Source organism: Hevea brasiliensis, chromosome 12 (assembly GCF_030052815.1).
Source record: "Hevea brasiliensis isolate MT/VB/25A 57/8 chromosome 12, ASM3005281v1, whole genome shotgun sequence".
NCBI classification, from domain to species: Eukaryota; Viridiplantae; Streptophyta; class Magnoliopsida; order Malpighiales; family Euphorbiaceae; genus Hevea; species Hevea brasiliensis.
In genome coordinates this window covers 9,880,060-9,952,148 of record NC_079504.1, presented here as the reverse complement: position 1 = coordinate 9,952,148, position 72,089 = coordinate 9,880,060, and the positions used below count along the sequence as shown (strand labels likewise).

Genomic DNA, 72,089 nt, shown 5'->3' with positions numbered 1-72,089 from the left:
TCCTCCAGTCGCTTCAGGTGCGGAAGGGGGTCCTTCTCAACCTACCACACGGACCCTCTCCCGCGGTGCTCAAGTGCTGATCCATTCCTTGGAGAAGAACCGAACTGTTCGGGAGAATCTGGGTTTGGCTAAAGTTCTGGGGGCTTCTATCTGCCTTTGAGAGGATCGGGACAGGCTGTCTCCGGACAATCTTGATGACATCCTGACCCGCTCCATGAGCCTGAACGTGGAGTGCTTAGTGAATCAGCATATCGTCTGGGAGAAGGCTCATCGCCTGGGTAAGGAGGTCGAGAAGATGGGTCATGAAGTGGCTTCCCTCCGATCCCAACTCTCATCCACTCAGAACTACATATCCGAAATTGAGGGGCGGATGAAGTTCTACGAGGACAAGCTGGCCGAGCAAGCTCGTGTTCTAGCCGAGCGAGATCGTGTTCTTGAAGAGATTCAGGCGCTCCGGGCTGGTGAAGTTGCTCAGCTCACTGAGGAGCTCAAAGCAAAAGAGGAAGAGGCGGTGACAAGGGAGGCCGGTGCTTATGTGAATGCTCATAGGGATCTCCTGGCCGAGCTCAAAAATCGGTACCCCAAAGAGGACTTCTCTTGGATGGTAGATTTGGCTCCCCAGGATGAGGGTGAGGATAGCGAGAAGGAGGCTGAGGGTGAGAGAGGAGATGAGCAAAATGTAGATCAGGCTGGGGTTGATCCTCCAGCCGAATGACTTGTACAAACTTTAATATGAAATGAAATTCGCTTTTTGTTTAGTGAATGGATGTGATCGGAAAATCTCTAAATTACTTAAGCACTTGATTGTCTGAGCATATTAAAACAACTAAAGGTGATTATTAATCTAAGTGTAAGAGGTCGGAAAACACCATAAGCATGAGATCGGCAGGGAACCAATGCTAAACAGGACTTAATTTAAAATTGAAAATTTGGCTTGAGTACTTAAGATCGAGATCGCCATTAAACCGGATTGGAACCTTAACTTGATTATTCCTAAACTTTTAAAATGAAGATCTAGTCTTTGGTTCGATTTAAATGCGATGAGAGAGATCGGGAATGTAATTGACTATTCAGGAGATTTGGCAATTGATTTGAGAGATCGGCAAGGCTTTAAATGACATGGGGACTTAGTATTGATTTGATTCCTTTTGAGGAGAGGTTGAAAATGTGATTGTTCGGTAAAGAGAGATCGGAAATGTAATTGGCTGGCAAAGGGAGACTTAGTGCTGGGGATCAGTTTCGAAATTTATTGATTTTGGGGATCGGCCAAAATATGGTGTCGACAATTATGAGTTCTTAGTGATGTCTTTTGGACTCACTAATGCACCAGCAGCCTTCATGGACCTGATGAACAGGGTGTTCAGGCCATTCCTGGACCGTTTTGTCATCGTATTCATAGATGACATTTTAGTATACTCTCGGACCGAGGAAGAACATGTGTGGCACTTGAGGATGGTGTTGCAGACTTTGAGGGAGCACTAGCTATATGCCAATTTTTCAAAATGTGAATTTTGGCTAGAAAGCATCTCATTCTTGGGACACGTGGTTTGTAGTGAAGGCATTCAAGTAGATCCCAAGAAAATTGAGGCTATAACTGATTGTCTTAGGCTTACAACAGTTACTAAGGTGCGAAGTTTTCTGGGTCTAGCTGGCTACTATAGGCGTTTTGTGCAAGATTTTTCCAAGATAGCGGCTCCCCTAACTAAGTTAACTTGGAAGAATGTTCCATTCATTTGGACAGATGATTGTGAGGAGAGTTTCCAGAAGCTTAAGAAGTGTCTAACCACCGCCCCTATGTTGACACTACCTATGAGTGGTGAAGGATACACCGTGTACTGTGACGCCTCCAGAGTTGGCTTAGGGTGTGTTTTGATGCAGAATGGAAAAGTAGTGGCTGATGCTTCAAGGCAGCTGAAGAGCCATGAGCAGAACTACCCCACCCATGATTTGGAAATGGCGGCTGTAGTCTTTGCACTAAAAATTTGGAGACACTATCTGTATAGTAAAGTGTGCAAGATATACACCGACCACAAGAGTTTGAAGTACATCTTCCAACAAAGGGATTTAAACTTGAGACAGAGGAGATGGATGGAGCTTATAAAGGACTATGATTGCACCATCCAGTACCACCCTGGGAAGGCCAATGTAGTAGCTGATGCTTTGAGCAGAAAATCTTCTAGCAGCTTAGCGCACATTTCAGCAGAGTAGAGACCGTTAATTTAGGAAGTACATGAGTTGATGGATCAAGGTTTAATCCTAGATCTTTCAGATGAGGGGGTATTGTTGGCTCATTTTTCAGTGAGACCAGACCTGCAAGACAGAGTTAGAGTTTTCCAGCACAGAGACCAACAATTGATGAAGATCATAGAAAGAGTACAGCAGGGTGAAGGTGGTGAGTTTGGATTTGCCAATGATGGCACCCTAGTGCAAGGTTCTAGGATATGTGTGCCTGTGGACAATCTCAGAAATGAAATCATACGAGAGGCACACTATACACTGTACAATGTCCACCCAGGCTCCACTAAGATGTACCATGATGTGAAAGATAGCTATTGGTGGAATGGCATGAAGAGAGACATAGCAGACTTTGTGTCCAAGTGCTTGACTTATCAGAAGGTGAAGTTTGAACACCAGAGACCGTCAGGGAAGCTGCAAGAGCTCCCTATCCCAGAATGGAAGTGGGAAATGATTACTATAGATTTTGTGATTGGGTTGCCTCGTACCACACGAGGATATGATTTGATATGGATAATTGTAGACCGCCTAACTAAATCAGCTCACTTCTTGGCTGCGAAGACTACATATTCTGTGGCACAGTACGCCGGCTCTACATTCAAGAAATAGTCAGATTGCATGGAGTTCTTGCTTCCATAATATCTGATAGAGGGTCCCAGTTCACTTCTCGATTTTAGAGGAAGTTGCAGGAGGCACTTGGCACACAGTTGAACTTTAGTACTACTTTCCACCCTCAGACAGGCGGACAGTCCGAAAGGACAATCCAAACACTGGAAGACATGCTTCGCATGAGTGTTTTGGATTTTGGAGGTCAATGGGATGATAAGCTAGCTTTGGTAGAGTTTGCCTACAACAATAGTTACCATTCCAGCATAGGGATGGCACCCTATGAGGCACTATATGAAAGAAAGTGTAGGTCTCCTCTGTGTTGGATGGAAATGGGAGAAGCGAAGGTACATGATGTAGACCTAGTGCAGTACACTTCAGAGATAGTTCCTTTAATCAGGGAACGATTGAAAACAGCTTTCAGTAGGCAGAAGAGTTATGCAGACCCCAGAAGGTGGGATGTAGAGTTTGCAGTAGGCGAATATGTATTCCTGAAGGTTTTTTAGATGAAGGGAGTCATGAGATTTGGAAAGAAGGGCAAGTTGGCACCTCGGTATATTGGACCTTTTGAGGTTACTGATAGAGTTGGAGCAGTTGCCTACCGGTTGGAACTACCACCCAACCTTTCTCATGTTCATCCTGTGTTTCACATCTCTATGCTTAGGAAATACATTCCTGATCCTTCTCATGTGCTACAACCGGATGTAATGGAGCTAAAAGAAAACTTGACGTTTGAGGAGCAACCTGTAGCCATAGTGGACTGCCAAGTGAGGCAGCTAAGATCAAAACAGATCCTTATGGTAAAGGTTTTGTGGAGGAGCCAGTCAGTGGAAGAGTGCACCTGGGAGTCAGAACGGGACATGCGTAGCAAGTACCCTTATCTATTCAATGTATAATTCTGTACTTTATTCTGTCATGTGTAAAATTCGAGGACAAATTTTTGTAAGGGGGAAAGAATGTAACACCCTTAATTTTTAAATTATTATTTTATGGATAAATTTTACAATTTTATTTTATTTAAATTTTAGGAAATTATTTGAAATTTTTTTCGGGTTTTAGAAATCGGGTTCGATTTTCCGAAAATATAAACTTTCATGATTTTAAAAATTAATTTAATGACCACGTGGCAAAACTAAAAATATATTTGGAGTTTACGAATTTTTCTGAGTTTTTTAGAATTTTTTGAGAATTTTTGGGCCTCTTTTTCGGTCCCCAGGCAGAGTAAAAATTCAAAATTTTGTATCTTGAATCGAACCGATAGAATCGAACCAGACCGAATCGGACTGGTCGAATCAGACCGGCTTCTTCTTCCTTTTTCTTTCTCCCCGCGCGCGTCCCGACCTCTCCTTTTCTCTCTCCCATTTTCTCTCTCCTCCCTCCTCCCCTACTTTGCTACCACCCGACCCTCCTCACCTCGCGGTTGCTGCACAGGCCAGGAAAGCCGCCATGGCCAGCGCGATCTGTGTGTATTGCTTTATCTTCCAGGCCAAAATCCAATCAATCCGGCCACCGATTAGGTCAGGTTTTGTGTCAAACACCATCTACACCTCAAGAGCTTTCCATAGACACCAAGAACATTAAAATTCATCGAGCGGTTTGTCCAATTTTTGTCTGGGATGTTTTAGCTCATTTTTACTTTTGGACTAGATTTCTCGCAAACTGTGAACCCCACGAGAAAACCGAGAGTACCAGAGCGCTCCACTCGTCGAGAGCTTCACGGCAATATAAATTTTGAAATTTTCCGACACCGTTTTTCAGTGGGTCCCACGAAACTTCGTAATGTCTTTTCGAGCATTAAATGAGCTTAGAAAATTTCGTAAAATTTATGTACTAATCCCCATGTTGTGGGCTTCGTGTAGGTATCTTCAATTCGTAGAAATTCGATAGTTGTCTGGGTCTGTAAATTTTTGGCCAAACAGACTGGCTACCGAAAAAGTCTTGAAATTGGATCGAGATTTTGGCTATCCCACCATTGTCAGACGTCCCAAGCGCGTCCCCAAATTCAGAATCGGCATAGGTAAACCTGAACCTTGCTTTTTCGTAATTTTATAGTGCTTAAATGGGATTAAAAATCTATAAAATATTAGTGGTAGCTCAGAAAATTATGATTCTTTTTGCATTAGCCTAGTAATATTGCTAAGGCCCGCGGGGCAAAGTTTTAGAATTTTTAGAGTTTATTTGGGTAGTTTTTATAAAAAGGGTCAATTATAAAGACTAAACTGTAATTTTACATATTATGATTGATGACTGTTTGGATGGGCCCAGGAAGGGCTGTGTGATATGATTGAGTTGTAGGTGTATGGTTGGTGGATATAGAAGTGTGTTTTAAACCCATTTGCAGGTTGGGTAGGTCATAGGTATAGGGGAGAATCTGTCGAATTTTCGGCACAACTTAGGACGTATTTGGTCTTTTCTTGGATTGTATTGAGTCAATTGTATTAAACAATTGTAATAAAATTGTTAGGTGAGTCGGGAAAACCACAGTGACTGCTGTAAAGTCTGTGAGTAAAATATTAATTTTAATTATAATTTCAATATTATTATATATTTAATGCATGCCCATGCATCACTTATATGTATATATCTATGTAGTTAAACCCTAGGCACGTTTTATGTTGCATTCACAACTGATAAAGTGCCATGGATGTTGTTGTGGTAATTTGGAGCAGTGTGCATGCGTTGGCGTGCGTGTGATGTGGTGTTGGCTATGGATAAAATGGGTAGATACGGCTTGAGATCTTCGCTGGGACCCGGTCCTTTGGGGTAGACACAGCTTGAGTTCTTCGCTGGCACAGGTTGGATTTAAGAGAGCTGGATAGGGGATCAGCTCTCATATATTTATGATTTGACATTACTGAGTGTGTGAGTGCTCCAAATTACCTTTTTACTGTTATGATGTGAAATTATTGCTGATGTTACATTTCACTCTACAGGGTGCATTAGCTTTAGATAGTTATAGAGATTATGGTTAAAATTGATATTTTACTCTCTGAGTCGAACGCTCACTCTTGTTCAATATTTTTTCAGGCCACAGGAGGATATTTTTGAGGTTAACCTGCTTTTCTCCCTCGCAAGTCATTTATTAATGTTTGTATAAACCTGTTAACTCTTAGAATTTCCGCATGTGTTAGAAATATTTATTTGAATTGGGTCTATAATATAAATTGTCATTTTGGACCTGTAAACTTATTATTTTATGCATGTGTGTTGGGCTGGATGAGGGAGCTGAGCTCCCATTTATTTTTATGTTGTATGAGTATGTGGAGGGTGAGCTGAGCTCCCCAATTGATTATATATTGTGTTTACAGATCGGGTGAGTCAAAAACTCCTCGTTGAAAAGTCTATTTTATGGCCGGACTCTGTCCGGTTGAATTATTGAAATTGGGCCCAAATGGGCCTTAGAGTTGGGTTAAGGAATAGTTAGGCTTACTACGGGCCTCGGGGGCTTTAGGCTGGCCCAGGTTCTAGTGTCGATCTGGCCCATAGGTTGGGTCGTGACAGCTGCCCACTGATGGTGTGGACTGACCTCTCCTAGGGGTGAACTGTGGCCTAGGCCCCTGGGACTGACCCTGACCTTGTGGTTGACCTGAGCTCTGTGCAGGTGGACCTTTGAACTTCTTCCCAGGTGCAAGAGATGAGCTAGACTGACCCGAGCCCCTCTTCTGCTGTCTCTCCCTTCTAGTCTGCTCACTTATTCTTGCCTTTTCAACTTTTACTATAGCTTTCACTAACTTGGTGAAATCTGTAATTCCCAGGGCAGTAACCATGATCTTTATGTTGTCATTTAATCCCTCTTCAAATCTCTTACATCTTTTGACTTCATTAGGGACTATCTCCCTTCCGTAGCGACTCAGTCTGACAAATTCCTTTTTATACTCGGCCACTGTTAGCTGTCTTTGCCTCAGGTTAATGAATTCTCTTCTTCTCTCTTCTAGGTATACACTACCCATATATTTCTTCTTCAATTCTGAGAGGAAGAAGTCCCAAGTTATTACTTCTTGCTGCACTTCACTAGACACTGTATACTACCATTGGTAGGCATCATCTTGCAACAGATACAAAGACTTCTAGATTTTGTTCGGAGTGCGGTGGAGTTGTTTTAAAACTCTACCATTACATTCAGCAATGATTTATCATCTTCTCTCTTGCCAAAGAAATCCACTGCTCCAAATTTTCTCAATCTTTCCAAGTGTGATTTCTGCTGTGGAGGTGATGGTTGTGGTGGCATTACCCCAACCATTTGTCTGAAGAATTCGGCTATTTGCTGAAACATGGTTTGTGGAGGCTAAGCAGGCTCTGCTGGAACTGGTGGAGCAGGTTCTCCCCTACCCCCAGTCTCAGCTGCTGCAGGTGGAGCATGACTCTCCACTTCCTCCTCAACTGCCTTCTGACATGTGGGGTCCATATCCTAATCAAAATAACAAAGACAAACAGATCTGCATTAGTGTCACCTCGACTCATACAAATGCAATGCATGGTATGGACTCAATCTAGGCCCAGAAACACTTAAACCGTGCTCTGATACCACTAAATGTGACACCCCTTACTCGTCTACAGTATAGCCAAGTAAGATATGTCACACAGTGTACTGGAACACCCTATTTTAGCTTAATCATTTTTATCCTTCCTAATTTGTTTCTTTCATAGTTATGAAGTATAATTCGTGAAATATCATTCATTGAAGTCATTTATTGAAATCATAAATTTATTTGAGGTTCCGTAAATTTTATAGAAAATCCGGCAGAGTACCGGCTAAAAATAGAGAAAACAATTCTTCAAAACCTGAGAAAAACACTTCCAAAATTCTCAATCAATCCCAAACTCCATTTCATCAACAAAATCTCAATATTTCTCAAATATACTCCCAATTCTCATTCATTCATTTCATAGGATATTCATGTACAAATCATAAATAAATATTCACTTTTTCATTCATAAACATAATTTACACTATTTACATTGATAACAAAATACATTACATGAGTCCCAATTTCACATGAGAAAATAAAAGTTAATTACAAAATATCAAAATAAAACCTAGTGTCCTACCAATGCACTAATGACGCTGAGGTAACACGGACACTATGCAGAGCTGCAGAAGGTCTCACCCAGTCTATGGTCTACTGGGCTCTCGGTCGGTCTCTCCAGAACCTACGCGTGGCAAAAAGCAATGCGCTAAGTAATAATGCTTAGTGGTGCCAATAATAAAATAAAAAGAAACAACAGAAAATAAATATGCAGTGCATGTTCTGATGTCTTATGCAGACAATTTTTCGATCATTATTGGTAATCTTATTTATTTTGTACATGTTATATTCATAATTTTATTAAATTTATTCACTTTCATTTTTGATTGCCTAAGTAACCTATACTGGATGACTGGACTGGATAAATGGGTAAACTAGCACTAGGTATCTAGTACTTCAGGCTGTCACACCATCGGTCACATATGCATCTCCCGGTATGCAACAGAACAGCTAATAAGCTGTAATAACATTAAGCACAAGGCCAAGTATCAACACAATGTCAGAATGGCTAAAAGCCATAAAATCACAGAATGGCATAATGCTATGTACAATATTGCTAACTGAACCCTATTGGCATGCCAACCTATCCAAACCAATCTTGTTAGATGTACTAGGGCATGTTACACTTTTAAATTGTACAATTCTTGAAATTTAAATTTAGGTGTTACTATTCGTTTCATTAGTCAACTAAAATATTGACTTTTGCATAGATAATAGGTACATTAGTTCTAATACTCCCAACATACTATATTTTGCATTCTAAAATTATTGATATTGGTTGTCAATACCATTTCTAAGCTTAGTGTTAGTTATTCAAAATTTTCAGATTTCAATCCTCATATATACTATTCCATTGGTCATTTATACAGTAGGAATTTGGCAAAATTGTGTTCATAAAAGTTGTTCCTTATTTTGTCTAGTTACATTTCCTTTTTTTAATCACTCCATTTGGAGTTTTGTAGCTCAAGTTATGGCCTAAACACCATAATTGGCCGGATTAGACAGAATCCAAAATTCTGGGCAAATTGACTAGGTTATAGTCAGAATTTGGATTTGTGTTCCTCATAAAAGTTGTAGTTCTATGTCTCAGCTTTCTGTTGGTAAAATTTCAGGTTAATTGGACCATTCTACACTAAGTTATGACTAAATGAATAAACACTGTTTATTTAGTCATTTTGTCCAAGCAGAATGCAGGTCACCCGGATTAGGGCAATTTTTAGGTTAACTTGGTTGTATTTTATTTTTAAAATTTTTCCTAAATTTTTCTTATTACTATTTGAGTTAATTATGGTTCCTCACTTTAGTTTAAATATTTTTCTAGACGTTCTAGCTGTCCGGACCGACACCGGTCACCAAAACAGTAAAATGTACGAAATTGCTACAGTGAGGGTGTTACAATATTGGAATTGATATCGAATTGAATTGTGTTGTGATTTATGCTCACAGAAAAAAAAAAGGACAAAGAGATTTATGATATTATTTTATATCTCACTATAGATGCTTGACTAGATTATTATCCATCTCTCTCATTTGTTGAGGAGACAATGAAATTAGCTTTTTTTTTACTATCATGATACGTGCACAGGCTTATATTCTCCTTTTATTAGAGGTTAGATCTAAGTTTTTCATTGGCCCTTTCGGAAGTTGCATTATTATGGTGTGTACTATGCACGATGATTCGACCTCCCCAACCATAGGGAGTTAGAATCCTGATTTGATCTCCCCGATCATAGGGAGTTAGAATCGCCCTGAAGATGGCCCGTATGGATTAGTCTTGCATAGTTAGTGAGATAAAGAATAGGTTTTAAATAGTAAGAATTGTGATTTCAAATGGGATTTATGCATAATTGATTTTATTGAAATTAAGATTTGTTTCCATAAATTACTGGAATTACTTTAAATATTCAGTTATGATTTGATAAATTGAAATTCTTGAGCAGAGTCATTTTAACAAATGATTTATTTTGTTGACAATGAATATTTTGATTTTTGAAATTTTGATTGAATTTCAAGATTTTCAAATTCTTTGCTAAAATTTTGGTAAGGTATTATATATTATATTTTAAATTATAGTTATGAACCACTGAGTTCACCACTCAATGATAGCTTTATATGCTGTCGCAGGTGAAAGTAAAGATAAAGCAGCTGAGTGAGATTTTCGATAGCTTCGCCTTGAAGACTCATTGGGATTAGCTTCCGATATATTAAAGGTATACTCTTGTACATTAGATTTTGATGTACGCATGTAATTATATGTATGTAAATTGTTTGAGCAGTTGTACAAAAACTATTGTAATATTATTTTAGTATGTAATGAAATCAAATTATTGTAATCTTAATTTGAGAATTTCTTCACTTATATATTTTTGTAATATTAATTTTATTATCCTAATGAGTATAATATTCAAATTTCCTCATGAGTTTTGAAACTCATGTATGGCTTAAAATTGAATTGAGTTGATTGTATTAAATTGGGATATGAAAATGATTTGTATTGGAGTTATGGTTGAGAAAACAAATTGGAAGTGTTTTTCCTTTCAGGTTTGAAGAACTGTTTTCTCAAAATACTGCAGGCACTCTGCTGAAATTTAGAAAATTTTTTCTAACACCAGATTTTAATCGAGAATTTGATTTATGACTTAGTGTCAATTAAAGGTTTTTAATACTTGATAAAAATTACCCACCAACTTAAAAATGAATGAAAATTATTTTAAAATCCCTTATAGTATATTTAATGGGTTACCGGTAGGTGAAGTACGGTAATTCATTAGGTATACTACGGGATCATGTTATGCCTTACGGAGGAGTAGGGTATAACAATCTAGGTTATTGGATGTATAGTATAAGTTAAATTTATATTTAAAGTGTTTAAATATGAATTTAATTGTGAGAAATTAATTAATAGAGATTAATTAATTTATATTTGATATAAATTGATTAGAAGATGAAAAATAATTATTTTGAGTTGAGAACTCAAAATTAAAACGTAAGGGTAATTTGGTCATTTCATATGGTAGCATGTGGTACCATGAGATGGTGACACATGGCATCATATAAGTTTGCCATTTATCTTCATATCATGCAAGGTGATCAAAGTCAAGATTAAGTCTAGCTTTGACACTTGGCTTAATGTGATTAAGTCAATTAAAAATAAGATACAATGTGGTGGTGACATGTGACAAATGGTTTAAGTGATTATTTGACCTAATTATAAAAGGAAAAAGAAAATAAGAAACAAAAAACTCTCTCTTGCCTCTCAAGTGTAGCGGCACATTGCTCTCTTCCTCTTCTCTCAATTTCTCAATAATTCAAAGAGAAATCATCCATTCCCTTTGAATTAAAATTGCTAGGAATTATTTCTAGTGTTCTATACACACATATAACCTCTTTAAAAGCAAAACCCCAAATTATAATTGGTTGGCAAGGCTTGAGAAGCAAAATTGTGGGCTGCCTATTAGTGATCTTGGTGTGGACAAGCTAGAGGGACAACACTTGGGGGTCCTAGTTGCAACCTAAAGGTGCCAATTGCATTCATAGTGTATCAAAAAGGTTAGTGCTCAAACTCCTCTTTCAAACTAGGGTTTAATTGAATTAATTTGTTAATTCTCAATCTTAAATAGCAAATGAAGATCCTAATACATATTAAAAGTGTTTTAATATGCAATTGACTATTGAAATTAATTAGGCACATAAGAGATGTGGCATGATGCATGAAATCTTAGAAGAAAAATTTTGAAATTGAATGCTCCAATGCACTAACTTCTATGCTTCCGCTTCTTCAATTAGTATCAGAGCCACTATATTTGCCATTAGGATTGAATATGAAGTTTAATTGTGTGATTGTATCAAATGTTGATTGATTCAAAGCTAGTTGTGATGATCAAAGGTGGCGGTATGAATGTTGTGTTGATCATGGGTGGTGGCTTGAATGTATCACACCCCAAGGGTGCGATTTGTTATGGGCTTAGTTTCTAAGACCCATAATGAGGCCCATACCTAATTAAATTGTTTAATTAGAGATTTTAATCACACAATTAATTTATGAAAATTGTTTTCATAGAGTTAAATTTGGAAAAGAGTTTCTAAATTTAAATGATTTGAATGAGATTCAAATCTGACTTTTTTGGTTGAATATGTGATATTCAATTTAATTTTTTAGTATGTATATTTTATTTAATTATTAAATTTTAATATGCATGATGGATGATCATGGACAATAAAAGACCAATGTGATTAGATTTATTTCTTTTATTTTTCTTTAGGTTGTAAAATAATTAATTTTATTTTAGTGGCATGTATTATAAGTGTTGTAATAATTTGGGTTGCAATTTCATTTATTTGAGGACTTTAAAGTCCATATTCTTGTAAATTTGCCTTGGTATGCCAAGGATTACAATGTAATTGGATTGCAAGAAGATCAAGGAGGTCAAGAGCATTAGTGGAACCAGTGGGAGGAAATCAAGATCAAGTGTTGATTATGTACTCCTGCAGCAACTCTTGTAAAATGAATGAATGAAATATACCTAGGAATGCCCTAATTCAATTCTTGGTGGCTCATAATTGAATCCCTTAGAAAGTTTATTATCATACCATATTAATTGTTTATCCATGTATGCATGAAATGTATAGGAATGTATGTAAGTATATAATATATGCATGCTAATTGGATAATATGCAAAGTGAGACCATAATAGTAATTAAGCCAACCACTAAATCTTTCAAACAAATGATTAAGTTGGAAATGGTATAATTAAAGTAGTCATATCATGGGTCCTCCATTAAGATAATTATTTTAAGAAATTTTAAATTCTTGTATGTGATGCATTTAATTTAAGAGATTTTCTTAAGAATAATTGTTAAGCATCAGATATTGTAAATATTTAAATAGTTGATGGCCAATAATGGATGTGCCTGAGGACATTAAAATTATTTGCATGTTTACTGGCTTAACGGGATCAACTTAACTAATGCAAGATAAATCGATAATGGATGTGCCTGAGATTTTGAGCATTAGGGGCTAGATAAATGATTGAACCTCACGTGAGATGTGATGGGCAAGGAGTTGCTCACTTATAGTTTATTGTAATTCCAATAATGGATGTGCTTGAGAGTGATCAATAAGACTATAAGAATTTAATCACCCACTAGAAATCCATCCAACTAGGATTTCCATTTTCTACTTTGGAAGTGTAGGATTCGCCAAGTTAGTGGGACGACCAATTTGATTAAAAGACCATAATCATTTTGGTTAATTACTTGATACATTTACTAATTAATCTAATCATTTTCTGCAGTTAATTTTCTGATAATAGTGAGCACACAACAACCACCACCATCCAATATCCTTGCGAGCATACTTGATCACAATTGGTTGACGGGACCTAATCTTTATGATTGGCTAAGAAATTTAAGACTTGTCCGGAACCTAGAACGTATTGGATATGTTCTAGACTCAAAGGTTTCTGGTCCCTTACCTCCAGAGGCCACTCAAGAGGAACATGACACTTTGGACAAGTGGAAGGAGCATGATATGAGAGCCAAATGTTACATGCTTGCTTCTATGAGTAATGAGTTACAGAAGCAGCATGATAACATGCAGAGTGCAAGTGAGATCCTCCTTCACTTGCAAGAGTTATATGATGAGCACAGCAGGAATGTTAGGTATGAGATATCTATACAGCTATTCCACATGAGGATGTCTGAGGGACAGAATGTAGGAGATCATGTCCACAAGATGATTCGGCTTATTGAGCAGCTGAAACATCTTGACTTTCACATGGATTTCCAACTGTAAACGGATTTGATCTTTCAGTCCCTGCCTGAGTCATTTGGGAATTTTGTGACAAATTTCCATAAGACAAGGCAAGAGTGTACTCTGGGTAGGTTGCTTAACATGCTGGTTATTGCCCAAAAGAATATGCCAGGCAATAAAGGAAAATAGGTGGCTTTGATTGCATCTTCTTCTTATGTTGGAAAGTCCAAAAAGAAGAAAGGCAATAAGAATAAGAAACCTCAAATTCCTGGATCTTTCAAGAAGATAGCCAAACAGAAGGGCAAGACCGAAGCTGACAAAGGCAAGGGAAAGTGTTTCCACTGCTAGAAGGATGGGCACTAGAAAAAGAACTGCCCAGAGTATCTTGCTTCTCTGAAAGATAAGAAGGGTAGACCTTCAGAAGGTATGTCTGTGTCTTGTTATTTAGATTCTGATGATACTCATAGTTCATCTACAGCTTGGGTTTTAGATACTGGTGCTAGTTCTCACATTACTTATCATATGCAGGAACTAGCAAGTAGTAGCAGCTTGCAGTCGTGAGATATTAAACTCCGGGTTGGTAATGGCTCAACTGTTGAAGCTTTAGCCATATGATGGTGAGCACAGCAAGAATGCTAGGTATGAGATATCTAGATATCTATTCCGCATAAGGATGTCTGAGGGATGGAATGTAGGAGATCATGTCCACAAGATGATTCGACTTATTGAGCAGCTGGAACATCTTGACTTTCACATGGATTTCCAACTACAGACGTATTTGATCTTTCAGCCCCTGCCTGAGTCATTTGGGAATTTTGTGACAAATTTTCATATGACAAGGCAAGAGTGTACTTTGGCTGGGTTGCTTAACATGCTATTTATTGCCCAAAAGAATATGCTGGGCAACAAAGGAAAAGAGGTGGCTTTGATTGCATCTTCTTCTTATGTTGGAAAGTCCAAAAAGAAGAATAGCAATAAGAATAAGAAACCTCAAATTTCTGAATCTTCCAAGAAGATAGCTAAACAGAAGGGCAAGACCGAAGCTGACAAAGGAAAGGGAAAGTGTTTCCACTGCCAGAAGGATAGGCACTGAAAAAGGAACTGCCTATAGTATCTTACTTCTCTGAAGGACAAGAAGGATAGACCTTCAAAAGGTATATCTGTGTCTTGTTATTTAGATTCTGATGATACTCATAATTCATCTATAGCTTGGGTTTTAGACACTAGTGCTAGTTCTCACATTACTTATCATATGCAGGAACTAGCAAGTAGTAGCAACTTGCAGTCGCGAGATATTAGACTCTGGGTTGGTAATGGCTCAGCTGTTGAAGCTTTAGCCATAGGATCTAAATCTTTATACATGTGTGGACATATTTTGTATTTAAATAATGTTTTGCATGTACCTGATGCTTTTAAGAACATCATTTCTATATCTAGTTTGACTAGAAATGGTTATGAATTTCAGTTCACAAATAATGTTTGCAATATTTATTTTAGAAATAAATATGTTGGCTCAGGCTATATGCATGATGGACTTTATTATTTAGATAATAATGTTAAATACAAATCTAATGCAAGCAATCTAAATGAATGTAATGCCATGATAAAAATCAATTCAAGTTCAAAATATATTTGGCACTTAAGATTAGGTCATGTTGCAAAAGATAGAATTACAAAGCTAAAGAAAATGGAGATTTTATCCTCATTGGGTTCTGAACCTACTCCAACTTGTGAATCCTGCCTTCAAGGCAAAATGACTAGATCACCTTTTGTTGGACAAGGGCTAAGAGCTGAAAATATTTTGGAATTGATACATAGTGATGTATGCGGTCCATTTAAGGAAATGGCTAGAGACGGTTTTCATTACTTTATTAATTTTACTGATGACAAATCATGGTTTGGATATTTGTATTTGATGAAATACAAATCCTTTGAAAAGTTCAAAGAATTTAAATGTGAAGTAGAAAATCAAACAGGAAAAAGTATTAAAACTCTTCGATCAGATCGTGGAGGTGAATACTTAAATATTGAATTTGATGAATACTTGAAAGAGCATGGCATTGTCTCCCAACTGACTCCTCCAGGAATGCTACAACTAAATGGTGTATCTGAAAGGAGAAATCATACCTTATTAGATATGGTACACAGTATGATGAGCTATACTGATATGCCAGTCTCCTTTTGGGAATTTGCATTAGAATCAGCTTTGTATATTCTGAATAGGATTCCATCAAAATCAGTTTCTTCCACACTTTATGAGATATGGCATGAAAGAAAACTAAGTCTTAAGCATATTAAGATTTGGGGTTGTCCAGTTTACATTAAAAAGCTGAACACTGATAAATTAGAAACCAAATCAGAAAAAGGTCGATTTATTTGATATCCAAAAGAAAGTTTTGGATATTATTTTTATGTTCCTATATCACAAAAGGTCGTGGTAAGCAGAGATGTCATATTTCTTGAACAACAGTTTATTCAAGAAGGTGGCAAAGGAAGGCAAATAGAGTTAGAATTGGAGAATTCTGACCAACCAACAGATTAAATGGATATAGATCCATCTAGTCAATCTACACCTATTGATGAAACATCTACAGTAATTCCTTGCAGATCAACCAGGATATCTCACCCACTAGTGAGATATGGTTTTCTTCATGAAGATGAATAAGAGTTGTTTACTCATGAAGAAGTAGATCATGGAGATGATCCTCTTATCTATGAAGAAGCTATATCAGATATAAATTCTTCAAAATGGATTGAAGCTATGAAATTCAAAATTGATTCCATGCATAAGAACCAAGTTTGGGACCTTGTTGACCCACCTGAAGGTATTGTACCTATAGGGAATAAATAAGTTTTCAAGAAGAAAATTGGTTCTTGTAATACCCCCATATACATAGCCTGGTATATTTTACTATTTTGGTAATCAGTATCGGTTTGAATAATTAAGGAGATTAGAACCACATCTAAGACACCTAGATAAGCCCTGAATGCAAATAGTTAGTGATTGTCAAATAGTTAAGTATAAATAAGAAAAATAAAACATAAAAAGTTAAATAAGCCGAGAGTCATAGCGATGGGGGACCTTCTCAGGAAATGACTGCGAGGTTAGTCCTAACCCTACTTTTTGTTAGTAGTATGCCCTAGAGCATATCATTTAGTATGTATCTTGTACATGTTTTATTAATAAAAGGCATTTTTACTTTTCCGTTTACATAATATATTTATGTGTAATAGAAAAGGTCCATTGATATTTTGTTAGAAATTCTATTCTTAAGTTGTTAAGAATATGAGTGACAGTATTTCTAGCACAAAGTATCATAAATGGGTTCACAATCGAGGATACTTCACAATAAGGACATGACTTATCCATAAAGATTATAATCATGTTTATTCCCAAGTTATTTATATGAGATATAAATAAGATGGAATGGTGAGTCTCATGCCATATAACAAACATGATAGGCACTTATGCATAATAAGTAGGCCAAACCAGTGACATTTATAACAAGCACATAGAGTTTACTCTTGTCAATGCATTGTCATAAATCATATCAGTGCATATAATCTTTAAACCTAAGATAGCACAGTTATCTTGTATATAGGTGGTTTGAGTTTGATACTGCTTTCATACTTGTACTGTGTATGGGTATATGGGTATGTGTTAGCTCCTACTAGTTATATATAGAGATAAGTGTTGATCAAAATGGAATCTGTTACCCTAAGTAAATAGGGATAAAATCCTATGTTCATTTAATTGTTCTTGATGTTTCAAGTTCCTGGCCAAGACAGATAGATTTAATCAGAAAAGAGTTTCTGATGAGAAAATCTTTTTATCAAGAACTGGAATTAAATGAGAACATAATATTCATAGCAAATGGGGTTTGACATAAACCATGACTCCAGCTCGAATTGAGATTTTGTAACAGAGAGATTCTAGTGCATGGTAACATATGATTATAGGTTTATTTAAGGTAAACCTTATTACTAATTGGGTGGCTATGGCATACTATGCTAGGTATTAACCATAGTCTATGAGGTGCCTAAAATGATTTAGAGAAATCATTTATGGTAATAAAGAGTTATGATGATATTAAGAGTTGATATCATATCTTATTGCCTATTAGTTATGAGCCTAGTGAGTCACGTACATACACAAGTAAGCACCAAGTTAAATGTGATTTAATTAATTAGTTAAAGTGTTTAATTGATTAATTAAATAGATTTGGTTTGTAATTAGATTGCAAAGTCCCTAGCATGGCTTGAAACCAAATCTAGGTTATTGGATGTATAGTATAAGTTAAATTTATATTTAAAGTGTTTAAATATAAATTTAATTATGAGAAATTAATTAATTAATAGAGATTAATTAATTAATTTATATTTGATATAAATGGATTAGAAGAAAAGAAATAATTATTTTGGGTTGAGAACTCAAAATTAAGACACAAGGGTATTTTGGTCATTTCATAGGGTGACATATGGCACCATGAGATGGTGACACATGGCACTACACATAAGCTTGCCATTTGTCTTTTAATCATGTAAGATGATCAAAGTCAAGATTAAATCTAAGTTTGACACTTGGCACAATGTAATTGAGTCAATTAAACTAAGAGCCAATCAGAAGGTGACATGTGGCGACCTAGCTATATAAGGGAAATGATGAAAAGAAAAATTATAATCTGCTCATTCTCTCTTTGGTGCCACCACCTTTGAGCCTCTCCCCTCTCATCTTCTTCATCTCTCATCAATTCAAAGAGAATTTCCAACATTCTCTTGAATTAAAATTGCTAGAAATCGTTCCTAGTATCCTGTATACATCTGTAATCTTTCTAAATGCAAAATCTGAATTTTTAATTGATTGGAAAGGCTTGAGAAGCTGATAAAGGGGCTGCCAATGGTGATCTTGGTGTGGACAAGCTAGAGGAACAATATCTGGTGTCCTAAGTGCATCCCAAAGGTACCAAACACAACTACAGTGCATCAAAAGGTTAGTGCACTTGTTCTTGATTTAATCTAGGGTTCTAATTAATTAATTTGTTAATTCTAAAATCTTAAATGGCAAATATAGATCCAAAAACATATTAAAAGAGCTTTAATATGCTGTTTAACATTGAAATCAAATAGATAAACAATGAATCTTGCATGATGCATGACACCCTAGAAGAAAAATTTTGAATTCAATGATCTAAACTTATGTTTTTCATGCTTCCACTCATTCAATTGGTATCAGAGCCACTATATTTGTCATTTAGATTGTTAATTATATGATTTAATTGTGTGATTTGATCATGAGATAATTTTTTCAATGCTTGTATGGAGTCACCATAGGTGGGTGCTTCCATGGTTGTGCAAACTTAGGGTGTGCATGGCTGTTTGGGCTTGAATGTGGGCTTTGTTTCAAGGCCCATAATTAGGCCCATGACTAATTAAAGTGTTTAATTAGGAGTTTTAATCACACAATGAAATTTTGATTCAAATCTGAATTTTTAAATTTGTTTGAATGTGATTCAAATCTAAATTTTTAAATTTGCTTGAATCATATTCAAATCTGAATTTTCAAGTTGAATATGAGATATTCAATTTAATTTAAGTATGTATGTTTTATTTAATTGTTAAATAGTGATATGCATGATGGATGATCATGGACAATAAAAGACTAATGTGATTGGATTTATTTCTTTTATGTTTCTTTGGGTTGTAAATTAATTAATTTATTTTAATTTATTTTGGTGGCATGTATTATAAAGGTTGTAATATTTTTTGAGTTGTAATTTCATTTATTTGGTTCTCGTAAATTCGCCTTGGTATGCCAAGGATTACTATGTAATTGGATTGCAAGAAGATCAAGGAGGTCAAGAGCATTGGTAGGACCAATGGAAGGAATTCAAGATCAAGTATTAATTATGTACTCCTTCAGCAACTCTTGTAATATGAATAAATGAAATACACCTAGGAATGCCCTAATTCAATTCTTAGTGGCTCAGAATTGAATCCCTTAGAAAGTCCATTATCATACCATATTTATTTATTATCCATGAATGCATGAGATATATGGGAATGTATGCAAGTATATGATATATGCATGTGTTAGTAGTATGCCCTAGAGCATATCATTTAGTATGTATCTTGTACATCTTTTATTAATAAAAGGCATTTTCACTTTTCCGTTTATATAATATATTTATGTGTAATATAAAAGATCCATTGATATTTTGTTAGAAATTCTATTCTTAAGTTGTTAAGAATATGAGTGACAGTATTTCTAGCACAAAATATCATAAATAGGTTCACAATCGAGGATACTTCACAATAAGGACATGACTTATCCAGTAAGATTGTATTCATGTTTGTTCCCAAGTTATTTATATGAGATATAAATAAGATGGAATGGTAAGTCTCATGCCATATAACAAACATGATAGGCACTTATACATGATAAGTAGGCCGAACCAGTGACACTTATAACAAGCACATGGAGTTTACTCTTGTCAATGTATTGTCATAAATCATATCAGTGCATATAATCTTTAGACCTGAGATAGCATAGTTATCTTGTATATAGGTGGTTTGAGTTTGATACTGCTTTCATACTTGTACTGTGTATGGATATATGAGCATGTGTTGGCTCCTACTAGTTATATATGAAGGTAGGTGTTGATCAAGATGAAATCTGTTCCTCTAAGTAAATAGGGATAAAATTCTATGTTCATTTAATTGTTCTTGATGTTTCAAGTTCCTGTCCAGGATAGATAGATTTAATCAGAAAAGAGTTTTTGATGAGAAAATCTTTTAATCAAGAACTGAAATTAAAAGAGAACATATATTCATAGCAAATGGGGTTTGATATAAACCATGACTCCAGCTTGAGTTGGGATTTTGTAACAGAGAGATTCTAGTGCATGGTAACATATGATTATAGGTTCATTTAAGGTAAACCTTATTACTGATTGGGTGGCCATGGCATGCTATGCTAGGTGTTAACCATGGTCTATGAGGTGCATAAAATGATTTAGAGAAATCATTTATGGTAAGAAAGAGTTCTGATGATATTAAGAGTTGATATCATATCTCATTGCCAATTAGTGATGAGCCTAGTAAGTCACACACATACATAAGTAATCACCGAATTAAATATGATTTAATTAATTAATTAAAGAGTTTAATTGATTAATTAAATAGGTTTGATTTGCAATTAGATTGCAAAGTCCCTAGCATGACTTGAAACCAAATCTAGATTATTGGATGTATAGTATAAGTTAAATTTATATTTAAAGTGTTTAAATATGAATTTAATTAATGAGAAATTAATTAATAAAGATCAATTAATTGATTCATATTTGATATAAATTGATTAGAAGAAGAGAAATAATTATTTTGGGTTGAAAACTCAAAATTAAGACACAGGGGCATTTTAGTCATTTTATAGGGTGACATGTGGCACCATGAGATGGTGACACATGGCACTACACATAAGCTTACCAAATGTCTTTTAATCATATTAGATTATTAAAATTAAGATTAAATATAGGTTTGACACTTGGCACAATGTGATTGGGTCAATTAAACCTAGAGCTAATCAGAAGGTGACATGTGGTAAGAGTTTTAAGTGGTAACCTAGCTATATAAGTGTTGTTATGAAAAAGAAAAATAATAATCAGCTGCTGCCTCCTTTGTGCCGCCACTCTTGAAGCTCCCATTCTCTCTTCTTCATCATCTCTCATCAATTCCAAGAGATTAGCAAATAATCTCTTGAATTAAAAATACTAGAAATTGCTTCTAGTGTCGTGTTTACATCTTTAATCTCTTAAAAGGTAAAACTTGATTTTCTAATTAATAGAAAAAGCTTTAGAAGCTGTTCAAGGGCTGCCATAGGTGAACTTGGTATGGACAAGCTAGAGGGACAACATCTGGTGTCCTAAAGGAGCATCCCAAAGGTACAAATACGCTGCAGTATATCAAGAGGTTAGTGTATTTGTTCTTGATTTAATCTAGGGTTCTAAAATTAATTTGATTAATTCTAAAATCTTAAATAGCAAATACAGATCCAAAAATATATTAAAAAAGTTTTAATATATTGTTTATCATTGAAATCAAATAGATAAAAATAAATCTTGCATGATGCATGTGACCCTAGGTGAAAATTTTTAAATTCAATAATATAAACTTGTGTTTTTCATGCTTTCACTTCTTCAGCATGCTAATTGGATAATGTGCAAAGTGAGACCATAATAGTAATTAGGATGACCATAAAATCTTCCAAATAAATGATTAAGTTGGAAATTGTATAATTAAAGTAATTATAACATGGGCCCTCCATTGAGGCAATTATTTAAGAAATTTTAAATACTTGCATATAATGCAATTAATTTAAGAGTTTTTTTTTAAGAATAATTGTTAAGCATGAGATGTTGTAAATATGTAAATGGTTTGGTGGCCAATATTGGATGTACCTGAGGACATAAAATTATTTGCATGTTTACTGGCTCAATGGGATCAACTTAACTAATACAAATTAAGTCAATAATGGATGTACCTGAGATTTTGAGCATTAGGGGCTAGGTAAAGGATTAAACCTCACATGAGATGTGATGGGCAAGGAGTTGCTCACTTATAGTTTATTGTAATTCCAATAATGGATGTACCTGAGGATGATCAATAGGATTATAAGAATTCAATCACCCATTAGAAATCCATCCAACTAGGATTTCTGTTTTCTACTTTGGAAGTGTAGGATTCACTAAGTTAGTGGGAGAACCAATTTGATTAAAAGACCATAATCAGTTTGGTTAAATACATGATACATTTACTAATTAATCTGGTTATTTTCACATTTAATTTTTTGATAATAATGAGCACACCACAACCACCACCATCCAATATTCTTGTAAGCATACTTAATCACAATAGATTGACAGGACCTAATTTATCTGATTGGCTAAGAAATTTGAAACTTGTCCTGAACCTTGAACGTAAAGGATATATTCTAAACTCAAATGTTCCTGGTCTCTTACCTCTAGAGGCCACTCAAGAGGAACATGAAACTTTGGACAAGTGGAAGGAGCATGATATGAGAGCCAAGTGTTACATGTTTGCTTCTATAAGTAATGAGTTACAGAAGCAACATGAGAACATGCAGAGTGCAAGTGAGATCCTCCTTCACCTACAAGAGTTGTATGGTGAGCACAGCAGAAATGCTAGGTATGAGATATCTAGATAGCTATTCCGCATGAGGATGTCTGAGGGATAGAATATTGGGGATCATGTCCACAATATGATTCGACTGATTGAGCAGTTGGAACATCTTGACTTTAACATGGATTTCCAACTGCAGATGGATTTGATCCTTCAGTCCCTTCCTGAGTCATTTGGGAATTTTATGACAAATTTCCATATGAAGCAGGAATGCACCTTGTCTGGTTTACTCAATATATTAGTTATTGCCCAAAAGAATATGCCGGACAATAAAGGAAAAGAGGCAGCTTTGATTGCATCTTCTTTTGCTGGAAAATCCAACAAGAAGAAGGGTAATAAAAAAAATAAACCTCAGATTCCTGGTCCTTCCAAGAAAATAGCTAAACAAAAAGGGAAGACTAAAGCTGATGGAGGCAAAGAAAAGTATTTCCACTGCGAGAATGATGGGCACTGGAATAAGATCTGCCCAGAGTATAGCAAGTAGTAGCAGCTTGTAGTAATGAGATATTAGACTCCGAATTGGCAAAAGCTCAACTATTGAAGCTTTGGCCATAGGGTCTACATCTTTTTACATGTCTGGATATATTTTGTGTTTGAATAATATCTTATATGTACCTGATGCTTTTAAGAACATCATTTCGATATCTAGTTTGACTAGAGATGGTTATGAATTTCAGTTCACAAATGATGTTTGCAATATTTATTTTGTAAATAAATATGTTGGCTCGGGTTATATGAATGATGGCCTTTATTATTTGGATAATAATGACAAATACAAATTGAATGCAAGTGATCTAAATGAATGCAATGCCATAGGGAAAATCAACTCAAGTTCAAAATATATTTGGCACTTAAGATTAGGTCATGTTACGAAAGATAGGATTGCAAAACTGGAGAAAATTGGGATTCTATCCTCATTGGGTTCTGGACCTACTCCAACTTTTGAATCCTGCCTTCAAGGCAAAATGACTAGATCACTCTTGTTGGAGAAGGACTAAGAGCTGAAAATATTTTGGATCTAATACATAGTGATGTATGTGGTCCATTTAAGGAAATAGCTAGAGATGGTTTTCATTACTTTATTACCTTTATTGATGATAAATCAAGGTTTGGGTATTTGTATTTGATGTAATACAAGCATGAATCCTTTGAAAAGTTCAAAGAATTTAAATCTGAAGTAGAAAATCAAACGGAAAAAAGTATTAAAGCTCTTCGATCAGATCGTGGAGGTGAATACTTGAGTACTGAATTTGATGGATACTTGAAAGAGCATGGCATTGTTTCCCAGCTGACTCCTCTAAGAACACCACAGCTGAATGGTGTATCTGAAAGGAGAAATCGTATCCTATTAGATATGGTACATAGTATGATGAGCTATACTGATATGCCAATCTTCTTTTGGGAATTTGCATTAGAATCAACTTTGTATATTCTAAATAGGATTCTATCAAAATCAGTATCTTTCACACCTTATGAGATATGGCATGGAAGAAAACCAAGTCTTAAGTATGTTAAGATTTGGGGTTGTCCAGCTTATATCAAAAAGCTAAACACTGATAAATTGGAAACCAGATCAGAAAAGGGTCGATTTGTTGGATATCCAAAAGATAGTTTTGGATATTATTTTTATTTGTCTACATCACAAAAGGTTGTGGTAAGTAGAGATGCCATATTTCTTAAACAAAAGTTTGTTCAAGAAGGAGGCAAAAAAAGGCAAATAGAGTTAGAATTGGAGAATTCTGACCAACCAACAGATCAGATGGATATGGATCTATCTAGTCAACCTACACCTATTGATGAAACATCTATAGTTGTTCCTTGTAGATCAACCAGGGTATCTCACCCACCAGTGAGAAATGGTTTCCTTCATGAAGAAGAACAAGAGTTGTCTACTCATGAAGAAGTAGATCATGGAGATGATCCACTTACCTATGAAGAAGCTATATCAGATATAGATTCTTTAAAATGAATCGATGCTATGAAATCTGAAATTGATTCCATGTATAAGAATCAAGTTTGGGATCTTATTAACCCACTTGAAGGTATTGTACCTATAGGGAACAAATGGGTTTTTAAGAAGAAAATTGGTTCTGATGGAAAGGTAGAGACCTATAAAGCAAGGCTAGTAGCGAAAGGGTTACGTCAAAGGCAAGGAATTGACTATGAGGAGACTTTATTGCCTGTTGCCATGCTTAAATCAATTAGAATTCTATTAGCAATAGTTGCATACTATGATTATGAGATTTGGCAAATGGATGTCAAAACAGCTTTTCTCAATGGATACATTGAAGAAAACATTTTCATGGAACAACCTAAGGGTTTTGAATCCTAAGATAGTTCCAAAGTGTGCAAGCTAAAGTGATCCATTTATGGGTTAAAACAAGCTTCAAGGAGTTGGAACATCCATTTTGATGAAGTCATTAAGTCATTTGGTTTTATCAAAAATGAGGACGAGCCATGTATATATAAGAAGGTTAGTGATAGTGTACTTTCCTTGTCTTATATGTGGATGATATTCTATTGATAGGTAATGACACAGGTATGTTGACAACTATAAAGGTATGGTTGTCAAATATATTCTCCATGAAAGACTTAGGGGAGGCAACTTATATTCTTGGGATTCGCATCTATAGAGATAGAGCGAAAAGAATAATTGGTTTATCCTAAAGTCTATACTTGGAAAAGGTGTTAAAGAGGTGTAACATGCTTGATTCCAAGAGAGGATTGTTACCGGTGAGACATAGTATCCACCTTTCTAAAGAGATGTCTACAAAGACACCTGAAGAAAGAGATAAAATGGCTAGGATTCCATATGCTTCGGCTATTAGAAGTTTGATGTATGCAATGTTGTGTGCTAGGCCAGATATCGCATATGCTGTTAGTTTGACTAGCAGGTATCAATCCAATCTAGGTTTGGAATACTGGATAACTGTCAAGAACATCCTTAAGTACTTGAGAAAAACTAAAGATTTATTCTTGATATATAGAGGTGGTGACTTGCAATTGGATGGTTATACTGATTCTGATTTTTAATCAGATATCAATGATAGAAAGTCTACCTCAGGGTATGTGTTCATTTGTAATGGAGGTGCAGTCAGTTGGAAGAGTTTCAAATAGAGTACGACTGCAGATTCCACTATAGAGGCAGAGTATATTGCTGCATCAGATGCTACAAAAGAAGCTGTTTGGATATAAGGAACCCCGGTCTCACTAAAAATCCAAACACATAGAAAAGCGCTACCATATTATCAGAAAAATAGTTGGGCAAGGCGATGTAGCCATGCAGAAAATAGCATTAGCTGAAAATCCAGCTGATCCATTCACTAAGCCTATGTCACAAGTTCAGTTAGACCGACATCTTGAGAAGATGGGTCTAAGATATTGTAATGAATGGCTCTAGTGCTAGTGGGAGATTGTTAGTAGTATACCCTAGAGCATATCATTTAGTATGTATCTTGTACATGTTTTATTAATAAAAGGCATTTTCACTTTTCCGTTTACATAATATATTTATGTGTAATGGAAAAGGTCCATTGATATTTTGTTAGAAATTCTATTCTTAAGTTGTTAAGAATATGAGTGACAATATTTCTAGCACAAAATATCATAAATTGGTTCACAATCGAGGATGGTTCACAATCGAGGACATGACTTATCCAAAAAGATTGTAATCATGTTTATTCCCAATTTATTTATATGAGATATAAATAAGATGGAATGGTGAGTCTCATGCCATAACAAACATGATACGCACTTATGCATGATAAGTAGGCCGAACCAGTGATATTTATGACAAGCACATGGAGTTTACTCTTGTCAATGCATTGTCATAAATCATATCAGTGCATATAATCTTTAAACCTGAGATAGTACAGTTATCTTGTATATAGGTGATTTGAGTTTGATACTGCTTTCATACTTGTACTGTGTATGGCAATATGGGCATGTGTTGGCTCCTACTAGTTATATATGGAGATAGGTGTTGATCAAGATGGAATCTATTACCTTAAGTAAATAGGAATAAAATCCTATGTTCATTTAATTGTTCTTGATGTTTCAAGTTCCTAGCCAAGACAGATAGATTTAATCAGAAAAGAGTTTCTGATGAGAAAATCTTTTTACTCAAGAACTGGAATTAAAAGAGAATATAATATTCATAGCAAATAGGATTTGACATAAACCATGACTCCAGCTCGAATTGGGATTTTGTAACAGAGAGATTCTAGTGCATGGTAACATATGATTATAGGTTCATTTAAGGTAAACCTTATTACTAATTAGGTGGCTATGGCATGCTATGCTAGGTGTTAACCATAGTCTATGAGGTGCCTAAAATGATTTAGAGAAATCATTTATGGTAAGAAAGATTTATGATGATATTAAGAGTTGATATCATATCTCATTGCCAATTAGTGATGAGCCTAGTGAGTCACACACATACACAAGTAATCACCAAGTTAAATGTGATTTAATTAATTAGTTAAAGTGTTTAATTGATTAATTAAATAGGTTTGGTTTGCAATTAAATTGCAAAGTCCTTAGCATGGCTTGAAACCAAATCTAGGTTATTGGATATATAGTATAAGTTAAATTTATATTTAAAGTATTTAAATATGAATTTAATTATGAAAAATTAATTAATAGAGATTAATTAATTAATTTATATTTGATATAAATTGATTAGAAGAAGAGAAATAATTATTTTGGGTTGAGAACTCAAAATTAAGACACAAGTGTATTTTGGTCATTTCACAGGGTGACATGTGACACCATGAGATGGTAACACATGGCACTACACATAAGCTTGCCATTTGTCTTTTAATCAAGTAAGATTATCAAAGTCAAGATTAAATCTAAGTTTGACACTTAGCACAATATGATTGGGTCAATTAAACTAAGAGCCAATCAGAAGGTGACATGTGGCGACCTAGCTATATAAGGGAAAGGATGAAAAGAAAAATTATAATCTGCTCATTCTATCTTTGGTGCCTCCACCTTTGAGCCTCTCCGCTCTCATATTCTTCATCTCTCATCAATTCAAAGTGAATTGCCAACATTCTCTTGAATTAAAATTGCTAGAAATCGTTTGTAATGTCCTGTATATATCTGTAATCTTTCTAAAGGCAAAACCTAAATTTCTAATTGATTGGAAAGGCTTGAGAAGCTGATAAAGGGGTTGCTAATGGTGATCTTGGTGTGGACAAGCTCGAGGGACAACATCTGATGTTCTAAGTGCATCCCAAAGGTACCAAACACAACTACAGTGCATCAAAAGGTTAGTGCACTTGTTCTTGATTTAATCTAGGATTCTAATGAATTAATTTATTAATTCTAAAATCTTAAATGGCAAATGTAGATCCAAAAATATATTAAAAGAGTTTTAATATGTTGTTTAACATTGAAATCAAATAGATAAACAATGAATTTTGCATGATGCATGACACCCTAGAAGAAAAATTTTGAATTTAATGATCTAAACTTATGTTTTTCATGCTTTTGCTCCTTCACTTTTGAACCGGAAAATGTGGCGCCGTGGTCCTAAGGACTTTTGAGAACCTAGTGGAAAAGAGAAACTCACAGAAAAGAGCTGATAAGTAGGTTAAATAATTAGGTCAGGAATCTAAAAGAAATATCAAATTATTTGCAAATCAGATCAGACCAGCGAGGGGCAAATTGGTTAATTTACCCCTAGAGGTAACTCCTGACCTAACTGTCCAATAAAATCAGAGAAACAAAAATTTTGAAATCGAGAATTAAATTAAAAAAAAAAAGAAAAAATTTAGGAAAAAGAAAATGAATGAAAATTTGATTTATTAACTCACTTGAATGACATCATATATGATGTCAAAATGTAATTATAATTTCCCCAATAATTGACCAAGTTAAAATTAACAGTACCAAAATGACCAAATGAATAGTGTTTGTTCATTTGGCCATAACATGGGCTAGACAGGTTCAAATGACCTGATTTTTCTGGAATTGGAAAGGTATGACATAGCACTACAACTTTTACGAAGAACACCAACCTAAATTCTGCCCATAACCAAGTCATTTTGCCACCCAAAGTTAGTTGCCCAAAGCTGCCAGAACCTAAACAAGCCCAGAATTATGGGTTAAAAACTAATCCGGCCAGCCTTAGAAAAATGACCATATCTTGGGCTACAAAACTCTAAATGGAGTGATTCAAAAAGGAAATTAAAGATAAGACAATAAGAAACAACTTTGATGAAGGATACTTAGCCTAATTCTTACAGTAATCAGACCAATGGAATAGTGCAAAACAGGACACACAAACTGAAAAATTTGAAATTGTCATTAGGAGACCTAGAAATTGAAGAGGCAACCAAAACCAACAAATTAGGTACCCAAAATGTGGTATGTGGGTGTAATTCGAATTCACAGACCTATTAAGCATGAGAATGTCAGCATTTTGACTTGAATAGTATCATAAATAGTAACCCCAAAATGTAAATTTTTAAGAACATGATTTTAAGTTTATTATTATTTGAATTAAGTAGACATAAATTTATTATTGAATTTATTATAAGTTATGATACTGAAACATTACAAATTGTGTGTTTCAATTGAAAAGAATATGGAGAAAGGAAAGGAAACATCGAGTCAAGGCCTAGAGGCTACTCGCACGAGGTTTGCGCACAACATAAAAAATCTCTTTAAATTTCTTTTGCAAATTGTGTGAAATGGATTGTGACAATTAAATTGTGACTTATTTGTATTGAAAATTGTGATTTAAAGGAACAATATGCTTTTAACTTAAATTGTTGGAAAAATAAATTGTATGTGTATGATTGGCAATTTTTAATGTTTAGAAAATTGTTTAAATAGTTTGAAACTATAGTGTCATGACCAAATATCTGAATGCCTCGCTAGCTTGACTAGTGGGAGGAATTAGTTTTGTATTCCCTCTCTGGCTGAAGTGCTAAGATGTGTGCCAGTAGATGAAGAAATCTTAATGGGTACCCATAGATTTGAGCTAACTAGCCTTGGTATTCCTCGTAAGCCTCTGACTATTGAGATGAATAATATATTGATGGCATGATATGACTATGTGTTTTTATAAAAATTTGTTTTGTGACTTTTAAAGTGAAAAATTATTTGACTAAAATTTTAAATTGTGACTTATATCTGTTTACCATTTTCAGTACCATATTTAGAATAATTGTGATTTAAATTATGCCTAAATTAGTATTTTTAGTATGTTGTGCACCACTGAGTCATTATACTCAGCGATGACTTTTTATTGCTATCGCAGGTAGAGAGACTAGTAAGGTAGCCAAGTGAGCTGCTGAGGATTATAGTACTACCTTTAGATCTTTTGTCGAGTATTACATTATACCCTTATTGTACATATTTATTTTGATGTATGTGACCGTATGTACACTCTGTAAATTGGTCTTGAGCAGTTACACAGAACTTGTATTAATATTATTTTGGATTTCCTGATATAAATTTAGATCGATGAATGTAAATCAATTTGTCTTTAATGGAATGTGAATGAAATTCTTTAGTTATTAGTTTTGAACATAATTGGGTTGAGAATTGACTTGAAATGTGGAGTTTGAGAAAAAATATGTTGATTTTAGTTGTGATGGTGGTTCATTTTGATGAAGTGAATTATAGGAAGTGTTTTTCTACAGGTCAAAATTTTTTGTTTTTCTCAATTACAACAAGCACTCTGCCGAAATTTTTATAAAATTTGTGCAAAAATAAAAATGGTCAAAAATTTTACCTAACTCTTAAACTTCGATTAAACGTTTTTAATACATGCTAGAAATGCTCACCACCTTCAAAAAGTAAGAAAATTATTTTAAAATCCCTTGTAGTGTATTTAATGGGTTATCGGTAGGTGAAGTTCGGTAATTCATTAGGTATACTACGGGATCATGTTATGCCTTATAGAGGGGTAAGGTGTGACACATTTTAGTGGTATCAAAGCAAATTTTTAATGTATATTTTGACTTGTGAATTTGTATATTTTCTTTGATAAGTACAACTGCTCAATGTCCTTATTTGATACATACAGTGCATTACATTATAAATATAAACTAACGAAGGGAAATCTCCTTGTGTTATTTGTTCAGGAGGTATAATAATCTTGAATTTAAATAGAAAAAGGGGACCGCTCAGTTAAGCAATTTGTAGAGGCTGAGGCATAAGGGGAAGCCCCAGCCCTTCAAAATGTCAGTGGTTCAGTGGCACCAGCCCCACAAATATCGCAGTTTCCTGCATAATTTGCTCAGTAGATGGCTGCGATGTTCCAACTGCTGAAGCTCCACTTCAGACATCAGTGGTGTAACCTCAGGCTCCAGCCAGACAGTATGATAAACTACTGAAGTACGGGGCTACAGAGTTTAAGGGCACAGTGGACCCTTTAGAGGCAGAGCAGTGGCTAGAGAGAATGGATAGAGTATTCAAGAAACTGCACTGCACGAATGAATTGAAATTCGAGTATTCAGTGTCACTGCTACAAGGGGATGAGTATGATTGGTGAAAAACCATCCCCCATAGCTTGTTGGAACCTCCAGTGCTAACCTAGGATGACTTCCTCAGAGAGTTCAGACAAAAATATGTCCCAGATGCTTATGTGGACCAGAAGTTACAGAAAATTTTAAGCTTGAAACAAGGAAGCAAATCAATGGCAGAATATGAAAGAGAGTTCTCCCACTTAAGCCACTATGCAGGGAGTCTACTGCCTACTAGCAGAGAAAGATGTAAGAGGTTTGAGACCAATTTGAAGTATAGTATGAGGATGCAAGTGGTTGTATTCAGACATAATAACTTCTCTGAACTTATTTCTCAAGCACTTGAGTTAGAAAGAATTGAGTCAGAAGCGACACCAGTGAAAGAGAAAACAGAGAAGACAGAGAAATCAGAAAAAGAGAAAAGTGGAAAGTCAGCGGATCAAAGTTTCGATGGCAATACTGGAAAAAGAAAGAAATTTGGGGGATCAAGTAGAGGTGGAAGGTCTGGTAGGGGTAGATTTTCTGGGCAGAAACCCCCTTGGTCTGGTCAACAGACGACCAGGACTTCTCATCCTCCCCGCCCTTGTGAGACATGTGGCAAGACCCATGGTGGGATATGTTACTGGGCTACAGAAGCCTGTTTTAACTACGGGGGTACAGGGCATCTAGCTAAAGATTGTACCAGTGCTCGTAAATTTAGGCCACCTCCTACTACTGTAGAAGGATCTGTTCGGAGTTCTGCTACCAGAGGTTCACAACCAGTTAGCAGAGGTAGAGGTAGAGGTCGGGGCAGCACCTCAGTCAGCCAGGGTACAGTAAACCAGTCAGAACAAGGTAGTGCTCTGGCTAGATTCTACACGATGAGACAGCGAGAAGAAGCTGAAACTCCTGACATTGTGACCGATACATTCTCTATCTCTGAACAAGAAGTATTTGTATTGTTTGATCTGGGTTCTACCCACTCCTATGTTAGTGCTAGTATCGTTAGTTCCCTTGCTATTCCGTGTGTCAAAATGGATTTTGAGGTGCTAGTAACTAGTCCGTTAGGATAAGAGGTCAGGGTCAACATAATGTATAAAGATTGTCCTTTGGTGATCCAAGGACATGTTTTTTTATCAGATTTGATTGAAATGCCCTTTAGAGATTATGACATCATCTTGGGTATGGATTGGTTAGCCATGCATCACGCCATGATTAACTATAGACTGAAGATCACTTTTGGTCTCCCTCTGTACGGTGATGTGGTAATACATGGGAAGAAGCAGTTATTGCCATCAAACATCATTTTGGCTGCACTAGCTAGGAAGATGATCAAAAAGGGATGTGCAGCATACTTGGCACATGTGATAGACACCCAAGTGGGAAGTCCAGCATTGAGGGACATCCCTACAGTATGTGACTTTTCGGATGTGTTCCCTGATGAGTTGCCAGGATTACCTCCAGAAAGAGAGGTACAGTTTGAGATTGATGTTATGCCTGGTGTGGACCCAATCTCCATAACACCTTATAGAATGGCACTAGCAGAATTGAAAGAGTTGAAGGTGCAGTTGCAAGAGTTGCTTGACAAGGGCTTTGTCCGCCCTAGTGTATCACCTTGGGGAGCGCCAGTGTTGTTTTTTAAGAAGAAAGATGACACTCTTCACTTATGTATTGATTATCGGCGGTTGAATAAGGTGATAATAAAGAATAGATATCCATTGCCCCGCATTGATGACTTATTTAATTAGTTAAGGGGTGCAGCTGTGTTCTTCAAAATTGACCTGAGATTGGGTTATTATCAGCTGAAGGTGCAAGAGCAGAGTATCCCTAAAACTGCCTTTAGAACTCGATATGGCCATTATGAGTTCCTGGTCATGCCATTTGGATTAACTAATGCTCCGGCTGCTTTTATGGATCTGATGAATACTATTTTTAGACCATACCTTGATCAGTTTGTGATGGTATTTATTGATGATATATTAGTCTACTCGAGGAGTGCAGAGGAGCATGATAGACATCTGCAGATTATACTACAGACTTTGAGGGAGAAACAACTATATGCAAAATTATCAAAGTGTGAATTTTGGTTGAAGCAAATATCTATCTTGGGGCACATAGTATTGGCAGAAGGCATTAAGGTAGATCCCAGTAAGATAGAAGCTATCCTTAATTGGAAGCCACCTAGGAATGTCACAGAAATTCGTAGTTTTCTGGGTTTAGCTAGATACTACCATCGATTTGTGAAGGGATTTTCTATGTTAGTTTCTCCATTGACCAAGCTGCTTCGAAAAGATGTGAAATTTTAGTGGACGAATAAATGCCGGCAAAGTTTTGATAAACTGAAGAGATGTTTGACTGAAGCTCCAATCCTGACTTTACCTATCCCAGGTAAAGAATACACAGTTTACAGTGATGCTTCTCACAATGGGTTAGGCTGTGTACTGATATAAGACCAAAATGCTATTGCATATGCATCACACCAGCTGAAACCACATGAGAGGAATTATCCGACACATGACTTGAAGCTTGCAGCTATTGTATTTGCTCTTAAGATCTGGAGACACTATTTGTATGGGGAGAAGTGTTACATTTACACAGATCATAAGAGTTTGAAGTATCTGGGCACTCAGAAAGAGTTGAATTTGAGATAGAGGAGATGGTTAAAACTGATTAAAGACTATGATTGTCTGATAGACTATCAACCAGGGAAAGCTAATTTCGTAGCTGATGCCTTAAGTCGTAAGACTATGGCAAGTTTAAGAGTTTCTTCTTTATCCATGGTGTATGAATTGAAAGCGCTGTAAGCCAGCTTAGAAGTAAATTATGAGGGACAGACAGTAGTTGCATGGCATGTACAGCCAATGTTGATTGATCATATCAGAATGACTACTTAGAATGATGAAAGATATTAGAAACTACAGAAAAAAGTCCAGCAGGGCAAGAAAATCGAATTCTCTGTGAGAGATGATGGTCTACTGTTACACCAAAGCAAAATGTGCGTTTCTAATGACGTTGACTTGAGACAGATCATTATGAAGGAAGTACATGAGTCTCCTTTTTCTATGCACCCTGGTGGCACTAAATATACAGAGGGCTGAAAGAGCATTACTGGTGGATGGGCATGAAAAGAGATGTAACTGATTTTGTCTCTAAATGACTAACTTATCAGCAAGTGAAGGCAAACCATCAAGCACCAGCTGGTTTATTACATCCACTACCAGTACCTGAATGGAAATGGGAAAGAATAACGATGGATTTTATGATGGGACTTCCGAGGACACAGAAAAACCATGATGCAATATGGGTCATAATTGACAGATTGACCAAGTCTGCTCATTTTCTGCCAGTTTGGATGGACTATAGTTTAGAGAGATTGGCCAAATTGTATATAGATGAGATTGTGAGACTACATGGAGTGCCAGTATCGATTATATCCGACAGAGATCCTAGGTTCACTTTTAGATTCTGGGGTAGTCTTCAGAGAGCCCTAGGAACTAGATTGAACTTCAGCATGGCATTCCACCCACAGACAGATGGCCAGTCTGGGAGGATAATTCAGATATTGTAGGATATGTTGCGGGCTTGTGTAATTAAGTTTGAAGGTAGTTGGGACACATACTTGCCTTTGATTGAGTTTGCTTACAACAACAGCTACCAATCAAGCATTGGGATGCCTCCATATGAAGCTCTGTATGGCAGAAAGTGCAGAACTCCCCTGTGTTGGGATGAAGTCGGTGAAAGAAAGATGATTGGGCCAGAAATTATTCAACAGATAGGGGAGAAGATCAGATTGATCAGAGATCGACTCAAGGCTGCATCAGATTGTCAGAAGTCCTATATTGATCTGAAGATGCGAGACATTGAGTATGCAGTGGCTGAGAAAGTATTCCTCAAGTTTTCCCCTTGAAAGAAAATTATGAGATTTGACAGAAAGGGGAAACTAAGTCCTCGTTTTATCGGACCATATGAGATTCTAGAAAGAGTGGATCCTTTTACATATCGTTTGGCACTACCTCCAGAGTTAGAGAAGATACATAATGTCTTCCATGTATCCATGTTAAGGAGGTATAGATCCTACCCATCTTATGTATTACCAGTAGAAGAGATTGAAGTGAATCCAGACCTCACATACGAGGAAGAACTTATTGAAATTCTGGCATATGAGGTGAAACAGCTAAGGAACAAGCAGATACCGTTGGTTAAAGTGCTGTGGAACCATCATTCAAGTCAGGAGGCTATTTGGGAGCATGAAGAGGACATGAGGAGACAGCACCCATAGCTATTCAGAGACTAATACCAGGTAAAATTTCGAGATAAAATTTATTTTAATGGGGAGAGAATTGTAATACCCCTATATGCATAGCCTGGTATATTTTACTGTTCCAGTGACCGATGTCGATCCGGATAATTAAGGGGATTAGAACCACATCTAAAACACCTAGATAAGCTCTGAATGCAAATAATTAGTGATTTCCATATAGTTAAGTATAAATAAGAAAAACAGAACATAAAAGGTTAAATGAGCCGGGAGTCAGAGCCATGGGTGATCTTCCCGGAAATGACTGCGAGGTCAGTCCTAACCCTACTTTTGAACAGGAAAATGTGACGTTGTGGTCCTAAGGACTTTTTGCGAACCTAGTGGAAAAGAGAAATTCACAGAAAAGAACTGATAAGTAGGTCAAATAATTATGTTAAAGATCCGAAAGAAATATCGAATTATTTACAAACCGGATCAGATCGGAGAGGGGCAAATTGGTTAATTCACCCCTAGAGGTGACTCCTGACCTAATTGTCCAATAAAATTAGAGAAACAAAAATTTCGGAATCGAGAATTAAATTAAAGAAACAAGAAAAAATTTAAGAAAAAGAAAAAGAATGAAAATTTGATTTATTACCTCACATGAATGACATCATATATGATGTCAAAATGTAATTATAATTTCCCCAATAATTGACCAAGTCAAATTAACTTTAATTACACATAAAAACATTAAAAAAAAAATGAAAAGGAATTTCATTTCTTCTTCTTCTTCACTTTTGGCCGAAACCCATACTCCTCCTCCACCTCCATTTGTAACCTCCATGAAAGCTTAGTCTTAAGCTTTTAATTCCATAAGTCAACCCTAAATTCCCCAAAAATCCCCCATAAACTTTGCTATTTCTACTTTTAAAGAAGATTGATAAAGAAAATTTGAAATAAATTGGAGAGAATTGGAAGATTGAAATTCAAAGTCAAGGTTAGTGTTCTAACTCTTCAATTCCTCTTTAACTTTATGCTTATGTATGTGAAATAAACTTAGAATTGATGAAAGAAATGAAACAAGTCAAGTGTGTGGGTTACATGTGGAATTCGGCCAGCTTATAGGGGAACTGAAATTGTTTGAGTTTGATGAAGTTTAAGTGATGTAGAAGTGTAATTAAGTATGTAGATTAAGGATATATACTTTGATTTCATTAAGTGAATGAAAAATGACCTTAATTGAGGTTAGAAATGGTCAATTGGGACCATTTGTGATGTGTTGGAATTGGTAGAATTGAAAAGCAATTCAGATTGCTTAGGGGTCCTAATCTGACTGTTTGACCTAATTCCCTTTGAGGGACCAAACTAAAATTTTACCAACCCAATTGGTGTGAGGCTAGTTGAGAATGAAAATAGACACATAATGACACATTTTTTATTTAGAAACCATACCCAGAAAATGACATTTAGATAGTAAACAATTAGGTCACACCCGAATATTATGCACTGCCACTGTACCAAAATGACCAAATAAACAGTGTTTATTTATTTCGCCATAACTTGAGCTAGACAGGTCCAAATGATCTGATTTTTGTAGCATTTGAAAGGTATGACATAGCACTACAACTTTCATGAAGAACACCAATCCAAATTCTTCCTATAACCAAGTCATTTTGCCACCCAAATTTAGTTGTCCAAAACTGCCAGAACCTAAACAAGCACATAATTCTGGGTTAAAAACCAATCCGGCCAGCCTTAGAAAAATGACCATATCTTGGGCTAAAAAACTCCAAATGGAGTAATTCAAAAAGAGAATTAAAGATAAGATAATAAGGAACAACTTTGATGAAGACACTTAGCCAAATTCTCACAGTAATCAGATCAATAGAACAGTGTGAAACAGGGCACAATAACTGAAAAATTTGAAATTGTCATTAGGAGATCTAAAAACTGAAAGGGCAACCAAAACCAACAAATTAGGTACCTAAAATGTGGTATGTGGGTGTAATTGGAATTCACATACCTATTAAGCATGAGAAAGTCAACATTTTGACTTGAATAGTACCATGAATAGTAACTCCAAAATGCAAATTTTTAAGAACATGATTTTAAGTATATTAAGATTTGAATTAAGTAAACATAAATTTATTATTGGATTTATTATAAGTTATGATACTGAAACACTACAAATTGTGTATTTCAGTTGAAAAGAATACGGATAAAGGAAAGGAAACATCGAGTCAAGGCCTAGAGGCTACTCGCACGAGGTTTGTGCACAACATAAAAAATGTCTTTAAATTTCTTTTGCAAATTGTGTGAAATGGATTGTGACAATTAAATTGTGACTTATTTGTATTGAAAATTGTGATTGAAAGGAACAATATGCTTTTAACTTAAATTGTTGGAAAAATAAATTGTATGTGTATGATTGGCAATTTTTAATGTTTAGAAAATTGTTTAAATAGTTTGAAACCGCAGTGTCATGACCAAATATCTAAATGCCTCACTAGCTTGACTAGTGGGAGGAATTAGTTTTATATTCCCTCTTTAGCTGAAGTGCTGAAGTGTGTGCCAGTAGATGAAAAAATCTGAATGGGTACCCATAGATTTGAGCTAGCTAGCCTTGGTATTCCTCATAAGCCTCTGGTTATTGAGATGAACAATATATTGATAGCATGATATGACTATGTGTTTTTATAAAAATTTGTTTTGTTACTTTTAAAGTGAAAAATTATTTGACTAAAATTTTAAATTGTGACTTATATCTGTTTACCATTTTCAGTACCATATTTAGAATAATTGTGATTTAAATTATGCGTAAATTAATATTTTTAGTATGTTGTGCACCACTGAGTCATTGTACTCAGCGATGACTTTTTATTATTGTCACAAGTAGAGAGACTAGTAAAGTAGCCGAGTGAGCTGCTGAAGATTATAGTACTACCTTTAGATCTTTTGTCGAGTATTACATTATACCCTTATTGTATATATTTATTTTGATGTATGTGACCGTATGTACACTCTGTAAATTGGTCTTGAGCTGTTGCACAGAACTTGTATTAATATTATTTTGGATTTCCTGATGTAAATTTAGATCGATGAATGTAAATCAATCTGTCTTTAATGGAATGTGAATAAAATTCTTTAGTTATTAGTTTTGAACATAATTGAGTTGAGAATTGACTTGAAATGTGGAGTTTGAGAAAAATTGTGTTGATTTTAGTTGTGATGGTGGTTGATTTTGATGAAGTGAATTATAGGAAGTTCTTTTCTACAGGTCAAAAATTTTGGTTTTTCTCAATTACAGCCGGCACTTTGCCAAAATTTTTACAAAATTTGCGCAAAAATAAAAATAGTCAAAAATTTTACCTAACTCTAAAACTTCGATTAAACGTTTTTAATACCTGCTAGAAATGTTCACCACCTTTAAAAAGTAAGAAAATTATTTTAAAATCCATTGTAGTGTATTTAATGGGTTATCGGTAGGTGAAGTTCGGTAATTTATTAGGTATACTACAGGATCATGTTATGCCTTACAGAGGAGTAAGGTGTGACAGTTCTGATGGAAATGTAGAGACCTATAAAGCAAGGTTAGTAGCGAAAGGGTTTCACCAAAGGCAAGGAATCGACTATGAGGAGACTTTCTCGCCATAGTCGATTCCTTGCCTATTGCCATGCTTAAATCAATTAGGATTCTATTAGCAATAGCTGCATACTATGATTATGAGATTTGGCAGATAGATGTCAAAACAGCTTTTCTTAATGGATACATTGATGAAAACATTTTCATGGAACAACCTAGGGGTTTTGAATCCCAAGATGGTTCCAAGGTATGCAAGCTAAAGCGATCCATTTATGGGTTGAAACAATCTTCGAGGAGTTGAAACATCCATTTTGATAAAGCCATTAAGTCATTTGGTTTTATAAAAAATGTGGATGAACTATGTGTATATAAGAAGGTTAGTGATAGTGCTGTCACTTTTCTTGTCTTATATGTGGATGACATTCTGTTGATAGGTAATGACATAGGTATGTTGACAACTGTCAAGGTATGGTTATCAAATACATTCTCCATGAGGTAACCTATATTCTTGGAATTCGCATCTATAGAGATAGAGTGAAAAGAATAATTAGTTTATCCCAAAGTCTATACTTAGAAAAAGGTGTTAAAGAGGTTTAACATACTTGAGTCCAAGAGAGGATTGTTACCAGTGAGACATGGTATCCACCTTTCTAAAGAGATGTCTCCAAATACACCAGAAGAAAGAGATAAAATGACCAAGATTCCATATGCTTCGGTTATTGGAAGTTTAATGTAAGCAATGATGTGTACTAGGCTGGATATCGCATATGCTGTTAGTTTGACTAGCAGGTTTCAATCCAATCCAAGTTTGAAACACTGGATAGCTGTCAAGAATATCCTTAAGTACTTGAAAAGAACTAAGAATTTATTCTTAATTTATGGAGGTGGTGACTTGTAATTGGATGGTTATACTGATTCTAATTTTCAATTAGATATCGATGATAGAAAGTCTACCTCTGGGTTTGTGTTCATTTGTAATGGATGTGCAGTTAGTTGGAAGAGTTCCAAACATAGTACAACTATTGATTCCACTATAGAGGCCGAGTATATTGCTGCATCAGATGCTGCAAAAGAGGCTGTTTGGATAAAGAAGTTCGTGACAGAACTTACAGTAGTTTCTTCCATTAAAAGTTAGCAGTTCTTCTATACTGTGACAACAATGGAGAGGTCATACAAGCCAAGGAATCCCTGTCTCACCAGAAATTCAAACACATAGAAAGGCGCTACCACATTATCAGAGAGATAGTTAGGCAAGCCGATATAGCCATGCAGAAAATAGCATCAGCTAAAAATCCAGCTAATCCATTCACAAAGCCTATGTCACAAACTCAGTTAGACCAATATCTTGAGAAGATGGGTCTAAGACATTGTAATGAATGGCTCTAGTGCTAATGGGAGATTGTTATAAGTAGTATGCCCTAGAGCATATCACTTAGTATGTATCTTGTGCATATTTTATTAATAATAGGCAATCTCACTTTTCTATTTACATAATATATTTATGTGTAATAGAAAATGTCAATTGATATTTTATTAGAAATTATATTCTTAAGTTGTTAAGAATATGAGTGATAGTATTTCTAACACAAAGTATCATAAATAGGTTCACAATCGAGGATACTTCACATAGGACATGACTTATCCAGAAAGATTGTAATCATGTTTGTTCCCAAGGTATTTATATGAGATATAAATAAGATGAAGTGGTGAGTCTCATGCCACATAACAAACATGGTAGGCACTTATACATGATAAGTAGGCCGAACCAGTAATGCTTATGACAAGAGTAAACTCTATGTGCTTGTCAATATGGAATCTGTTACCCTAAGTAAATAGGGATAAAATCTTATATTCATTTAATTGTTCTTGATGTTTCAAGTTCCTGGCCAGGACAGACAGATTTAGTCAGAAAAGAGTTTCTAATAAGAAAATCTAATTAATTAAGAACTGAAATTAAAAGAGAACATAATGTTCATAGCAAATGGGGTTTGACATTAACCATGACTCCAGCTCGAATTAGGATTTTGTAACAGAGATATTCTAGTGCATGGTAACATGTGATTAAAGGTTCATTTAAGGTATTCCTTATTACTAATTGGGTGGCCATGGCACGCTATGCTAGGTGTTAACCATGGTCTATGAGATGCCTAAAATGATTTAGAGAAATCATTTATGGTAAGAAAGAGTCCTGATGATATTAAGAGTTAATATCATATCTCATTGCCAATTAGTGATGAGTCTAGTAAGTCACACATATATACAAGTTAATCACCAAGTAAAATATGATTTAATTGATTAATTAAAGAGTTTAATTAATTAATTAATTAGGTTTGGTTTGCAATAAGATTGTAAAGTCCCTAGCATGGCTTGAAACTAAATATAGGTTATTGAATGTATAGTATAAGTTAAATTTATATTTAAAGTGTTTAAATATGAATTTAATTGTGAGAAATTAATTAATGGAGATTAATTAATTAATTTATATTTAATATAAATTGTTTAGAAGAGGAGAAATAATTATTTTGGGTTGAGAACTCAAAATTAAAATATAAGGGTAATTTGGTCATTTCACATGGTGACATGTGGCACCATGAGATGGTAACATGTGGCACCATGAGATGGTGACACATAGCATCATATAAGTTTGCCATTTGTCTTCCTATCATGCAAGGTGATCAAAGTAAAGATTAAGTATAGCTTTGACACTTGGCTTAATGTGATTAAGTCAATTAAAAATAAGATGCAATGTGGTGGTGACATATGGCATAGGGTTTAAGTGATTATTTGACCTAATTATAAAATAGAAAAAAAAAAAGAAACAAAAAACGCTCTCTTGCCTCACAAGTGTGGCGACACATTGCTTTCTTCCTCTCCTCTCAATTTCTCAATAATTCAAAGAGAAATCATCCATTTCCTTTGAATTAAAATTGCTAGGAATTGTTTATAGTGTCCTATACATACATATAACCTCTCTAAAAGCAAAACCCCAAATTATAATTAGTTGGCAAAGCTTAAGAAGCAAAATTTGGGGCTACCCATTGGTGATCTTTGTGTGGATAAGCTAGAGAGATAACAACTGGGGTCCTAGGTGCTTCTAAAAGGTGTCAATTACATTCATAGTACATCAAAGAGGTTAGTGCTCAAACTCTTCTTTCAAACTAGGGTTTAATTGAATTAATTTGTTAATTCACAATCTTAAATGGCAAATGAAGATCCTAATACATATTAAAAGTGTTTTAATATAATATTGAGCATTGAAATTAATTAGGCACATAAGAGATGTGGCATGATGCATAAAATCCTACAAGAAAAATTTTAAAATTTAATGCTCCAATGCACCAATTTTCATGTTTTCGCTAATTCACTTATTATTTAGTCTCTGTATTTTAATAAAACTAATTTCTTAATTTTTATATTTAAAAAAAAATACTATTTAGTTCGTGTATTTTACTTTTATTAAACTATTTAGTCATTTCGTCAATTTTTATTAGTTAATACTGATCAAACTACTATTTAGTATCTCAATTTTAGTGAAATTAATTAGTTAATATCTATATTTAGAAAATATAATATTTTAAAAAATATATAGTTGGATAAAAATATAAATTTTGTTATGTGAGATTAAATTTAAATTTATATTTTTTTTATTTTTAATTATTTAGATATTATTTTTATATTTTTTTATTAAAAAATAATTTTTATTGGTTATTTAGAAATTTAAGAAAAGTTATTAACTTTTTGTAAACAAAGAATGTATGAAGGGAAACGGGTGAAGAGGAAAAAAACATAAAGAAGTAAAGAAAGGAGAAAACAGTGTGAGTGGATATGAGGAGAAACATGCATAGACAGAGAATATGAGAAGAGGATGAGAGTAATTCAAATATAAAATATAATTATGTGGTTAAATAATCAATAGAATTAAATTATATAATTAATTAATATAATTTTTTTTAAATATAAATATTAATTAATTAATTTTATTAAAATATAAAAATTAAAAAAATAATATTTTTAAAATATAGAGTTAATTAATTAATTTTTTTAAAATATAAAAATTAAATAATAATTTTAAATAATATAAATAATAAAAAATTTAGTATTATTAAACAATTTATTAAAAAAAATAAAAAAATTAAATAATATATTTTTTAAAATATATATATATTAAATAATTAATATAATTAAAATATAAAAATTAAATAATAATTTTCTAAATTTTAATTACTTCTAGAAAGGAAAAGAACAAAACAAAAAGTAAAGTGTAGACTCGAAGGGAGGAAGCTGCAGTTGCAGGACGAAGGCGATCCATACACAGCTCAATTTAGCTGCAACTTTCATCCACGCCCATTCTCTAATTATTTTGTTAATAAACAGAAGAAAAAAGGAGGTACAAGCTTCAGGGAGATAGACTCATGGATTTAATGGAGGTTTGGGCGATCTTCGGGCCCGGAGTCGCAGGCGCCGTGTTCGGCGCTGGCTGGTGGTTCTGGATTGACGCCGTCGTTTGCAGTTCCGTCAAAGTCTCTTTTGTTCATTACCTCCCAGGTCTCCTCTTTTGCTCTGGCTCTTATACTTAACCTTTTCTCATTCGTGTTTATGCTTTTTTTATTGGTTTTAGGGTTTTGATTATGTTTTTTATTGCAGGCATTTTTGCATCTATTGCTGCTCTAATGTTTAATTGCGTTAGGAAAGAAGATATTGATTATTCTCCATATGAAGAAGGCGAGTGGAGGTCAGCAATATCACATACTTCTTATCTCGATTGCTTATTCTGTTTAATTCTAAGTTTTTTGTTCTCTCTTGGTCTGGTAGATTTTGTCTCAATTGTTGAATTTTGCTTTTTTTTTAATCACAAATATGTTTTTATGTGCCATTGTTATTGCCCCCTTTTCTCACTGAAACCGACTATGATAGCTTAGATTGTAATGGATTTTGTTTGAATAGCACTACACTGAATGAAGATCATCTGATGAGTCACATAGGCCATGTTGAAAATTTGAAGTAGTGTCTAGTAATTTGAAATTTGTACCAATAAATATAGGCCTTTAAGTAGATTAAGGAATTAGAACTTGTGCAGAATATAATCTTGTTTGCTTTGCATTATCAAACCAACTTCCTAATAAGGAAAGCACTCTACTTCCCTTGTGCAAGGGAAGTAGCTTACCTAGGTAAAACTTAGTAAGTTGCACCTAGTTAAGTATAATGAATTTACCAATTTGTCATTTAATTTGTAATACTTTGAATTATTTTATGGGTATTGTTGCTTTTTACAATTTAAAAGCAAACTACTTTATGAGAAGTTAATTTGTTTATCAAACACGTTTATATTATACTTCCCAGGAAGTAAGTTCCCTACAAGTGTATTTCTCAAGAAATATACTTTCCAGGAAGTAGAGTATTTTAAACCAAACAAGGTTGTAGTTGCAAGTATGTGTGCTGATGACGATGATTTTGTTCCTTGATGTTGATGCTACAATGTTCAAATTTTGAAATTAGAGAGTAAAAGATGAAGATCACCATGTAAACATTCTGAGGGTAGATTGAGCCTTGTGTCATATGTCTTTGTAAATGACCTGTTTGATGGATTAGTGTGCCTAGTGCAATTCAATTTAACATATATGGAAGGATTCAAGCATTCAACCTTCAGGATTCCAGATATGTTGAGTTGAGATGGATTGTAAGTCTGGATCAGGGTATATAGCCAGGTTGAGTTTCCATTTGTTGATCAGTTGCAATATGAAGGTTGTAGATAACTTATTTTTAGAGTGACTGTATATTATATGTGTGCAGCCTTTTTCTCCCGGATGGTTTGGTCATGTTTAAAAGTATAAAATAAGAGAGTGTTAATTAAGATGGTTTGGTCATGTTCAATGTAGAAAATCTAATGATATTGATGCAGAACTAGTCTCAATAAAGCTAAATGGCGAAAATGATCCATATAGCGGATCCCAACTAGTTTGGGTTAGGATTAGTTTAGTTGTTCTAGCTCCTGCGCCAACTCACCTCCACCCCATGGGCATTTGACCATGGTTGGGTTTGGAAGTGTTTCAAGATGCAGATTTATCCTTAAATGCACTTTTTAATATGTATTAAACATAGTCAATTAATTGTCTTTAAAATGCATAGTGTAGGAAGAGTTGGATTTTGTACTAAAGCATACATGAGAGATAAGGAGTAGTCGTACATACTATTAGAGTGTTGGGCTGCTTCTAATCAGTTCAATTTTTCACTTGGTTCATCATTTTGGAGGTTTTTTTTTTATGAAGCCCATTTATTTTGACTTGTAATATACTGCAAATTTGAGTTGTAAAATACCGGAGGAGAATAATTGAATCTGGTTAATAGAATATTTTGAAATGATTTGGAAGTGTTAAAATATGGTTCCATATATATTGGAATGACTGGCAGAATTGATCCTTTGAGAATGAAGAACTGATCCTCTTTTGGGGCAATGTGTTCTATGAAAGTGATAGACACAACTCAATTAAACTCAACTAAACTTTTATTTCAAAAATTTGGGGTCGACTATATGGATTCACTTTCTCTACTCTAAACGATTTTAGGTTAAATCCTCAGAAATGTGTAAAGCTTCTAGGTCATGTTATACTACTCTTCTCCAAGTCAATTTAGGTCCACCCCTTTTTTTCTTTCTATCCTCTAACCTAATGCTCTCTACTTGTCTGACTGGAGTTTCCGTATGTCTAGGCTTCACATGACTAAACCACATCAATCTCCCTTCTCTCAACTTATCCTCAATTGGCACCACTCCTACCTTTTCTCTAATACTCTCGTTACGGATTCATATAATAAAGTGTGACGAAATTTTTATGCTGGTTGTCACCTACTGCAACCCTCCTCCTTTATCCGGATTTGGGCCCAGCTAAGCGCAAACCATTTAGGCAGAGTTAAAGGGATAGACACAAGGGGAAAAAAAAAAAAAAAAGCAATGATAAAAATTTTATTCTGCAGAATATCTTTTCTGAACCTTTCAACATACAGCATTCTGTTAATGTGTTTACGTACTGATAAGTAGGCCTTCTTACGAAAATGGGGACCTGCCAGCCAAAAAATGCTGAGCTTAGCCAAGGGGTTTTTGTCCATAGGCCTTATTCGGCTGAGGTCCACCTCAAACGTAGGCTGGCTTTGGATTTAAGTTTGTATAGGGTCTGCCCTTACCTGGCCTGCCCAATTTCAGTACTTACATATATTTGTATTTATTTTGGTGCTGAGGTCCAAAAATGTCTAACATAGACCAGGCCCACCTTTTCAACGCCTGTATAGGGTAGATTTGATGACACCTGCAGTGAGATGGTTGGGGCATATAGAATGGGTCGCATCCCTGCTTCCCTTAATCCGTATTTAAGTCTTACAAGTTTTACCATGATATGTTTGCCTGCTAACATGGTAATGATGGTGCAAGGTAGGCAAGTCTTAGCCCTTCACTCCCCTGAAGCCAGGGAGTTGCTCTAATCCCAATTGAGAATCTCCCTAACATGTGCCTTTAGAGTTGGGACTGTAGGGCATTAGTTTTCTGATGCAAATCACGTTATACTTGATAGGATTTAATAGATTAAGAAGAAGTGTTGTTTGAGTTTCCCAAGTTTGTCATTTTTAAAGGCAATTAGAGCTGGCTATAGATTCTTAAGCCTTTTCTGCTAGATATATGTCAATAAAATATTAAATTTCTTGTAGGCCTGACACCCATTGTCCTTTTTGGTGCTTATCTCTATTGACTTTTAGAAATTGGTAGTTATGAGTTTGGTCATATTTCTTTATCAGAAAAATTGATACTTCTCTTTCTGCTCACGAATTTTACAATTCCATATGTCTTTATTCATTTTCTTTTTGGACATATGAATTTGTGATTTTGGTTGTAGATATTGAGACAAGCAACTCTTGTGAGCACATGCTGTCATTGTATTGGACTCAAATTGTGGACTCCTTATGCTATCAAATCATCCCCTTATGTTTTCAAATCGTATCCAATGGGAATTCTCTATTTATAAAACCTATTCAATGCACAAAACTAGGTTTCACAAAATGATCCTCTTTGTGTGTATGTTAAAAATTCCTTTAATACATTTCAACTGGGTTTTTGAAGTTGGCTAATTTTCTGTTGCAATGTGGCTCTCCGTCGTGTTTCATGCAGGGTTAAAAAATGATTTCCCATCTTGTAACTCCTTTGCGTGCTGCTGTAAAGGCTTGTTTACAGTTACATTTGCCTCCAGGATTTTAAGTTCACATGATAATCTTCCAATTCTTTATAATGGCATGAACAAGAGGAATGGTTCTTCCCCTTCTCAACTTTTACTCTCAATAAATTGAAGCTTGAGTTTTTACCTTTTTGGGGTTTACTGTAAACTTTACTGACTTAATTTGGCAAATTTAGCACTGAGATGAAAACTTTCATGATATTGCTTAATAAAATGTTTTTGATTATTCATTTGTTCCGAGAAATTGGATTGAATGTTGGTTGCATCATATGGCTGATTGTTTATGCGTGCATACTTCTGAATAATGAAAATTCATTGACCTTGCCTTCCCACGCCTGTTTGATTCTGTGATTTGTAGTTCAATTGATTTACAAGATTTAGATGCTTTACTTTATTGACCTTGCCTTCCCACGCCTGTTGATTCTGTGATTTGTAGTTCAATTGATTTACAAGATTTAGATGCTTTACTTTATGCTTGCCTGCTCAAGCTAACGTTTGCTGCTCCATCTCTTAATTGCAACAGATTGAAGCTTTGGCTTTTCTTTGCATATGTTGTATCCTTCATTTCTCTAGCAGCATCAGTGGGCTTATTAATACAAGATTCAATTGTCAAAACTGGACCTTCAGTTTGGACAGGAACTGCCGGTGTGTTGCAGTGTGTGCTTGTGTTGATCAGGTAAATCATTGTCTTGATCTGTACATGTGCGTCTCTCATCTGTTGCATATCTTTTGACATGGGTGATACTTTATTGATTGATATGATAAAAGTCATGATATTACCACATTATTTTAGTCTAAAAACACTTGCATGTTCTGAAAGCATCTAAAGAATTCTGCTTCTTAGTTATTCAAATTGATATTAGAATTAGACAATCTTCAGATAGCCTTGTGTTAAAGCATCTTCATTCTTTCCTAATCTCTCTCTCTCTCTCTCTCTGATAACTGCACTTGAGCTGGAAGTGATAGTTGCACACCTGCATGCACACACAGAAGAAACAAAGACAGACAAGCTTGGGCGAACGTGTAAAGTTATTTCTATTACATCATACATGTTTTGCTTGGAGTTATGTATTGTTGCCCAATATTTTTCTCTTCCTTGGCATCTCTATCCTTTTTTATTAACTAAAATTTGTTTACTACAGTGGGCTGATTTATTGGACTTCGCACGCAGAATAAGTTGTGCCGAATCAGTACATATGCCTTTTGGAGCTTGAAACTGCATGTATCATTTACTTACTAAATCAATGGGATGAAAAAATCAGCCTGTGTACATGTTTATGCTGTGCTAGCAATCTTGAGTTGCCTAACAATATTGAGCATCAGTGGTAAACCCGTGCAACTTTTATGGAATTTGTGATGGTTTCGCAACAAATTCTAATGCTCTGGTTTATCTAGTCGGTTATTCATCATTATGGTTTAGTTCCCATCATTTATTCTATGCTTTATAGTGCTGCGAGGCGAATCCTTACCAATTTTCTCAAGAGTATATGTTAATCTTATTATTATCAGTTCTTGCAAATTCTATTTGTGAACCACGTATTTTGAGTTACAAATTTCAACTTATGGCTTGTTTGATATTGCTGTTGAAACTACAATTGAGAAAATTATTTTTTTAAATATATTAGTTAGAGAGTATTAAAAAATAATTAAAAATTAAATTTGATCAGTTTTAATCATAGAAATACTAAAATAATAAAATAAGTTTTTTCAAATTATTTTTCTTAACGGCTTTGTCAAGCAGTCTTGAGGATAAAAAGTATTTTTATTCTATTTGGTATTGCATTTGGAGGTTAAAATTTAATTTTTGAATAAAAATATCATTTTAGATGTTAAAAAAATAGTTTAAAAAAATTATTTTATTATTTTAATGATTTTATATTTAAAATTTATTAAATTTAATTTTAAATTATTTTTTGATACTCTTTAAAAAAGTGATTTTTTTTTTCGATTATAATTTTCACAATAATATTAAACAGGTCTTCCATCTCGGAAACGCTAGTCGGCGGGTATCCCAACGAGTGAGGCCACCCGGGCCCAACTCAGGTGGTAAGGGGAGGTTGGGACTGAAATATCGTCAGTTTTAGATGGGAGCAATTTTCACTATTCTATCTAGCTAGTTATCCTTTTTCTTTTTTTAATTTCAGTGTTAATCGTGGCCTCATAGGCTTGCCTTTAATCTTGAAGATATAGCATATATTGTGCAATTTAATTTTTGTAACGGCTGCACACTGAGAGCTCACCAACCTCCCAAAGTCGGCAAAAATAAGAGTTGTTCTCATGGTGTAATTCTGTGCGATCTAGGAACATCCAAATATAGCGAGTGCCAGTAAAGTTTCTTTTTTTTTTTTTTTTTTTTTTTAAGAGAATTAGAGGAGTAAAGATTGGAATATGAATTTATCATAATATATGCCTTTAGTCATTGTAATTATTAGGTCCTTAGGTCATGCTGTACAATATATTAAGAACCTAAGTGAACTTATGGACATGCATTGCTAAAATATTAAGATGGTACCATCCTATTAAATCAAATTTATAATCTATCTCAATAGCGCATATTTATTTAAAAAGAAAAACATAACAAAAAAAAAAAGGTGAAAAATGGCATGTCATAAGACATAATACACCCACTTTATCAGGATTTATACAAGCAACCCATCAAAATTTAAAAAATCATGTTCTATAATGGTATTCATTATATTTTATAATAAGATTCACCATAACTTTAATAATATATCAATTACTAATTAAATTTTGGCATTGGCAATTTAGTACTAATCCTCTTGTCTGATCTTATGACGAATCTCTACATTTTACTAGCTGTTACTAGGAATCAACATATTTATGTTTTAATTAAAAAATCAAATCAAATCAATTTTATTTTATTTTTTAATTGATTGGTCCAATTTTATTCTTCAATTCAGTTAATTTAATAAAAAATTCTAGTTTTCAACTATACAACATCGTGTTTATAGCCCCTTTTTTTTCTTCACTTATTGCACTCCCTCACCCTTCTCTGATGTTTCCCTTCACTCACCTGTCGCAGGTTGCAGTCATAGCCTCGATCTCACGCATTCTTCCCCACTTCTCAGAGTCAAAACCCATGCGCCTCTCTCGACATACCAACGTACACAGAGAAATCCATATATCCGCGAAGAATATCCATTGTTTCCCAACGACGGTTAAACCTCCAAACATGTGCCGTTTTACTTACATCCTTCTAACTCTAGGCAACAAATCTCAACCAACGGCAGCCTCCCTTGTATCTGGAATAGAGCGAATCGAAAGGAGAGAAGATTCCCCAAGTTTTATTGTTTCTCATTTTATTTCCAGTTTTCAATTCGGTTTGTTTTGTTTTCAATTCTATGTTTTACTGTTTCTCATTCAATTTGAAAATAAGAAGAATTGTTGGTTGTATTTGATTGCTAATTTTGTTTACTTGAAATCTGTTTGAATAATCTGTTACTAGAGATAATCTGTTTTGTTTGCTTTGAAATCAATAGACATTGGCTGAGATTTGGAAGAATAGATAAACCAAACCAACCAATTTCATTCAGTTCAGTTTAATTCGAGCATTCAAAATCTACAATCTGTTTTTTCAGATTGAAACCTATTTAAAACCGAACCAACCAATGGCACACCTCCTAGCTGTTACAGGTAAGGGGTTTCACACTTAAATTAGTTGAGATCAAAAGCACAACAATAAAGACCACTATTTTCTTCTATTCTATAATGCTTAGGGAGACAGAGGCCCAAGGGAGAACTCGAGAAATAATTCCATCAACATGAGCTAGACTAAAAATGAAACTTTTTGATTTCCTTTTTTCCGTAAAATTGACAAAAAAAAAAAACACCATAAGCCTTTTTTTTTTCTTTGTAGAATCAAACCCTCTTGAAAAGAAAGAAAAAACCAAAATACCCCCAAAAGATGCAATTTCTCCAGCATCTTCCATTTCATACAAAATAGTTCCTATCCTACCCTCTCCCAAAACCAATCTTGACACCTTTGAAAATTCCCCTCAATTGGGAAGGCAGGATTGAGGCACCTGTGACTTATTGCACTATTTGCAAAATGCAGAGTTTCACCAAATATCCACCCTTCCTTTCACATTCAACTCATCAGCTTTCTTCAAAAGAAAAAAGAAAAAAGAGGAAAAAAAAAAAAAAAGACTAACCATCTGCCATCAAAAATTGGAATTTCTTGGATCTAGTATTCAGGGGAACAGCATCAAATTTCTGATCCAGAGTCAGTAGAGCTGAGCTCAGATGAAGCTCCACCCATAACAGGTGCATGAGATTCAAACAGCTTTTGCTGCATACCTGGGCAGAGTTTAAAGGACGGCTGCAATTTCATGCACTGCAAAAGAAAATGACGCAAACAAAATAAGTGCAACTGCATTTATAGAATGCTCAAAACAACCTTGCTAATACAGCCTTTTTGACTATGGTAATTTCAAAGCTGAAAGAATCCTATACTGCTATTACAGCCAATTAAATTAACTTGGCTACAAACAACTCAACCAGCATAGGCACTGTAACTTGGATCCTGACTTCAATACTGTGCATTAAAAACAAAACTACAAGGGGAAAGGGAAAAAAAAAAAAAAAAACTGAATGTACATTCTTAATTTCCTAAAACTTTGGGTATGCTGACACCAAATTAAAGTGAATTTTCAATAAACCATAAATTTGAAACTAGTAAGTTTAGAGATCTATAGTAAGAATTAAGTTGCAACAAAGCTATAGTTGTTTACCTGCTGATAGAAAGCATTGATCTCCTCTTCCGTGAGGCCCTCATCCTCCCCAGAATTTTCTTCCCAACCAAGTGAACGAAGGAATGCAGCTTCTTCCTCAGAAAATCTCTGAATCTCTTCACATGTGCCACCATTGCTAGTCAACTCAGCACCATTCTTAATACCCTGAAGACTTGCAGGAGCACTGACTACTTCCTTGCTCACGTTACGGGATTTCTCACTGGTGGGAGATGAAAGAGCAGAGGGTGAATCAGGGAGAGCTGCAGAAGTGTTCGTTGAGGTTTTCTTTTTCAGGAGGTTAAAAAAATCATTTCGGCTCTGGGTTTGAGACATAGAAGGTCTCTTTTCCACATTGAACCCTGAAATCAAATTCAAGTTAGCAGACTTGCGTTCCCCAGAAGAAAGCTTCATATTGTTTGGGCTCCTCAAAGGTGCAGATGGAACTGAAGGAACAGCAAGTTGGCTATTTGATCCTCTGCTGACATTATTTTTAGGACTAGCAACATCCTTTGGAGAGGGGGATGCACCATTTTCCCATCCCGGCTTGAGAACAAAGAGCTTCCCATGAGATGTCTTTAGTGCATCAGCTTTGACATGTCCCCCAAGAACAGCTTGATTGGCAGGGTGCAATGAAGAGGGCTGTTGTTGCAGACTCTTGGCGGTCATGTTCATCTCACCAGCTCTAACTGCAGTTTTGGGTTTTGATTTATCGGATGAATTGAGAACCTGGAAAAAGGAAAATTGACAATTAATTACCCCAAGATAGACAGATGGTTGTCATGCATGCAAATACTCAATGTGCCCTCTATCCCCATTCAAATTGTTAATCAAAATTTCAGCTTGTCTCCTGAAGAATGGAAGCTAGTTAGTTCGTTAAAAATCCCAACTGGCAGTATATTATATTGGCATAACTCAAGACATAAGCTAACAAGCAACCAAAGCTACAACCAATTTTACATTCAACATACAAGGATGAACTTGGATTTAGGCATTCCAAAGCACAGAAATTTAAATGGAAACTCAGTGAAAATTGCAAGAAAACTCCTGGACTCTATGTCAAGGTCAAGGACTACCATCTTGCTCAACATACATTTTTCATCATACTATCATATTCATTTAATACAATCTACGAGAGGATAGACATCTTAATCTGAATCCACCCAGCTCCAAATTGGAAAAACAGAATCTCATGTTCACAATGCAAACCCCCGTCAATATTATTAATGCTACTGAATGCACAAAGAGACAGCCAAGCATGCTACACATGAATCTGCAGAAGTAAGATATTTATCACCATGTTAAACCATTAAGTATAGTAGCAAAAGTTCACCTAAAATTCTCAGCAGAACATATGAACGATAAATCATTCAAATCTTTCATCTAAAATATTAAGATTTTGAATTTAGCCTAAAGAAATCGAATGAATCAGAAGAGTAAGCTTCTAAAACATCTCAGTAAATGAGATTCATAGGATCAAAAGTTAAACAGGCAAGCAAACAGAAAAGATATAAAGTAGATTACATTTCATATAATATCTCAGATAAATCAGTGTTTAATAATGGTCTAACAGATTAAAAAAAAAGCTAAGAGCACAACTATTAAACCAATTCTCATAATTCATAAAGAAATTGCTCTTACCGAACTCTTAGGCATTGAAGGTGTTACTGGTATTAATTGCCTCGATTGCTTAATAGCCAATTCCTCAAGCCTTTGAGTTTGGACAGACAACTGCAGGTTGATGATAACTTCTCATTAGACCAACCAAAGCCATTTATATCATACAACTATGAGGAGGCAAAGGTTACCTGCTCAGTTACCTGTGGAGCAGCACGAGTTCTTGATGGAGCCTGAGTCAGTGCTTCAGCCATATTGAGACCAGCCATTGTACTTGGAGTCCCAGGTGCTGAACTAGCAACAGTTTGTACAGCAGATAAGGAACCACTGCCACTATTTCCTATTATAGCGGGCACCTCAGCCAGAGCTGATGTCCATCCTTCCCCACCAATCAAAGCAGCACTACCAACAGGCAAGCTTTGGACAGCTGTGCTCAAGCCAGGAGATGAAACCCTTCCTATATCAGGCACTCCTTGTCTCTCTTCACTCCCAAGTGAGGGAAAATCCTTTTCAAACACTGTCTTCTGAATGCTGCTACCGACACTGATCCCAGAAATCAAACCATTGCCATTCACATGATTGCTGTTACTCCCATTTTTTAAGTCCCCTGTAAATCTTCGAGGTAATACCTCACCCTGTTTCCTTGACACCATCGAATGGGTACGCCGCAAAGTATCCTTCTCACTTCTACTTGACAGTATGCTTCCCAAAGGATCAGGAACATCACAGTCCCAATGGTCCCCAAAATTCAACCTCTCTTTGTCTCTTTCTCGATCCTTGTCACGGTGACTTCTACTAAAACTACTGTATGCATGCTTTGCAGACCCATTACTGGAACTCCTCCGGGAATTAGAAGAAGATGTTCGGTCAAGAAACGCCGATCGCGGGGAATCAAAATCACTTATGCTCTTAGAATTCCTGTTTCTAGCATGATGTGCTGACGACGAAACATCTATTTAACAATAATAGCTCAATTATCATACATAACAAACTTAGAAATAAAAAAATAAAATCAAATGATTAAACATACTCAAAATTAAACAAGATATGAGATACTTGAAGAACAACAGGAATTAAAAAATTGGGGAAATTGAAAATACCTGAGTGGGAAGAAGAAGATGCAGTGTGGTGGGCTGAACTGCCTCCCCCTGAAACACTCCCAGAACTTCTCAACCATTCTGGAACTAATGTGGGTTCACTTCTTTCCATAAGAAGCAGTACTGAACATCATCAGATTAAAAAAGAAAAAGTAATACTTCTCACCTTTTTCACCCCCTCCCCTCTTCTCCTAACAGAATTATAGTCTTTCTATAAAAAAAAACCCACCACCTTCTATCCCTAATCCTGTCTTCTTTCCACTAAAACTAAAACATCCAACCTTACTCCACTCGCAACCAATTGTTCAACTCAGAAATTGAAAAAGAAACAATACTAAACAGAAATTAAATTGTTAAGTGTTTGGCAGATTGGTTGTTCTCTATATGGCAAAATCAGGCTTAAATAGAATAAGATTTGAAAGAAGCAGATTGTGAAGTTAGTACAAGACCAGAGAGCCCAAGAACAACAGCAATGGCATGAACAAGATGCGAGACTTTACATAAAACGCAATGGAATATAATCAAAAGCCCCTCTGTCTCCACGTCTCTCCATCTCTCTCCACCTCCATTTCAATTGAAGATGGATTTGCAGAAAACAAACAGACACGCTCAATAGGCCCTCATCCGTAACGAATACCTTCCAAAACGCCGAAATACTAAGGTTCAAAAAAAATTTATAGCGAGAACGAAACAACACCCACGACTCTGTAACACGAGTTCAGACCCATCAAACAGTATAATTTCAGGACCTCAGAGACCAAATATAATCAGAGTCAGAACCCCCATTCAAAGGAATAATGTGCACAAATAGAAACCCTAGTCACACACACATACCTGTATCTGTGTTACTGCAACGTTTTAGGGTTAGAACAGAAACAAACAATAATTTAATTTTAATTTTTTTGAAAAATGGAAAGGAAAACTATAGATGGAGAGGAGGAGAAAACAGCCAAAGCGAGGGAGAAATAACCCTAGCGCGCTATGATTAAAGGAAGCTATAGCCCAAAACGTAACCGTTTCAATAACCGCTCTCGAAGTGTTAATATTGCCAAATTCCCAACAATGCGTTTCAAAGCAGAGACACAGAGATAGAGAGAGCGAGAGAGAGAGGGAGAGTTTCAGTGTCGCAGAATGAGAGACGTAAAGAGAAGGGATAGATTGTAATGCGTTGAGGGTTTGAGATTTTCTGGAGAAAGAATTTGGGCGAGAGAGGGGGAGATTAGGGTTTTGTTTATCACGAATGATAGAGAGGCGTAATTTCTGTTAGTTTTGGATACTATGAGAACGAAAACGTATGAAAAACAGACTCCTTCTTTCTTCTCAGAAAAATTAATTAATTCTAATAATTTTCTCTATCTCTTTGGGCTCTTTCTTCTCCATGCTGGACTGGACTTTCTTAAAATTTTGTGTTTGTTTTGGATTCGGTGTGTTTTTTTAATAGATAATTATCTCTGTCTGTAAATATTGTCATTAAAAAAATAAATTTTTAATAATTTACAAATATTAAGAAATTATGTTCAAATATAGTAAATATTATAAAATAAAAATTTTTTTAGCTTAAATAAAATAGTTGAATTATGTGTAAAACTAATATGCATATCATCTTCTATAAATATTAAAAAAGATTAATAAATATTTTACTTCAAATAATTTACTAGTTTCCACTAAAAAGTAATTTATTAATGCCATAAAATAATTATTGTATTTTTTAATTATATATATTTAATAAAATTAAGGCTCTCTTTATTTAAAAAAATTTTTATACAAAAATTATTTTTTAAGAAAAAGTATTTCATAAAAATATTTTTTATTATTTAATTATAATATTAAATTAATAATATATTTATACCATACACATATACACATATAAGTATTTTCATATTTTAATAAAATTATTAAAATTTATAAAAATAACTTTTTGCTTTAAAGAAAAGATAGTTTTCCTTAAAATGATTTTAGCTCTATTTACTCATAAAAAATAATTTTTTATTTTTTATTTTTAATAATAGCAAACGTGGTCACTTATAAATGATAAAAAATGATTTTTTATTTAAAAAATATAAAATATTTTATTTCTTTTATAATTAAAAAAAATAAATCATTGTAAAATATATATTTAAAAGCTTATTTTACTTTTAAAAATTTTTAAGATATATTATTAATTTATTTTATATTAATATGATTAATTTTTTTATTATTGTAAATAAATATTTTTTAAAATAATTATTCAGTTTTATAAATTAAAAGGTTATAGTGTAATTTTATTATAAAAAAAAAAAGTTATGATTTTCTATTTGTAGAACAGTTGGAAGACAGAATTTTTGTTTTAAAGGAAAATAGTGTTTAATTATTTCTCAAATCTTAGTTAAATTTTGGAGAATTAAAAAATTAGCTTCATTCGGAAAACTGACATATATAAACATAAAATTCTATTTTTTAATTTTTTAGAATTTTTTTTAAGTTATCTAAATTTTTATAAATTTTTTAATTAAAAAATATTTTCTATTGACTTTTTTTTTATAATATAATTGCTAAGTAATAAAAAAACATTTTAAAGAAAATAATTTCGACAAACAAACGGATCATAACAATGTTAGTGGAACATTTTCCATCATTCATTTTATAACCTTAAGTCCTTAACCATAGATTACAGGAAACAATAAATTTTATAAAATTATATCTTTTATCTCATAAATTATATGTGAAATAATATTGTATTTTTATAAATTAAATATATTATTAAATTAATGTAAATATAATGACATATTAAAAGTAAATATGTATAAGATATTTTTTACAACTCAATATAATAATAATATTTTTTACGAACTCAATATAATAAAAAAAATTAATGTACTTATTATTGATAATTTAAAATAATGTTTTATTGTATTATTTTATAGAAAATTGTATACTTATTTTCCGTAGAATGTTAATTTTTTAATAATCTAATATATTTTATAAAATTATTAAATTTAATTATTTCACTATTTAAAAATTTACTCATACATATTATAAAATTAGTTTCAATTTATTTCTATTCAATATAGCTTTATATTATTTAATAGGATAATTTATAATTTAGTTCTTTTATTTAGAAAAATATATAATTTCATTTTTATATTTTCAAAATTAAATAAGTTAATTTTTTAGTTTTTAATCCGTCAATAAAATAGTCTCTACCGTTAATTTATGGTTAATTTATGTTTCAATTAAAACAATTAAGCCCATGATATATTGATAAAGTAACAAATTTGTAATACCCCTAATTTTTAAATTTATTATTTTTGGGTAAATATTGATATTTTATTTTATTTGAATTTTAGGAAATTATTTGAAATTTTTTCAAATTTTAGAAATTAGGTTTGATTTTCTGAAAATATAAACTTTGATGATTTTTAAAAATTAATTTAAAGACCACGTGGCAAAACTAAAAATATATTTGGAGTTTACAAATTTTTTTGAGTTTTCTAGAATTTTTTCGGAATTTTTGGGTCTCATTTTCTGTCGCAGGGCAAAGTAAAAATTCAAAATTTTGTATCCTGAATCGAACCGGACTGGGTAGGACCGGTCAAATCGGACCGGCTCCTTCTTCCTTTTTCTTCCTCCCCGCGCGCGTCCCGACTCCTCTCTCTTTCTCTCCTGTTTTCTCTCTCCTCCCTCCTCCCCTCGCCGCGCCGCCGCCACCCCGGCTCGCCGACGCGCCGCCCCACTACCTCCCCAAGGCCGGCCGACGCTCCAGGCAGCCGGAAAACGCTCGCGAATGCCACCCCTGCGCGAACGACGCTTCTTCTTCCCGGCAAAATTCGGCCGATCCAGCTACCAATCGAGCCGGGTCTTGTGTCTAAACCCATCTAAACCTCGAGAGCTTTCCATAGACACTAAGAACACCAAAATCCATCGAGCGATTTGTCCAATTTTTGTCCGGGAAGTTTTAGCCAATTTTGATTTTTAGGCTAGATTTCTCTCAAACCGTGAACCCCACGAGAAAACCGAGAGTACCAGAACGCTCCACTCGTCGAGAGCTTCGCGGAAATATAAATTTCAAAATTTTCTGACACCGTTTTTCGGTGGGTCCCACGGAACTTCACAGTATTTTTCCGAGCATTAAATGAGCTTAGAAAATTCCATAAAAATTTTATACTAACCCCTTGTTGTGGACTTCGTGTAGGTATCTTCAATTCGCGGAAATTCGACAGTTGTCCAGGTCTGTGAATTTCCGGCCAGACAGACCGGCTACCGAAAAGGTCTCCGAATTGGATCGAGATTTTGGCTACCCCACCATTGTCAGACGTCCCGAGCGCGTCCCCAGAGTCAGAATCGGCATAGGTAAACCCGAACCTTACTTTTTCATAATTTTCTAGTATTTAAATGGGATTAAAAATTCATAAAATATTCGTGGTAGCTCAGAAAATTATGATTCTTTTTGCCATAGCCTAGTAATATTGCTAGGGACCGCGGGGTAAAGTTTTAGAATTTTTAGAGTTTATTTAGGCAGTTTTTGCAAAAATAATTTATTATAATGACTAAACTGTAAATTTACATATTGTGATTGATGACTGTTTGGATGGGCCCAGGAGGGGCTGTGTAATGTGATTGAGTTGTGATTGTATGATTTGTGAATATAGAAGTGCGTTTTTAGCCCTTTTGCAGGTTGGGTAGGTCCTAGGTATGGGGGAGACTCTGCCGGATTTTCGACACGACTTAGGACGTATTTGGTTTTTTCTTAGCTTGTATTTAGTCAAATTTATTAAATGATTGTAAAAAAATTATCAGGTGAGCCGAGACAGCCTTCTTCCTCCGCCCAGCCGCCATAGTGACCGCTGTCAAGTCTGTGAGTAAAATATTAATTTTAATTGTAATTTCGATATTATTATACGTTTAAGCATGCCCATGCATCACTTTTATGTATGTATCTATGTAGTTAAACTCTAAGCACGTTTTATGTTGCATTCACAACTGTTAAAGTGCCATGAATGTTGTTGTGGTAATTTGGAGCAGTGTGCGTGCGTTGGCGTTCGTGTGATGTGGTGTTGACTATGGATAGGACGGGTAGACATGGCTTGAGATCTTCGCTGGGACCCGGTCCTTCGGGGTAGACACGGCTTGAGTTTTTCGCTCGGACCCCAATTTGGTTTATTAAGCGAAAGTCCGGCTTGAGTTCTTCGCTGGCACAGGTTGGATTTAAGAGAGCTATATAGGGGATCAGCTCCTATATTACTGGGTGTGTGAGTGCTCCAAATTACCTTTTTGATATTATGATGTGAAATTATTGTTGATGTTATATTTCACTCTACAGGGTGCATTAGCTTTAGATAGTTATAGAGATTATAGTTAAAATTGATATTTTACTCTCTGAGTCGAACGCTCACTCCTGTTCAATATTTTTCCAGGCCATAGGAGGGTATTTTTGAGGTTAACCTGCTTTTCTCCCTCGTAGGTCGTTAATTAATGTTTGTATAAACCTGTTAACTCTTAGAATTTTCGCATGTGTTAGAATTGGGTCTGTAATATAAATTTTTATTTTGGACCTGTAAACTTATTATTTTATACATGTTTGATGGGTTGGAAGAGGGAGCTGAGCTCCCATTTATTTTTATGACATTTAAGTATGTGGAGGGTGAGCTTAGATCCCCAATTGATTATTTATTATGTTTACAGGTCGGGTGAGTCAAAAACTCCCCGTTGAAAGGTCTATTTTATGGCCAGACTCTGTCCGGTTGATTTCTTGAAATTGGGCCCAAATGGGCCTTAGAGTTGGGTTAATAAATAGTTAGGCTTACTACGGGCCTCGGGGGCTTTAGGCTGGCCCAGGTCCTAGTGCCGGTCCGGCCCATAGGTTGGGTCATGACAAATGTGGTATCAGAGCTTAGGCTCCAGATTCATAGGGAAAAATTGTCTAAAGTGTTGGGAAGAGTCTACTAGGAGTCACATGCAGAAAATAGGGTCCACATTCGTCTTGTATTGTCATCTTTGCTTCTAGTTTCTACTTCATATAATTATGTATAAATATGAGTCTATAGAGCTGTGTAACATGCTGTTTTGAATTTTGTGGGCTAATGCTGCTGAATTTCAGGAAAAAGCGTAGAAGCAGGAGAGCTGCCACTGCACCAGAACTAGATGTGCCTGACGAGGTGTCGGCACAGGATGAGGCGCCTGCCCCGAGGAGGTGGGGTAGGAGGCCTAGAGCTGCCCAAGTAAAAGAGCAGTTGCCACTAGTATAGGATCAGTCTTTTATGGCACAGGGTCCCATGGACCCAATGGCAGCTACTCTAGCTGGGTTGCAGAGAACCATTGACATGATGGCACAGTATATGGTCCACCCTCCACAGCAGCAGCAGTCCACCGCACCGAGAGAGGAACATTATAAACAGATAATCAATTTCAAGAAGTTGGTGCCTGATACTTATGATGTGTTAGACGATACATATCGGTTTTTGGATTCCTGCAGACAAGTAGGAACAGTGTTACAGTTGACTGACAGAAGACTTATAGAGTGTATGCAGCATGTTATGGGGCCTATGCCTAGACAATGGATGAATGACTACATATTACCTCGGATGGAGGGTTTATCGTGGACTCAGTTTGTGGAACCGTTTATCAACCGGTTTGTACCAAAAAGTTTCAGAGATAAAAAACAGTGGGCTTTTGAGGCCTTAAGACAGAATGGCAGGTCTGTAGATGAATATGCTACAGAATTTCTAGAACTGAGCAGGTATGCCCCTACAGCAGTAGCTACAGAAACCATGAAGGTGAAGAGATTTCTAAAGGGGCTTGATAGGAGGTATGCAAACCTGGCCATGATGTCTGATCAGTCTTTTGATGTAGTAGTTGATCGAGCCAGACAGATTGAGATTAGCTGCACCGGAGATGACAGTGGAAGGGCAAAGAAAAATAGAGCAGAGGGTTCTTCAGGTGTTCCCCACATGGGTGCTCCGGATAGTGGTGGCCAAAGTAATTACAGAGGAAGAAGTAGGAATAAGAAGAGTGGTTTTAGACACAAACCTCGAGGGTTCAGGCCAGGGTATGAATCCAGCAGTGGTCATAGTTCGGGGTACAGCAGTTCTGGGTCTGGTTCAGGATCCTCCTTTACACCTTGTGCACAATGTGAAAGAGGACATTCAGGACCTTGTATGATGGTTCAAGAGTATGCTTCAGATGCGGCCAACAAGGTCACTTTGCTAGGGAATGCCCCGTATTCAGCGAGCCACAGATGAGGTCACAGGATTCTGTTGCAAATGTTCCTCATAAGTTATATCCTGGTGCTTCCAGCATGGCAGACAGTCAGTTCAGTGGCCAACAGGGCCGAGGACAAGGGGGACGTGGATTTGGAGGTAGATCAGGAGGTAGAAGTCAGTATCAGGGTTCTACCACTCAGGGTAGGGGTCAAGCTCGGGTTTTCACCCTGACCCACCAGGATGCTCAGGCTTCCAATGCAGTTGTGGTAGGTATTCTTCTAGTCTGTTCCTATGAGGCTCGTGTTTTGATAGATCCGAGTGCTACGCACTCAAATGTCTCCCCTGTGTTTGCCATGAGATTGGGTAGAAACCCTACAACTTTAGAATGCCCTTTGTCGGTAGCTACCCCACTTAGTGACAACATAAATGTAGATATGGTTTTTTCCAGGTAGCCTAGTAGTAGTGGATGGAAAGACTCTTCCAGCAGACTTGGTTCCTCTACCAGTAATGGATTTAAACGTAATCTTGGGGATGGATTGGTTGGTAACTCATTATGCCACTTTAGACTACAGGAATAAAAAGGTGTATTTCCACATACTTGGTGTGGAAGGGTTTAGTTTTGATGGTGACAGGAGCATGGCTCCATATAATTTGGTATCAGCAATTAGTGCTAGAAAAATGTTGAGGCTTGGATGTCAAGGGTATTTGGCATTGGTGAGAAATACATCTGTAGAAGGTGTCAACATGAAAAATGTTCCTGTTGTCAGAGAATTCATGGATGTCTTCCCTGAGGAGCTTCCAGGGTTGTCACCAGGAAGGGAAATAGAGTTCTGCATTGATGTTATGCCGGGTACGAACCTCATATCAATGCCGCCTTACAGGATGGCACCAGCAGAATTGAAAGAGCTAAAGGAGCAACTACAGGAGCTTTTGGACAAGGGTTTCATACGTCCGAGCACTTCACCCTGGGGTGCTCCTGTTCTATTTGTAAGAAAGAAGGATGGGTCATTGAGATTGTGTATTAACTATAGATAGCTGAACAAGGTGACTGTGAAGAACAAGTATCCACTTCCTCGGATCGATGATCAGTTTGATCAGCTCCAAGGGGCTAGATTCAGGAATGAGGACGTATCCAAAACGGCATTCAGGATAAGATATGGTCATTATGAGTTCTTGGTGATGTCTTTTGGACTCACTAATGCACCAGCAGCCTTCATGGACTTGATGAACAGGGTGTTCAAGCCATTTTTAGACTGTTTTGTCATGTATTCATAGATGACATTTTGGTATACTCTCGGACCGAGGAAGAACATGTGTGGCACTTGAGAATGGTGTTGCAGACTTTGAGGGAGCACCAGCTATATGCCAAATTTTCAAAATGTGAATTTTGGCTATAAAGTATCTCATTCTTGGGACACGTGGTTTCTAGTGAAGGTATTCAAGTGGATCCCAAGAAAATTGAAGCTGTAACTGATTGGCTTAGGCCTACAACAGTCACTGAGGTGCGAAATTTTCTGGGTATAGCTGGCTATTGTAGGCGTTTTGTGCAAGATTTTTTCAGGATAGCGGCTCCCCTAACTAAGTTAACTCAGAAGAGTGTTCCATTCATTTGGACAGATGATTGTGAGGAGAGTTTCCAGAAGCTTAAGGGGTGTCTAACCACCGCCCCGGTGTTGACACTACCGATGAGTGGTGAAGGATATACCGTGTATTGTGATGCCTCCAGAGTTGGTTTAGGGTGTGTTTTGATGCAGAATGGAAAAGTAGTGGCTTATGCTTCAAGGCAGCTGAAGAGGCATGAGCAGAACTACCCCACCCATGATTTGGAAATGGCAGCTGTAGTCTTTGCACTAAAAATCTAGAGACACTACCTGTATGGTGTAGTGTGCGAGATATACACCGACCATAAGAGTTTGAAGTATATCTTCCAACAGAGGGATTTAAACTTGAGACAGAGGAGATGGATGGAGCTTCTAAAAGACTATGATTGCACCATCCAGTACCACCCTAGGAAGGCCAATGTAGTAGCAGATGCTTTGAGCAGAAAATCTTCTGGTAGCTTGGCGCATATTTCAGCAGAGAAGAGACCGTTGATTCAGGAAGTACATGAGTTGATGGATAAAGGTTTAATCCTAGATCTTTCAGATGAGGGGGTATTGTTGGCTCATTTTTCAGTGAAGCTAGACTTGCGGGACAGAGTTAGAGTTTCCCGGCACAGAGACCAACAATTGATGAAGATCATAGAAAGAGTACAACAAGGTGAAGTTGGTGAGTTTGGATTCGCCAATGATGGCACCCTTATGCAAGGTTCTAGGATATGTGTGCCCGATGTGGACAATCTCAGAAATGAAATCATGTGAGAGGCACACTATACACTGTACAGTGTCTACCCAGGTTCCACCAAGATGTACCATGATGTAAAAGATAGCTATTGGTGGAATGGCATAAAGAGAGACATAGCAGACTTTGTGTGCAAGTGCTTGACTTGTCAGAAGGTGAAGTTTGAACACCAGAGGCCGTCAGGGAAGTTGTAAGAGCTCCCTATCCCATAATAGAAGTGGGAGATGATTACTATGGATTTTGTCACTGGGTTGCCTCGTACCACACGAGGATATGATTCGATATGGGTAATTGTAGACCGCCTAACTAAATCAGCTCATTTCTTGCCTGTGAAGACTACATATTCTGTGGCACAGTACGCCCGACTCTACATTCGAGAAATAATCAGATTGTATGGAATTCCTGCTTCCATAATATTTGACAAAGGACCCTAGTTTACTTCTCAGTTTTGGAGGAAGTTGCAGGAGGCACTTGACACACAGTTGAACTTTAGTACTGCTTTCCACCCTCAGACAGACGGACAATCCGAAAGGACAATTCAAACACTGGAAGACATGCTTTCGCATGAGTGTTTTGGATTTTGGAGGTCAATAGGATGATCAGCTAGCTTTGGTTGAGTTTGCCTACAACAACAGTTACCATTCCAGCATAGAGATGGCACCCTATGAGACACTATATGGAAGAAAGTGTAGGTCTCCTCTGTGTTGGACGGAAATGGGAGAAGCGAAAGTGCATGATGTAGACCTAGTGCAGTACACTTCAGAGATAATTCCTTTAATCAGGGAACGATTGAAAATAGATTTCAGTAGGTAGAAGAGTTACGCGGACCCCAGACGGAGGGATGTAGAGTTTGCAGTAGGCAACTATGTATTCCTGAAGGTTTCTCCGATGAAGGGAGTCATGAGATTTGGAAAGAAGGGCAAGTTGGCACCTCGGTATATTGGACCTTTTGAGGTTACTGATAGAGTTGGAGCAGTTGCCTACCGGTTGGAGCTACCACCCAACTTTTCTCATGTTCATCCTGTGTTTCACATCTCCATGCTCAGGAAATACGTTCCTGATCCTTCCCATGTGCTACAATTGGATGTAATAGAGCTGAAAAAAAACTTGACGTTTGAGGAGCAACCTGTAGCCATAGTGGACTACCAAGTGAGGCAGCTAAGATGAAAACAAATCCCTATAGTTAAGGTTTTGTGGAGGAGCCAGTCAGTGGAAGAGTGCACCTGGGAGTCAGAACGGGACATGTGTAGCAAGTACCCTTATCTGTTCAATATATAATCCTATACTTTATTATGCCTTGTGTAAAATTCGAGGACGAATTTTCTGTAAGGGGGGAAGAATCTAACACCTCTAATTTTTAAATTTATTATTTTTGGGTAAATATTGATATTTTATTTTATTTGAATTTTAGGAAATTATTTGAAATTTTTTCGAATTTTAGAAATTGGGTTCGATTTTCCGAAAATATAAACTTTGATGATTTTTAAAAATTAATTTAAAGACAATGTGGCAAAAATAAAAATATATTTGGAGTCTATAAATTTTTTTGAGTTTTCTAGAATTTTTTCGAAATTTTTGGGCCTCGTTTTTTGTCCCAGGGCAGAGTAAGAATTTAAAATTTTGTATACTGAATCGAACCGATTGAATTGAACAGGTTCGGATCGGACCTGTCGAATCGGACCGGCTCCTTCTTCCTTTTTCTTCCTCCCCGCACGTGTCACGACCCCTCTCTCTTTCTCTCCCATTTTCTCTCTCCTCCCTCCTCCCCTCGCCGCGCCGCCGCCTCCCCAGCCACCCCAGCTCGCCGGCACGCTGCCCCACCACCTCCCCACGCCCGGCCGACACTCCAGGCGACTGGAAAACAGGCTCGAAAGCCACCCCTGCGCGCGTGCGACGCTTCGTCTTTCTGGCAGAAATCCGGCCGATCCGACCACCAATCGGGCCGGGTCTTGTGTCTAAACCCATCTACACCTCGAGAGCTTTCCATAGACACTAAGAACACCAAAATACATTGAGCGGTTTGTCCAATTTTTGTCCGGGAAGTTTTAGCCCATTTTGACTTTTGGGCTAGATTTCTCGCAAACCGTGAACCCCACTAGAAAACTGAGTGTACCAGAGCGCTCCACTCGTCGAGAGCTTCGCTGCAATATAAATTTTGAAATTTTCTGACATCATTTTTTGATGGGTCCCATAGAACTTTGCAGTGTTTTTTCGAACATTAAATGAGCTTAGAAAATTCCTTAAAAATTTTATACTAACCCCCGTGTTGTGGGCATCATGTAGGTATCTTCAATTCCCAGAAATTCGACAGTTGTCCGGGTCTGTGAATTTCCGGCCAGACAGACCGGCTACCGAAAAGGTCTCCGAATTAGATTGAGATTTTGGCTACCCCACCATTGTCAAATGTCCTGAGTGCGTCCCCGGAGTTGGAATCGGCATAGGTAAACCTGAACCTTATTTTTTCATAATTTTCTAGTACTTAAATGGGATTAAAAATCCATAAAATATTCGTGGTAGCTCATAAAATTATGATTCTTTTTGCAATAGCCTAGTAATATTGCTAGGGACCGCGGGGCAAAGTTTTAGAATTTTTAGAGCTCATTTGGGTAGTTTTTGCAAAAATAATATATTATAAGGACTAAACTATAAATTTACATATTGTGATTGATGACTGTTTGGATGGGCCCAGGAGGGGCTATGTGGTGTGATTGAGTTGTGAGTGTATGATTTGTGAATATAGAAGTGTGTTTTGAGTTCTTTTGCAGGTTGTGTAGGTCCTAGGTATAGGGAAGACTCTGCCGGATATTCGGCACGACTTAGGACATATTTGGTTTTTTCTTAGCTTGTATTGAGTCAAATTTATTGAATAATTGTAAAAAAATTGTCAGGTGAGCCGGGACAGCCTTCTTCCTCCGCCCAGCCGCTACAGTGACCGCTGTCAAGTCTGTGAGTAAAATATTAATTTTAATTGTAATTTCGATATTATTATATGTTTAAGCATGTCCATGCATCACTTATATATATGTATCTATATAGTTAAACTCTAGGCACGTTTTATGTTGTATTTACAACTATTAAATTGTCATGGATGTTGTTGTGGTAATTTGGAGCCGTGTGCGTGCGTTGGCGTGCGTGTGATGTGGTGTTGACTATGGATAGGACGAGTAGACACGGTTTGAGATATTTGCTGGGACCCGGTCCTTCGGGGTAGACACGGCTTGAGTTCTTCGCTGGGACCCCAATTTGGTTTATTAAGCGAAAGTCCGGCTTGAGTTCTTCGCTGGCACATGTTGGATTTAAGAGAGCTGTATAGGGGATCAACTCCCATATTATTGGGTGTGTGAGTGCTCCAAATTACCTTTGTGATATTATAATATGAAATTATTGTTGATGTTGTATTTCACTCTACAGGGTGCATTAGTTTTAGATAGTTATAGTGATTATAGTTAAAATTGATATTTTACTCTCTGAGTCGAACGCTCACTCCTGTTCAATATTTTTCCAGGCCACAGGAGGGTATTTTTTAGGTTAACCTGCTTTTCTCCCTCGCAGGTCGTTAATTAATGTTTGTATAAACCTGTTAACTCTTAAAATTTTCACATGTGTTTAAAATATTTATTGAATTGGGTCTGTAATATAAATTTTTATTTTGGACCTGTAAACTTATTATTTTATGCATGTTTGATAGGTTGGATGAGGGAGCTGAGCTCCCATTTATTTTTATGACATTTAAGTATGTGGAGGGTAAGCTTAGCTCTCCAATTGATTATTTATTGTGTTTACAGGTCGGGTGAGTCAAAAACTCCCCGTTGAAAGGTCTATTTTATGGTCGGACTATGTCCGGTTGATTTCTTGAAATTGGGCCCAAATGGGCCTTAGAGTTGGGTTAATGAATAGTTAGACTTACTACGAGCCTCAGGGGCTTTAGGCTGGCCCAGGTCTTAGTACCGGTTCGGCCCATAGGTTGGGTCGTGACAAAATTAGTCATTCACTTTTCAAAATTTATATTTAAATAGTTAATATATTTTATATTTAAATAATTATATATATTATATTTAAATTTAAAATATAATATATGCATATATTATCTGAAAAAATGATTTTTTATTAAATTGTCTTCTGTGCATTGTATATTAAATTATTATAATTAATTATGCTAAAATATATATATTTATAATTTATACACGCATTAATCATATATAAGTATGATAAAAAAAATATAAAATTAAGATGGTTAAAATAACTTTTTAATTCACTACACATTAAATACTAAATTGTAAATTATTCTATTTAATATATAATGTGGGACAAATAAAATTTGAAGAGCCTATTCGCCAACATCATAGCCATTCCCATTTCCTTGCAAATGGGTCCATTCTAGTATGCCGCGGGTGGCCATCCACACATTTGTTGCTGCTAAAAGTTATCATCAATATTATTTCTTTCACTGATATAGACCCACTTTGTTGCAGATATGTGTTTTGCTATTGAGTTTTGGAATAAGGTTTGTATTTGATTAAACTCCTAAATTTTTATTTTTACTCAAATTACATCATTTTTTTGTAATATTTACAACATAAATTATAAATGTTGTTAAATAAATTAATATAATATTAAAATAAAATCCCTCATGGATACTTACAATGATATAAAGAAAATTATATTAAAAAATAAATATAATAATATAGTTTATCCGTTCTAGTTAAGGTTTCAATAATAAAAAAATGAAAAATTTAGGGACTTTAAATTAAATAAAATTTTCCTTTTCATATTATAGCGCGTGATACATATGAGTTTAATTCATTTTAAAAAGAAGCTATTCGATTTATTTAAAATTAAAAGTTGAAGGACTCAATGACACATAAATTTTTGTGAACGGTTTATTAGCAAATATAAAAAAAAAAAATAAAGATTTTTTTCTTTTAAACTCACAACTAAAAATATTCTGAATGAATGGAATCTTAATCTAATATATATATTATTTATTGAGTAAAATATCCTTATTTATCTAAATTCTAAACCTTATTCTAATTAAAATTCCTTTAAGAAAAAAAATTATTATAATTATACATCTCATCCAAGTAAGTGTTTACTTGATGCTTGTATAAGGAGCTTTAAGTCTCCACAGTTCATAGTAGTGTAAGGCAACTATACTCATACCCACAAGAAAATTCATAAATAACATTAAATTTTAATTGAAAATTTTTAAGAATATATTTTTTACATTGATTATTAAAATATTTTTAAAGTATTTTACAGCATAGTAAATTCTAATTAATAAAAAAATCTTTGATTTTGTCCATAAAATTAATTTACTATTTTTCTATTAATAATACTATACAATACACATACATGATTAAAAGAAACTATAAAAGCCCAAAAAAGGAATAATTTATTTATTTAAATCTTTGTAAAAAATTAGATTTATTTTAATTTATTGAATGATAATTATTAATTAAATAAAATTTATTTCATGAAAATAAATTTATAGTGAAAAATATTCATAATTAATTTCTTATTTAATTTTTTATTAAAAAAATTCATTAACCTTATGACTATATGACTATTCTTTTTCTTATAGAAAATGTTATATAATTAATTTTAAAATATTATGTTCTTGAATATGTTTCTTTAATGAATGACTTATAAAACAAGACTTCAAAGTTTTTTTTAATAATTATAAATTAATATATTTATCATATAAAGATAATTAATTAACTAATTTATCTGAAAAATTATATTATATTTTGATCAAATTAATTGAATATACATGTTAAATTTAAAATAACCCCACTGATAAAAAAATTAAAAAAAAGGGAAAAAGAGAAAAAAAAAAGAAAAAGGAGAGGGGAGGAAAGAGGAAGAGAAAATTCAGAGCTATAAGAAATTTAGAGATATCCAAGACTCTTTGAGTTCTTCCTTATTTTTATTTTCTTCAAGAAGATTTTTATACAAGATTTTTGGAAGGTCAGTTTTTATTGTTTTATTTTCAAGATCTATGCCACACAATATTTTAATTTTATGTTCTTTGTCTTCAATTTATTTTATATGTTCATATAGATTATGTAATCATGTTTAATTTGAGGGGATACACAACTCTGCATATGTTTAGTTTCTGTCTTTTGTATTTTTATTATTTTTCTTTATTTTTGAATCTGTAAAAAATTTGTAAAAATTATATTCATATTCTACACGAAATTTCATTAATTTTAGGCTCAAGAATCACTGAAAAAGCTTTAATATTTTATAAGTTATGGCTATTTGAAGTTAGAGTTTCTGTAAAATCTGATTTGCAGGATATCCGACTTGTAGAGCCCATATCTCCCTTGTTCCTTAATATTTTTGTGTAAATCTAGTGTCTAAAATTGTAACACCCCAAAATTTTAAATTTTATTATTTTATGAGTATTATTGATATTTTAATTTTATTTAAATTTTAAGAAATTATTTGAGAATTTTTGAATTTTAAAAATCGGGTTCAATTTTCTGAAAATATAAACTTTGATGATTTTTAAAAATTAATTTAAAGACCACGTGGCAAAACTAAAAATATATTTGGAGTCTACAAATTTTTCTAAGTTTTCTAGAATTTTTTTGGAATTTTTGGACCTCGTTTTCTGTCCTGAGGCAGAGTAAAAATTCAAAATTTTGTATTCGAATCAAACAGGCCGAATCGAACAGGATCGGATCGGACCGGTCGAATAGGACCGGTCGAATCCGACCCCTCTTCCCTTTTCTCTCTTTTTCTCTCCCCTCCCTCCTCCCCTTGCTGCGCCGCCACCTCCACTGTCACCCCAGCTCGCCAGCGCGCCGCCTCACCGCTCCCCCACGGCCGGCCGCCTCCTAGAACGCAGGAAAACAGCACCCGAAGTGGAGCGACGCACGCGCGCGACCGTTCGTCTTCCCGGCCAAAATCCGGCCGATCCGGCCACTAATCGGACCGGGTCTTGTGTCTAAACTCATCTACTCGTCGAGAGCTTCGCAGTGACATAAATTTCGAATTTTTCTGATACCATTTTTCGGTGGGTTCCACGGAACTTCGCAGTATCTTTCTGAGCATTAAATGAGCTTAGAAAATTCTGAAAAATTTATGTACTAACCCCCGTGTTGTGGGCTTCGTGTAGGTATTCTCAATTCGCGGAAATTCGACAGCTGATCGGTTCGTGAATTTCCTACGATGCACTGCTACGAAAAGTCTCCGAATTGGACCGAGGTTTTGGCTACCCCCCCCCAATTGTCAGACGTCCCGAGCGCGTCCCCGAAATTGGAATCGACAAAGGTAAACCCGAACCTTGCTTTTTCGTAATTTTCTAGTGCTTAAATAGGATTAAAAATTCATAAAATATTTGTGGTAGCTCAAAAAATTATGATTCTTTTTGCAATACCCTAGTAATATTGCTAAGGACTACGGGGCAAAGTTTTAGAATTTTTAGAGCTTGTTTGGTTAGTTTTTGCAAAAATGATCAATTATAAGGATTAAATTAAAATTTTACATATTGTGATGGATGACTGATTTGATGGGCCCAGGAGAGGCTGTGTGATGTGATTGAATTGTGGATATATGGATTGTGAATATAGAAGTGTGTTTTGAGCCCTTTTGCAGGTTGGGTAGGTTCTAGGTATAGGGGAGACTCTGCCAGATTTTCGGCACGACTTAGGACGTATTTGGTCTTTTCATGATTTGTATTGAGTCAATTGTGTTAAATAATTGTAATGTAATTGTCAGGTGAGCCGGGACAGCCTTCTTCCTTCGCCCAGCGGCCACAGTGACCGTTGTCAAGTTTGTGAGTAAAATAT

General features: G+C 35.3%; 2 protein-coding genes and 1 long non-coding RNA gene across 4 annotated transcripts; 2 read left to right on the top strand and 1 right to left on the bottom strand.

Annotated features, from left to right (window-relative positions):
* Window positions 1–43,339: 43,339 nt before the first annotated feature.
* Window positions 43,340–48,685, top strand: LOC110647060 (uncharacterized). The gene is made up of 4 exons (XM_021800729.2): window positions 43,340–43,645; window positions 43,745–43,832; window positions 47,837–47,989; window positions 48,456–48,685. The coding sequence occupies exons 1-4, from the start codon at window positions 43,513–43,515 to the stop codon at window positions 48,487–48,489; spliced, it is 408 nt and encodes a 135-aa protein (XP_021656421.2). The 5' UTR covers window positions 43,340–43,512; the 3' UTR covers window positions 48,490–48,685.
* Window positions 48,686–49,191: 506 nt separating this feature from the next.
* On the top strand, window positions 49,192–50,866 carry LOC110647082 (uncharacterized). The gene is made up of 2 exons (XR_002493294.2): window positions 49,192–49,386; window positions 50,357–50,866. It is a non-coding gene; the product is annotated as an uncharacterized LOC110647082 (long non-coding RNA).
* Window positions 50,867–51,003: 137 nt separating this feature from the next.
* LOC110647087 (uncharacterized) lies at window positions 51,004–56,171 on the bottom strand. Of its 2 annotated transcripts, none has more exons than XM_021800763.2 (5): window positions 54,779–56,171; window positions 53,870–54,630; window positions 53,703–53,792; window positions 52,065–52,790; window positions 51,004–51,667 (listed from the first exon to the last, which is right to left on the bottom strand). In XM_021800763.2, the coding sequence occupies exons 1-5, from the start codon at window positions 54,885–54,887 to the stop codon at window positions 51,539–51,541; spliced, it is 1,815 nt and encodes a 604-aa protein (XP_021656455.2). In that variant the 5' UTR covers window positions 54,888–56,171; the 3' UTR covers window positions 51,004–51,538. The 2 variants fall into 2 exon arrangements, with proteins under 2 accessions (XP_021656455.2, XP_021656463.2); XM_021800771.2 differs by having other exon boundaries at window positions 53,882–54,630; window positions 54,779–56,169.
* Window positions 56,172–72,089: the final 15,918 nt, after the last annotated feature.

Excerpts from the sequence above, each read along its gene's own strand:
- LOC110647087 (XM_021800763.2), bottom strand. The coding sequence starts at position 54,887 with ATGGAAAGAAGTGAACCCACATTAGTTCCAGAATGGTTGAGAAGTTCT. Across the intron at positions 54,631-54,778 it reads ATCTTCTTCTTCCCACTCAG|ATGTTTCGTCGTCAGCACAT; the intron begins GTATTTTCAATT and ends ATTGTTAAATAG. Across the intron at positions 53,793-53,869 it reads CTCCACAGGTAACTGAGCAG|TTGTCTGTCCAAACTCAAAG; the intron begins GTAACCTTTGCC and ends ATCAACCTGCAG.
- LOC110647060 (XM_021800729.2), top strand. The coding sequence starts at position 43,513 with ATGGATTTAATGGAGGTTTGGGCGATCTTCGGGCCCGGAGTCGCAGGC. Across the intron at positions 43,833-47,836 it reads TATGAAGAAGGCGAGTGGAG|ATTGAAGCTTTGGCTTTTCT; the intron begins GTCAGCAATATC and ends TAATTGCAACAG. Across the intron at positions 47,990-48,455 it reads TGTGTGCTTGTGTTGATCAG|TGGGCTGATTTATTGGACTT; the intron begins GTAAATCATTGT and ends TGTTTACTACAG.